A 72,089-nucleotide genomic window follows, 5' to 3' on the forward strand; every position below is an offset into this window, starting at 1 on the left:
ACTCCACTCTTTCCAATAGTCAAGTCATCTAAACAAAAACTAAAGAAACAATTAAGCTAAATGTCATAAACCAAATTGACCTAAGAGATATTTACAGAATATTTCACCTAAACACAAATGAATATACCTTCTTCTCAGTACTCCAAGGATCTTTACCAAAAATTAGCCATATATTTGGACACAAAGAAAGTCTCAACAGATACCAGAAAATTGAAATAACACCCTGTATCCTATTTGACCACCACAGATGCAACAACAGAAAACTGACAAAATTGTGGAAACCAAACAACTTACTATATAATGAAAAATGGGTCAACACAATAAATAGAAAGAAGTTAAAAATGTTTCAGAATTGAATGAAAATGAAAAGGCAATATTTTCACATGTGTGGGATACAATAAAGGCAGTTCTAAGAGGAAAGTTTATAGCATTAAGTGCCTACATAAAATAATTGAAGATAACTAAAACTTTAGATGAATTTCTAAAAGACAGAGATAGAGGATAAAAATTAATTGAATTAGAGATGCAAAGGGGAACATAGCAACAAAAAAAATGAGGAAATCCAGATAATCCTAGGGATGTACTTTTAAAATATATACTCCATCTCATGGGAAAACCATGAGAAAGTGGATATATTTCTTGATATGTGCCATCTTCCAAGGTTGAATAAAGATAAGATAAGCAATTTTAATAGACTTATGACTTGAAATTAATTAGAAACAGTAATTAAAATCTCCCATTAGGGAAAAATAAAAACCCAGAGCTATATGGTTTAAGCATAGAACCCTGCCAGAATTTCAAATAATTAACACAAATGCATATCAATTTATTACTCGAAGTAGAAATAGAAGTAACAATGTTCAATTCATTTTACGAGGCTAAAATTACCTTGATAACCTAAACCACATAAAGACCCAACAAAGAAAAAGAATTACAGACAAATTTCCCTTATGAACTTATATGCAAAAATTCTCAATGAAATACTCATAGAACAAAAACAAGAACATATCAAAAATACTATCCACAATGGCCAATTAGGCCAGAGATGCAGCATTGTTCCACATATGTAAACCAATAACGTAATCCATCACACAAACAGACTAAATAGAAAAGCCACATGATCATCTTATTAGATATAGCAAAGTCCTATGACAAAATCTAACAAAAATCCTGTAGAGACCATATATACATGGGACGTATCTTAATATAATGAATGCAATTTACGGGAAGTCCAGAAAACCATCCAGGTCAGTTTCCTGAGCCAAGGAGAAAGAGAAAAGTGTAATAATACTGAAATGGGATTGAGAGTCAACAGTAATACACATAACACAAAAATACTTCATTGCAATTTCTTATGAACAACACTAGCATTCACACACACACACACACACACACACACACACACACACACACACATTATTCCTTAGAAAATTAACTGTAAGAAAGATGTTCAATGGAAAGTAAGGAGGTTATTAGGAAATGATACTTGAAACAACTCCTATGAAAGAAATTGAACAAAAATAGGATGAGAAAGAGAATAAAGATGGAATTGTTGAATTTACTCTGAAATAAGGTGTTCTCAGTGGAATGAGCCTTCATGACTATCCTGCATTAAGGTAGGAGATTGTCTTTTATGTTCCTTAGCCCACTACCTGTGGTGGGATACCTTGAAAAGCCTTGTGACAGGGGAAGGGGCTTGGACCTGCCTGTACTAAATGTATCAGGCTCAGCTGACTCCCCATGGGAGGACTTACCTTCTTGTAGGAGGGAATGGGGAGTGGGTTGAGGGGGAGGAGGTTGGAGGGACTGGAGGAGGGAAGAAGGGGATCTGTGATTGGTATGTAAAATGAATAAAAAAATGTTCTTAATAAAAAATTAAAAAAAAAACCTAAACATTATATGAAATTCTGACCCCACTTTCAAAGTGAGTATGGCCGGGCGGTGGTGGCGCACGCCTTTAATCCCAGCACTCGGGAGGCAGAGCCAGGCGGATCTCTGTGAGTTCGAGGCCAGCCTGGGCTACCAAGTGAGTCCCATGAAAGGCGCAAAGCTACACAGAGAAACCCTGTCTCGAAAACCCCCCCCCCAAAAAAAAAAAACAAAAATCAAAGTGAGTATGACCTTGGGTAAAGTACTCTTCTTTCCATGAAACTGTTTTCAGTATAAATACAGAGGACTGCCCCACAGGTAGCATACCTAGCATATTCAAAACAATTCCTTCATTTAAACAGTAATGTTTAATTTATATATGCTCAAAACTAACAAACCAATTTTCTGGCAAGAGTAGGTTTTTAAATGGATTAGAGTACTGGAGAGATGGATCTTTTGGTAAAGTTCTTCCCAAGCAAACCTGAATATCTGAGCTTAGATCCCCAGAAAATGACATAAAAGCCATGCATGGTGCTCCAGTGCATCCCTCTTAACACAGCACTGGGCTGTGTGTCGAGCCAGATGTGCCCAAGGCTTTTTCAGAGGTCCTCTTGAAAGGACTCTATGTCTGTCCAGGGGCTGACTTGACAAGCCCAGTATTATGCTGGAGCCAGTGATGTAAAGGAGTCAAGATTGTAGTTCCTGAGTACCGAAGTCTTCCCTCTGGCTTGTGATTATCAGTCCTGTGGGATGACTCATCCCTAACGGGCTTGAGGGCCAGAGGGCCCAAACAAGTAAAAAAAGATACATTCTGAGAGCCAGCCTGGGTCTGCCTGGTTGGTCTTAGCAACAGCAGCTGAAACATGATCTGGAGATGACCTGGACCAATGAGAGGCAGCCATGTTACACCAGCAGATGCATATTCATCAGACCTTCCCCCAGGGTAGGGTGGAGGGTATATAAGGCTTGCCTCTTCCTGAATAAACTGAGCTTGTTGTTTTGACATTCTCCCAGAGTCTGTGTGGTTTGACTCGGTGCCTACTTGGCCTCCATCCCCAAAGGGAACAACAGCAAGAACACAGTCCTAATGCTGCTGTGTCTCAGGTATCCTGTGTTTGCTTTGCCTGCATCGTCTGAATTAGCTCTGTCTTATCCCTTGCAAGTAGTGTATAAAATGTTTTATTTACTAGCAAATTTGCATGACATAAGACATAGCTTGTGCAAGACCTCCCAACCACAGCTTTTATTTTCTCTATCTTCTATCTTCTCTTTCTTTCTCGTCTCCTGGCACCTCCCTCCTCAGGACTCTTTTACCCGAAGAACAATTTGCTGGTCCCTCTCAGTGGAAAGAGGAGGAGTACATGCTAGCCATCTAAGGTAACAAAACCATTGAATTCGAGCTTCCATAAAAGACCCTGTCCCCAAAAATGTAAGGTGGAAGGAATGAAAAAAGTGCTATACATTAATGTCTGGCATTCACACACTGCATGTATATTAGTGCACCATGACTGTGCAGTACCCACAGAAGATAGACAAAGGCGTTATATCCCTGGAGCTTGAGTTAGGGATGGTTGTTAACCACCATGTGGGTGCTGGGACTGAATGAGTCCTCTGCATGAGCAGCCAATACTCTTAACTGCAGGCCAAACGCTCATGCACATAAAACTAAAATAAACCATTTTTTAAAAAGAAGAGAATAAAGGGCCTTATAAGATCTATCAAATGGGAATGCAGGGTATTTTAATAACCCATAGGACTCAATGTCATGCATGCTTTGTTTCAATTTTTGAAGTTATTGAGAAAAAAAATCATCTGATCTTAATTTGTCATCAAAAGCTTTCAAGAAAGACACATGGTGCTCCATAGCAGAGAAAACACAAATGGAAGTCTCAAATGCAATGTAAACAAAGCAGTTCTTAAAATTAAAAGGAAAAAAAGGTTTTAATGCACATGCAAAGAAATCCCCACTTTCACCCTTCTGCTTTAATCTTTAGACTTAAGATTCACTTTGTTAAATGACTTGGAAAATCATGAAGAGAGGCCTCCTCTCCCCTTTCTTCAGCTATTGAACTGAATGAAGAGATTTTATTTCCCTGGTGTGCTTTCATGCTATCTTTTATAGCCAAATGCTGCAAGGAAGTTCCAGTAGAGAAGACATGCAAATATTTCATGCTATTATTTCATCTCTCTCAACTGAATTCTGCATAATTACAACTATCAAAAATTTCCAAATATTCTCTTCATTAAAATGGTTACCTGTATTTTAATTGTTACTAATTTAAAGAAATATTATGTATCTGTGATGTTGATCAAAACAGTAGATAGAAAGTGTTGACAGTTTTAGAGTGAGACCACAAAAGTGATCAGTATTGACTCTCGTTCTTGGCTTGCACTGTCAATCAAAAATGCTCTTCTTCTGTTGACAGATCTGTCCTTGCCAGAAGCCAGAGATGTTAGGAAAGAGTTCTGGTTCCTGTTTTGCATTCTTATCATTCTTCCCCTAAAAGAGTACTCTTGCCTTAGAAATTTTATGTGACAACCTTACTGAAAGTAAGATTCACCTGCAAAACTCATGGATGGGTCAATTGAACTTAACAACTCAGTCTTTCCAGGCCCCCATCCAGACAAGACTTATTAATTCCAAAATAAGGAGTCTAGATAGTAACCTACAGTCTTAGTCAGTTTTCTATTGCTGTGAAGAGGCACCATGGCTACAGCAATTCTTATAGAAGAAAAGCATTTGATTGGAGCTTACATCCAGTATCAAAGCTTTAGTCCAGTTGTCATCATGGCAGGAAGCACGGTGATGTTCAAGCAAATATGATGCTGGAGTTATAGCTGGGAGCTCTACATTTGGATCTGCAAGCAGCAGGAAGAGAGAAAGAGAGTAGGACTGGCTTGAGCTTTTGAAACCTCAAAGGCCACCCCTCAGTAACACACTTCCTCCAACAAAGCCACACCTTCCAATCCCTCTTGAATTATGCCACTGCTTCATGACCAAGCATTCAAACATATGAGCATATGGGGGTTATTCTTACTAAAACCACCACACCTGCCTCCTGAGATAAAGCTCACAAGATATTAGGAACCTTGTTGAGCTCAAGAACCCTGGCTTCTTTTCATTTCAATACATTTGCAATTTTTTGACCTAGTCAATATACATTTTATATGTATATTGAAAAGCCAAAGAGTAACCCATAAATGTCTAGAATTGTGTGCAAATTAACAAAAATGGATGTTAAGAAAAAATACTGAAAAAGAAAGTACCTCTGAGGTATCTAACTTGTATGTCGGGAGGTCTGTTATTTATTTATTTGTTTGTTTGTTTATTTTGCTGTGATATACACCATGGTCAAATGGAACTTGAGTAGGAAAGGGTTTATTTATTTTGCAGCTTACGGATGATGAAGGGAAGTTTCCAAGTCCATACCCACTTTATTTCATTTTGTTCTATGATTCATGTATATGGTACCTTCAGCAATAGAGTCTTATTGTTAAGTTCTGCATGATAACTAAGAACATTGGGAATAGCCTGTAATCATTGGGGATTTGGACAACTGTAGCTGGGGAGTTTCTCTCAAGCTTCCACCAAGCCCCAGCAGTCCTGCAGCCCACTTATAAAATAAACACACAGACTCATATTATTTAAACTGTTTGGCCTAATGGCTCAGGCTTCTAACTATCTAGTTCTTTTATCTTAAATTAACCCATTTCTATAAATCTATACCTTGCCACATGCCTTGTGGCTTACCAGTATCTTACATGTTGCTACTCATGGTGGTGGCTGGCAGTGTCTCCTGACTCAGCCTTTCTGTTCCCAGAATTCTCTTCTCTGCTTGTTCCACCTATACTTCCTGCCTGGATACTAGCCAATCAGCATTTTATTTATTCAGAGCGATATCCACAGCAGATGACCTCATTGGACAATATCCCCAAAAGAGTTAACCCTGTTCCTGGTTTTGGACTTTTTATTTTTAGTCTTGAAGATTATCTTATTAGCCCAGCATAACGTGGAATTCTCACTCTTCCTTTAACTGCTACTGAGTGTTTAAATTAAAGACCTTGACTATGCCAGGCTTTGATTGTATTTGATGTGTGTTTCAATCAGGATTTCTATTGCTGAAATAGAATACTATGACCAAAATCAAATTAGTAAGGAAATGGTTAATTTCATCTTATAGTTTTGTAGTGCGTTATCCAGAAAAGTTAAAGTAAGGACTAAAGACAGGAACTGATGCAGAGGTCATGGAAGAGTGGTGTTTGTTGGCTTGTTCCTCTGGCTTACTCAGCCTGCTTTCTTATAACATCCAAGACTAACTTCACAGGAGTGGCACTGTTTCATCTGAGCTGGCCCCACTCATATTAATCATTAATCAAGAAAATGTACTACAGACTTGCTTTCAGGCAAAAATTGTGGTATTTTTCTCAGTTGAGTGTCCCTCTTCTTAAATGACTCTGGCTTGTGTCAAGTTGCATAAGTGTAGCCAGAACAGTGTGTTAAACGGAAATAAAAGACTTAGAATCATGGATACATTTTTCTTCTTTATAGAGTTTTCTGCCTCATTATATATTAGTGTAACTCCAGAGATCTTTCAAAACGATTTCAATTGTATACACATATATTTTTCATTCATTTTTAAAATTTATTCTCTCCCTTTGTGTCTCTTTCTGTGTGATACACTCCACTTAATTTGGGCTGTCATATGGCTATCTTTCAGTGTCTGTACCACTGAAGAAAATGACACCCACCAATCCCATCAGCCATTAATTGGCAATAGTTCCTCAGGGATGAGCTTATAACGAAATGTTGAAGGGCTTAATCTGGTTCAAGTCTTGTTCAGGTCACCATATCTGCTATGAGTATGTGCAGCAGCCATGTCAAGCTAAAAAGACACCTTTTTGAGGAGTAATATGTTGTAGCCTAGCTCTTACATTCTTTCTACCTCCTCCTCCACAATGTCCCTAAGCCTTGGAAGGGATGTTATGGGGGTGATATGGGTGTTGCTTTGTGGGCTGAGCATTCTACCATCACTTGGTTTTGGTACTAAAATCAGTAAAGAATCTTTGTATTAACTTTACCCAACAGCTATAAAGAGTTTATCTGATGAGGCTGTGTGTGAGTAGCGTTAATCTATGAGAAAAAACATGAGTTTTTAAAACAGTGTTTATCAAAATGCCAATTTAGCTCCGAGTGGTGGTGGTACAATCCTTTAATCCCAGCACTCAGGAGGGAGAGACAGGTGGATTTCTGTGAGTTCGAGGCCAGGCTAGTCTACAGAACAAGATCCAGGAGAGTCACCAAAACTACACAGAGAAACCCTGTTTCAAAAAACAAAAAAAAAAAAAGTAAATTTAGCACAACAATAGTAGAGTCCTCTTTGGGTCCTATGTCCTTACTAGCCAGTGGCTCTTGATCTGGTCACAGTACCAAACATGTGCTCTCTCTTGTGCAATGGGACTCAGATCCAGTTAGAAGGTAGTTTATTATCTCACTCATAATCATGCTACTGTTGTACCAGTGAGCATGTGGCCTAAAATTCAGTATTGAAACTTGAAGGATTCACAGTTGCATAAGGATAGATACATTAATTTAAAATTTGCATATGATATGAAATATATGATAAGATTGAAACCCCTTCATTGAAGATGTGCAAATTTCAAATATAAATCGGTATAAAATATAGTTTATCATGTAGATATGTAAAAGTATATTTTTATAATTATATGAAAATGTAATTTATTTAAAGTCTCTATGTACTACCATGGAATGAACTTTTGATTGTTGTCAAAGTTGGTTAGCATCTTGGACTTTCCTATTAATGTGGAATAAGGATAAAATAATAAATATTTTCATACTAATCTTTAGCACTAAGATATAGTTTATTTTCTAAATTATTAAGGGATTCTTGTAAAATAGCTTTATAAAAATACTTTTACCCGAATACTGACTTTGTTTTTATTGATAAAGTGCAATATAAATATAAAGAGAGATATGAATGTCACTTACCTGCTCAACTAACAATAATTCTCTACCATGTTTAAAATTAATGATCATTTTCTCTCCCTTGCTGCTTCACATCTCAGTGTTTTTAAAAGCATGGCATTTGTGCTGTATCAAATAGTTGAAATAAGACTATTAACCCTTGTCTCATGCTACATACTACTCTAGACTAGAAGTTTTAATTACATTTAAACTAAATGTCACTTTACTTAAAGGTCATTTAAAGTAACAAAAAGGGCAAAATGGAAATAGATACAAAACTCATGTTGCAAATGACTAGTATCTGGGACAAAATAAAAGAACTGGTAAAATTCAATAAGCAAAAAGCTGATGCAGGTAAGCAAACAGAAAATTAGGGGAAAAAGTCTATCTTTCTGAAAATGGAAAGGAAAAACTATTAAAAACAAGAGAGTCAATTTTTCCGAACTCAAAAATTGACAGTTCATAATAAGTGGAGGAATTAAATAAATACCATCTTTTTACATATAAAGACAGACTGTAAGAAGAAAATGCTGCTTTACTAGTAATTACTGAAATTGCCTCATTGAAGTTGGAAGGGAATCAGTAGCAATTATAACTAAGTTAAAAAAAATGAATGGGGACTCAAAATGGCCTGCTAATAAAAGCTGCATTCTTTTTAATAATTTTGTTTCATTAGGAGTGTTAGTAAACAATTCTGATATTGCTGTACGTGTATGATGAAATTTTAAAATAAGCAAATGAGTAGTAGATTGAAGTCTGGTCTCTTACTATTGTAGTGTGAGCTTAAATCAAATGAAAAACTGCATAGAATGATAATAATAATAATCCATCAAGAGGATATTATAGTTCAACATGCCTACACACTGAAAACAAATACAACCAATTTCATGAAACAAATAATGCTATAAAGACACAGATTAACTGCAACATAGCATACATAATCATCCTCCAAAAGAATAAACACTGGAGTTAAACAACGTAATAGACCAAAGAGTGGTAACAGATATCCCACCCAAACCACACAGAATGAATATATATTCTTTTCAGCATCCTGTTTTTCTCTAAATGGAACTTATAAGAACACACAGAAAGCAAGATTCAAAGGAAACACAAAGTATACAATTTCTTAAATTGTATATGACCACAATGGAATAAAGGTGAGAGCCAAAAGAAAAAAAAAATTGATACTCATTTAAATTGAACAACAAAACTATAATAGTACTGAATAATAAAATAATCACTGAAGATAAAAAATATTCCTAGAATAGAAAAGAGGGAAACTCAATTGAGAAAATGCCTCAATAGCATCCAGCTATAGGGTGTTTTCTTAATTAGTGATCAACAAGGGAGGGCCCAGCCTATTTATTGACTATTTGTAGTGGTATTGTCTGTCAGCTGGTGGTCCTGGGTTTTATAAGAAAGCAGGCTGAGCGGGCCATCAAGCCAGTAAACAGATCCTCTCCATGGCCTCTGTGTCAGCTCTATTCTTGCCTGATTGCTTGACAAAATGTTGTATTGACTGGACATGCAGGACCCATAGGAAAGTGACTACTGAACTTTGCAAGACAAAATGGCCCTTCAGGTTCCTGCTTCGCAGAGGAGACTGCCAGACTTTCTACAGGATACAGGAAAAAGTAAATGAGACTAGACCTATGGGCTGAAGATGGATTCCCAACGTTGCAGAGCACCTTGTATTTTGGAATTTTAAACAGCGTTGAGATGAAAAACTATTTACTGGAACTTTTTAAGTTAGACTGAATGCATTTTGCATTATCGTATAGCCCTATTGGTGCTATGGAGTGGAATCTGGTGGTTTGAATTAGAATGACCCCCATAGGCTCATATATTTGAATGCTTGGTCACAAAGGAGTGCAACTTTGTGAGAAGCATTTTGAGGTGAGACCTCTTTGGAGTAGGTGTGGCCTTATTGCAAGAAGTGTGTCACTTTGGGAGTAATTTGATAATTCAAAAGAACAACCCACACTCAATGTCTATCTCTCTGCCTGATGCCTTTGGATCAGGATGTAAAGTTCTCAGTACTTCTCCAGCACCATGCCTACCTGCTAACCACTGTACTCACTGCCACAAAAATAACGGAATGATCCTCTGAAGCTGTAAGGAAGCCTCGATTAATTGTTTTCTTCTATAAGTTGTCTTGGACATGATGTCTATTACACAACAATAGTAAAATAACTAAAACGAATAGTATTCTACAAAAGACACAAGAGGTATTGTCTATCCACAGTGACTTTAAAAATTACTAATTGATAACCAATTTTCTAACAATATTATGTCATCCATCCACAGATGGATGAGAATGAACATTTCTATAGACACAATAATATAATTAAGAGAAAATTTTTCCTTCATCTGTTATTCTTGTCGTGTTATTCCTTTTCCACTCTTCTATTTTTTATGAGTAACAATTTCCTCTTCCATTGATTATGCTAGTCAAAACCCTTTAAGGCTTTTGTGCATTCAGAAATCCAAATCTCACAACAACTAATAGAAGAGAGAATTTATTTCTGAAACAAATATGAGTGACCATAGTCCAAGAACACAGATTCTTATTACTTCAAATAGCGTGTATTAATGTAATAATTGTCTCGTGAAATTTTACAGTAACAGAGCAAAGAAAACCTTAAACCATAATGCTTTTTAAATACATTATTGGAAACATTAAATATGTTAGTTACAACAAATTGTGGAACTATCTGCTAAATATCTCAGATATCATCTGATGGTATTCATAATCCTTTTGTTGCTGAAAGCTAGTGGTCTGTTAATACTTCAAAAAGTCTCACTTATTGATCTCTCCTCTAGTTTAAGAAAGATAAGTAATAGCAGGTGCTTTATTCAGTAGGGGGATGTGCATGTCTGGTACTCCTAGAAGCCAGAAGAAGCATTGGATCTCTTAGAACTGGAATTACAAGTGCTAGTGAATCTGATGTGGCTTCTGGGAACTGGATCAGGGTATTCTAGAAGAGCAACACTGCCCTTAATTAGTATCAGTCATGTCACCCGTATTTCTATTGACCCCCATTCAAGTTTTCATCTAATAATACTTTCTCTTACTTGATAAAAAGTTTGGTTTTATATTCTATTCCAGCCTAAATTTTGAAAGAAAGACACAAAGTTCTAGCTCATCTTAACTTCCTAAAAACAAAGAAATCATCTCATGCTGGGTGATAATTCAGTTTAGGAAAGGAATTTCTAGAGATATTGCAGCCACTTTTCTTTACTAAGAAGAATATTTTGGGAGTTGGAGAGATGTCTAAATGTGTAGGAGCACTGTTTAGTCATTCAGAGGACCCTGGTTTGACTTCCAGCACCCTCATGGCAGTTTACAACCATCTGTAAATCCATTTTAGGAGAGATTCAATGCCTTCTTTTCCCCTCTATGTATACTAGGCATGAATGTAATATAATATATATATATATATTTATATATAATAAGTTTACATAAAATAAATAATAATAATAAATACAAAGGCAAGCAAGGAATTAGGCTCACTGTGTTACATTAGAAAGAAATATGTGAGTTATAAATGAATGATAGAATTTAAAACATGGAATAAGGGTCACTGTGAATGAGAAAGGAAAATGCATGCAGCATATATGATACAGCCAAATTGTCCAAGATAAGAGGAACACAGAGCTGATTGATGTGTAACTCTAATTTAAGATGCCATAATCCTGGATGTTGTGGAATGGGAGTGGGCTGATTCCTGGTGGTGAAAGCAAAAATGAGCGAATGGCTTCCCTGTAAAATTCTCTGTCTAGGGACTAAAAGGCCAAGATGCTCTAACATTCACTATATAAATATTCATAAAACTTCTTTAAAATCACTAGGGAGAACACTATAGATCATTCTTTGCTTTAAAGCAGCCCATCTGAATCTCTTTTTAGACTGTTTACTGTGCTTTGACTTTTTTTGTTTTTCTAAAAAATATAAGCTATCTACATTTCTTAATTTCTTTCTTCAAGAAGACGTAAACTGAGTGACAATTATTATGGAAGGATAGAGATTTTAGTGGCAGGTCAGAGGTTATATCTTCTACCAGTTACACTTATATGCTATGACTTATTAATAATACATATATAAATAATGTTAGAAACAAAAAGAATAAATAATCTTGGTGTCTCACAAAAGAGCACAAAACAATTGCTTCTGCAAAAAGGTGTGCCAGATCCCAAACTGTACTATCAGGCAAACTTTACCAAGATGGTTTCCTCTTTTATCCCTCATGTAAATTGTTGCTGGCTCTGCAGTGGGCTCTCTGATCCTGGGGGCAGGGGGTGGTCAAATGCAGAATCAATGGCACAAATTCTGGGAGGTATGCAAGCAATCTCATTTATTTAAAAAAGGGCTGAGGTATTTTTGTGTGTATTTTTTGGTGGGCTCTGCTTCTAGCTGCTGTGGTGTTTCCTGGTTGGCTCTGGGCTGCATGTGATCATCTTTTGAATCTGGAGCTTATGGGTCAGGTTTCCCCTGGTGTCCTACTTGGGGGTCTCAGTTATGCCTGAGGATCAATGGGGAGCAGAAGATGGAGAGGTATCCTGTAAATCTCCCCAGGGTTAAACAGTACATTGTAGTTCATCATCCTTAAAGATGGATTTCCTGGGTATTTTCTTGAAGGGGAATGTGTCTGACTAAGCTGTGTTCTCTTCCCCATCTGAGATATGGTCCTCCTATGATGGGGAGGTGAGGGAAAATGAGGAGGATTTTTGTTGCTTACAATGGTCATTAAAGGACCGGATGACTTCCTCTGTTTAGCCTGATTTTGTACAAGCTATGATTACCAAAAGTATTGGGACAAAGCTGCATGGGGTGTTTTCCTTTCCTGCACTTCTCATTTTCAAGTTAAACAGAGGACTTGCAGTCATACTGATGGACTCCAGATGTTTTCAGGTGATATCCAGGGTGCAATAACAGAAGCCTCATTCCAAAACTTTTCCACATGGGAAGTTTTAACTCTTATTTCCCTGGTCTAAAGTAAGGCTTTAAGAACTCTGAGCTGGGTGTCTTTGGCAACAGAAGGAATGTTTCCCATAGTGAGAGAGACAGAAATCAAAGACAAACAAGCTAAAAGAGTCAGTAATCTGTTGAGCAAATGTTCCCAATCCCCTTGGGAGGTGCCAGGGGATTTATAGCCTCTGTAAAAACAAAAGCCTGGCTGTGAGTTTCACAGCTGGGCAGGTCAATAGTTAACAGCATGTGCAAAAAAAAAAAAGGAAAGAATAAAAAGAGAGGGAAAGAAAAAGATCCCAATACTTACTGCTTGGGGTAGGAAAACAGAAACCTGAGAAGAGGGGTCTCTTCACTGAAGAACAGCTGAAGTGGGAGTGTCACAACACTGCGTCATAATAGGAATCAGGACAGCAAGCCAGCCAGCAAAAAAAGAAAGAAAAACAACCCACATTGGGGGCCAAAATGCTGGCTCTGCAGCTAGGATCCCGCTGTCTCTGATCCTGGGGGCAGGAGGTGGGCAGATGAAGAACCAATGATGCAGGCTCTGGGAAATATGCAAGCAATCTCATTTATTAAACAAAGGGCTGAGGTATTTATGTGGGTGCTTTTTGGTGGACTCTACTTCCATTAGTCGTGGCGTTCCTTAGCTGGTTGGCTCTGGGCTGCATGTCATCATCTTTTGGTCTGGAGCTTATGGGTCAGGTTTGCCCTGGCCAGAGTGCACTCTGCACATGCCATAGTTCTTTGTTTGCTTAAGGTGTGGCCCAGTGCTTTTGGCCTTACCTGCCTCAATGTAAATGGTTATTGAGTCTCATCCCATTGGCTGGAGATAGAGTTAAAATCTGATGTTATTTCCTAATTGGAGCAAAATTCAGAAAATATGAGTCCTTGCTAGCTTACTCTCTTTGATATGAAACAAGCAAACAAAACAACAACCAAAGAAAAACTTAAGTACATTTGACAGAAAAGGATTTTGTTTCTCACAAGTATCCTATATGCTTGCAAAAGCAGTTATTTGTTATGCAAGAAGCTTGAATTTTTATATTAAATCAACCTATATTTAAAATGAATAAGATAATCAATTTTTCTTCCAATTTTGTAATTCCAAGGGAGGCAATTATTTTCTCAAGAAAGACAAATGATTTAGCTTGTTCAGTTTTGTGGATAATATCTAATTTTATCAATTTCAATTTTGTAAAAACCTTAATTTACAAAAAGAATTCACTCTAGGAACAGATCCCTAAAGACATCAACGTTCTGGCTATATTTTAAAAACACAAATGAAACTACTTCTTTTGGACTTCTAGGATTGCTTTATTACTGTAACAAAATCATAACATGGGCAGAACATCTTTTTCCTGGGGAAGGGTTTGTTTTGGAACAGCCCATGCATGCAAAAAGATTTGTATTTTCCTCTAGTTCTCACCCTAGTTTGGCTGAATGTGTAGTAGGAGATGCTGAATGAAGCAGACTGCACTTTATCTACAAGGGTTACGCTGAACTCACAAGGTTGTCACTACTGCCTCACTGATGAAGCAAGATCAGTAAAACCATTTTTAAAATGTATAATGAGGAAATCTTATCTGGCATCAAACACCTATTGATTCAGAGACAAAATTTCTCATTTGCTGCAAGTAACATGAGCCACATATCACAGCTGCTTTCTGTGGTAAGGAAGAAATTATAAAACCATAAAGATAAATAATGATATGGCTAAAAAGTAGTTATTTTGTGATTTTTGGGTCAACTTCTTCAAAGAAATGCCTGATCCATTAATTATGAAATCATGAAATGCTTTCTATTTTGAGAATTACATTATTACTTTTCTGCATTATTCTATCTCAACACAGGTAATGAAGCTACCTAAGTGAACTTAACCTTAAACAATCAATTTTCTTACTTTCTCTGAAAACTTTGAGTTGTAAGATGATAAAAAGGGAAAAATAATACTTATTGATTGTCCACAAAGTGCCATCAAGTATATGCATTCCTCATCATTTCAGGAAGTGGTCATTTACACACTGAAGTTATAATTTTTCCTTTCTTTGGTTTAAAGAAATAGCATATCTTGCTACAATCTCTTTTGTAAAAGATTAGGTTTTGTTACCCCCAAAAAAATGTTTATGTGCGTGTGTGTGAGTGTGTGTGTGTGTGAGAGTGTGTGTGTGTGTGTGTGTGTGTGTGTGTGTGTGTGTGTGTGTGTGTCTATGACTGCAGGTGTCTGCTAAGGTCAGAGACATCACCCCTGAGCTGAAGTTACAGGCATTTGTAAGCTTCTGAATGTGGAGCCTGGGATCCTTATTTGGATTCTCCACAAGTAGTGTATGCACTTTTAACAGCTAGGCCTTCTCTCCAAACCCCACTTTTCTTTTCTCTTCTTTATTTTTTGTTTTCAGACAGGGTCCTAATGTGTAAACAAGACTAACCACAAAGTTATGGAGATCCACTGAGTGCTAGGATTAAAAATAATCAATAATCACATGTGTTAGGCAATATGTCAAACACTTTCAATCACAGCACTTGGAAAACAAGTGGCAGGTGGATCCCTTAAATTGGAAGCCAGTTTTGTTTACATAGCAAATTACACAATAGCCACAGCTACATTGTGAGACATTGTCTCCAAAAGTAATAAATTAATTAAAAGACTTAGCATATGGAAACAAGAAAGACAGAAGACACAAATATAAATTAATTGGCTATGAGCTTAGTCAGTGATCTACTTTCTCATTCAACTATCTGACTTTACAATCTATTACCCAAGAGTACTACATTTGGCTTCTAGAAGAGTTCAGTGTTTCAGTATAGCATGACTTGTCTATGGGGATTCATATGTGGATGGTATCATTGCAGGGTAGCAGTCACAAATGGTCAGATCTCCATAGCTTCATTACTCAAATCTTTAGGCTACCACAAGGCTAAATAAATGTATCATTTTTTTCTGTCTTCTTTCTCTTTTTTCTTTTCATTTTCATTTTTAAATATATGACACATTTACTCTTATGAGTTCAAATCTCAACTCTAGAGAGAAACAAAATAATGTGAATTATTTTTCAAAGAAGATTTTTAACAATTTTTCTTCATATTTGATGAATAGTTCTGTAGTCAATTTGTATTTAATACTTTAAAATTTATTTATTATGATTATGGTGTGTGTGTATATGGGTGCATGTATGCCATAGCATGCATGTAGAAGTCAGAAGACAACTCTGAAGTCATTTCTTTCCTTCCAACTTTATGTGATTTCCACAGACTGAATTCATCCAAACTTGTACATCAAGCTTACTACCTACTGGGACACCCAGCGCTAGCCACACATTTTGCATTTTCCGTAGTTATTTTCCTCTTTAAAATTTATTTAGTATAATTATTAATTGAATCCACTCTTTAATGTTAACTCCTAAAGGCAAGTCTTATGTTTTATTCATCAATATATCTTCCAGAGTCTGGCTATATCAAGATGGGAAGGCTACAAATCTAGTCATTGTTCAGTCCACAGGCTTGGATATCTCTGTAGTTCTATTTTGGTGCTGGAGTTCTATAGGATTCCTGGAGGACTGTTGGTCTTTAGTCTACATTTGGTCTCTAATGTCCATAAAAGAAGTTGATTCTGTTATTGATGAAGGAATGGCCCAGAAAAAGAATAGATGAACTTACCAGTGAACGTGAGAGCAAGCAGGAAAAAGGCAAAAGTTTCCTTTGTCCATGTCCTCTATGTGGGCTGCTACCAGAAGATGTGGCAAAAAATTAGGGTGGCTTTTCTGACCTCAAATGACCCAGGAAAAATTCTGTCCCAGGCATGCACAGCTACTTGGGTTTTAGTTGATGTCATATATGGCCAAGTTTACAATAAAATTAGGTAGGTAGGTAAGTATGTAGGTCGGTAGGTAGACAGATGTGTAGATAGGTAGTTAGATTACACACACACACACACACACACACACACACACACATATATATATATATATATATATATATATGATAAGATATGGAGAAGAAATCATTAGATGAAAAGGAAAAAGGGGAAGTTTAATATATTTTCAATCTGTTGACTTAAAGTTAGATCCTAATGGAGAACATGGATTCATTGTCCTATTTATTTTACTAACAATGGAAATTAGATTGGTATGGCCTGTGAAAATCACATTTCTAAAAGAGTAAGACAGGGGAAAATGATTTAAGATGAAGTTTAGAAGCAGAGCATGAGAATATCAATGGGACCAAGGTCCATTTTGGCTTTAATTTCATAATAAATGTAAGCAAACAAAGATATTCATGGCCACATTTTTCAAAAAATTCCTTGGACAGGAAATGCATATTATAGCAGTTTGAATGTAACTGGCCCCAATGCTAGGAGATAAGGCTTTTTGGGGTAGGTATGTCCTCATTGGCGGAAGTGTGTCACTGTGTGATGGGCTTTGAGGTTCACATATGCTCAAGACACGTCCAGTGTTCCATATCACTTCCTGTTGGTTGTGGGTAAAGATGTAGGAATCTCAGCTCTTTCTCCAGCACCATGTCTGGCTATAGGCATCTGTGTCCCACCATGATGATAATGGACTGAACCTCTGAACTGTAAGCCATACATTTAAATGCTTTTCTTTATAAGGATTGCCTTGGTCATGGTGTCTCTTCACAGCAATAAATACCCTAAGCACATACTGCAAAGACTTCTGCCCAGAGACTATCATGTGACCGATAAAGAGGTCAGAATATGCTACTGTAGCATAATGATAATCTTGAGCATGAGACTTTTGAATTTCTGAAAATTCTTTTTTAATGTATTTTAATTAAGAAATTTTTTATTCCTTTTGCATACCAACCACAGATCCCCCTCTGTTCCCTCCTCCCTCCCCCCCAGCCTTCTCTTCCAACCCACCCTCACTCCCTTCTCTGAAAAGATACAGCCTCCCATGAAGAGTCAGCAGAGTCTGGTTATAGATGTAACCAACCGTCTTATCAAGCAAGAAACACAGAAACAATGCAAAAGAGAAAGCCGAGAGGTCAGAGCTCAGAGCCAAAATCTCACCCTTCCGCCTGCGGTGTCCCAGCCTCCCGAATGAGGGAGCTCTTTCCTGTCTGTTTGTCTATTTAAAGTATTTTGTTCTGCCTTCTCATTGGTTGCAAACCCAAACACGTGACTGCCTCGTCACTGTCTGAATGCACAGCCCCCTAGGTCTTAAAGGCATATGTCTCCAATGCTGGCTATATCCCTGAACACACAGATATCTATGGGATTAAAGGCGTGTGCCACCACCGCCACACTCTTGCTATGGCTCTAATAGCTCTGACCCCCGGGCAACTTTATTTATTAACATACAATCAAAATAATATTTCAGTACAATTAGATTACCACCACACCTGGTATATTCAGTTGAGGCAGGTCCAAGCCCCTCCCCCTGCATCAAGGCTATGCAAGGTGTCCCACTATAGGTAGTGAGCTCTAAAAAGACAGCTCATGCTCCAGGGATGGATCCTGATCCTACTGCCAGGGAGCCCCTTAAGCAGATCAAGCTACACAACTGTCTCACCTATGCAGAGGGCCTAGTCTAGTCCCATGAAGGCTCCACAGCTCATGTCTAAAGTTCATGAATTCCCACTAGTTTAGATTGGTTGTCTCTGTGGGTTTCCCCATCATGATCTTGAAGCCCCTTGCTCATAGAATCCCTCTTCTCTCCCTTTGACTGGACTCCCGGAGTTCAGCCTGGTTTTTGGCTGCAGATCTTTACATCTGCTTCCATCAGTTACTGGATGAAGGCACTATGATGACAGTTAGGGTATTCACCAATCTGATTACTAGAGTAAGCCAGTTCAGGTTCCCTCTCCAATATTGCTAGTAGTCTAAGCTGAGGTCATCCTGTGGATTCCTGGGAACATCCCTAGTACCCAGTCCTTCCCTATCCCTATGATGTCTCCCTCTATCATGGTACCTCTTTCATTGTTCTCCCACTCCATCCTTGTTCCAGCTGGACCATCCGGTTCCCTTATTACTAACCTAAAAGCAGAGCTTTTTAACAAGAATGCAAATGAGCTCAATTGCATAAATATATTTCCCTTAGCAGCTAAGGAAGATTGAATCATCACCTGAAATGAAAATTCCCCACATCACACCTAAATAGATTTGTCGCAAAACTATCGTATTTCCTATCTATTCTCTTAAAGGTCCATTTGTCTTTCCTAACAGTCATTTGCTTTCCCATAAGTGCCCTTTGCTTATCCCTCTTCCCCTATTAAGATATCATTGGGTTTCCTGTAAGTGCTCTTCTTTCCCATCCACTTCCTCTATGAAGATGGTATAAAAGCCTGGGATTCTAAATGCATCCTTGTGTCACATATTTTTCTATGAACTTTCATACCTTGTAAGTGGCTAAATCTTTCTTTTCTCATGCCTATTCATCTTTTGTAAGTTAATTTGCAGTTCCCAAAGGATAAACCTGAGAGAAGATAATAAAAGCTTTTTACTCACCATCATATGATTAGTAAGAATGGGCATATCATGACCAGATTTATATTTTTTTTCTATAAATGTCTCTCACTTCTATGTGGAGAAAGAGTTATAGGAAGAGGAAAACAGAATAGGGTAATGTTGAGAGAGATAATAAGGTCATAGAAGATAATATTGGACATAATTTATAGTATGTATTTTGGATACAGAATTGATAGTACTTGCTGCTGGATTCTTTATTTGAAATAAGTGGAAGATGGAATCAAAGATGCTCCCTTGCTATTTTAATATATGTTTCCTTGCAACATACTGCTATATCAGCAGTATATTGAAACAACATAATTTGGAATGAGAAAAACAAGAGGATATATTAGTGGAAATCAAAAACTGTTCAGTGTGTCCTACACACAGTGTTAAAGAAGCATCATCCTCAATGTATTCATTCCACAGTTTGATATTGATTATATTGTATCTTATACATAATGGTGCCATGTAAAAGTTTCAGAATACTTGAATATATAATTTTCTGACAACTAAAAGCAATTTTTTCTTTAGAAATATGATATATTTTCCTGATACATATTAGGATGTAAAAATTTTGTTCTAGGCCTATTATCAGGAGATTTGTAATTGAAAAATGACAAATAGGTATATAAATATCAGAATATCCACTCACCAATCATTAGCCTATACAAAGCCCAGGGAATAGATGAGATTACAAAGGGAGAATATATAGAGGTGACATATTTCTCACTTTTCATGTTCTTAACTTTATCTAATTATAGAATAATCAAATAACAGGCAAAGAAGGAAATCTATAGGACATCTCCATCTCACTGGAAAGTGTGAGTCATCACTATGATATCTTTGAGATTTTATTGTATATTGTCCATGGGCATCTTAGGACCAAAGCAGCTTGTAACTGTGCACAGTAGCATATTTCATTACTGAACTACTGGAATTTTTTAAGTTCTCATATAGTCTGTATTACCAGTAGCATATATAGCCCAGAATATCAAATGCAATCATGCAAGATTTGATCATGTTGTTCTTAGAATTAAAATCCCTTATTTTGCTCCAGCAGCCTCAAGTAATGTCTACTTAATCTTACTATCAGTCAATTGTAAGTAAATTTGTTGCAAATCTGTGGGTTTGGTCCCTGGTTTTGGCACCAAAATGTGAGTTTTGCAACTCTAGGGAAAGATATCCTGACTACTCAGGGGAGTCAGGCAACACCTTGAGCTGCTTAGGACAGCTCTAACAGCTGGAGCTGCAAAGAGACAGCTCAGCCCTGGAAGGGAAGTGTTTCTGACTGCTCAGGAGAGTCATGCCTGGAACTGCTTCAGCATGGAAGGGTATCCTGACTGTTTGGGAAAGTCAGGCCTGGAGCTGCCAGGTCAACTCTGCAGGGAAGGGTATGCTGACTGTTCAGTAGAGTCAGGCTATACCTGGTGTGATGGGGCATGGTCTCCCCACAGGATATAGCAATCCTGCTCCTTTCCTGGAGAGCTGCTACAGCTGAGCTTTGCTCAGCCTCCACTTAAGGGGGGCTTCCTAGAATAGCTCTGTTTCTCTGGCCTAAGAAATTGCAGAAATGCAGCAATCTCCTCTGGCTTCAGAGAAAAGTGTCACTTTTTTCAGCTTTTTCAGCTCTCCCTTGCTCTATCCACTGAAGGACATCTCAGCAAGAATCTTTTGTTCAGCCCTTTCTTGCTCTGTCCACTGAGGGATGTCTTAGAAAGGATCTTCTCTATGCCAATGAATGAAAATCTTCACACCCAAAACTCTTTTGAGGAAGAGATTTATTTGGGAAGGAGGAGTCCAGGAGAGTAGCTGCCTCTATCCAGCATGGAAAGAACAGCCCACAACTGAACAGGCAGGGTGGCTTATAGAGGATATCTTGGGAGCAGAGTCAACCAGTGATTGGTTAGTTTTTTCTGCCCAAGGATTGGCCAGTTTTGTGGGTTAGGTACAGTGATGGTCCTGATCCCTCCTGTTCCCAGACCCACTAGCCCCCAGTCCACAAGTGAAATCTTCCTAGGGTGCCCCTACATCCCCTCTTAAGCACTCCTTACAACTTAGTCTCCCTGAGTCTGTGGACTACAGCAGGATTATCATTCATATTACAGCTAATATCCACTTATAAGTGATTATTTACCATGTATTTCTTTCTGGGCCTGGGTTACCTCCCTTAGGATGATTGTTTTCAAGCTTCATCCATTTGCCTTTAAATTTTAGGGTGTCGTTGTTTTTAAAAGCTGAATAATACTCCAATGTATAAATGTACCACATTTTCTTTATCCATTCTTCAGTTGAGGGAAATCTACATTGTTTCCAGTTTTTGACTATTATGAATAAAGCTGCTTGGAACGTAGCTGAGAAAGTATACTTGTGATATGATGGAGCATCCTTAGGGTATATGCCTAGGAGTGTTACAGCTGGGTCTTGGGGTATATAGATTCCCAATTTTCTGAGAAATTGCTGTATTTATTGCAAAAGTGGTATACAAGTTTGTACTCCAACAATGGTGGAGAGGTGTTCCCCTTGTTCCACATTCTGGCAAAAATGTCAGCCTTACTTATCCCCAAATAATGGCTCTTACACTGGCTCATTCAGTAAAAAGTTCTGTTCTACTCCTATTCTTGGCATTTCTCTGCCAGAACCATTGAGTCTATCTAAAATTCTTTGCTGAATGAGTTTCCCTGCTTGGAACTCTTTGTATTCACCCAGAAGTCTTCTTCTGTAATGGTTCTTATAATTTTCCTCTAATACTATGTCTTTAAAAAATAATATATTTAGTGTATTCAAAATTAATCTGTTTTACACGCACACACACACACAGACACACACACACACACACACACACACACACACACACACACACACACACATATATATATATATGCTCACAAACAAGACTGATTATAACTTTCTGAATTTAAGAAAAATAATGCTTTAGTAATCCCATCAACCTGATTGAGTTGATATGTCTGGAGCCACAGACTTACTGGTGCTTTCAAGGGAAGCTCCTTATAATGATGACCAGTCTAACAATTTAAGAACATGCTTGGACACAAAATTCTATTTCTCTTATATCCCTAAATCTTTGTGAGATGAAGAGTTACTAGTGTTATACACCAAAATGCACTTACTATTAAAAAAATAAGCAATAAATTCAGTACATAAAAAAGGGACAAATATTTGTTACTGCGGAATCTCATTTACCAGATAGATAAAAAAATCAAATTGCAATTTCTTGAGAAAGCTAACGATATTTCAACATATTCCCTAGTAAAACAAAGAGACCATTCATCAGGTATGGACACATGTTTTTACTAGGTATGTTTCATAAAATTGGACCCATGATAATAACGGGCTTTTTTTTCTCAGATCGTGTGTGTGTGTGTGTGTGTGTGTGTATGTGTGTGTGTGTGTGTGTGTGTGTAAAATTTTCCTCTTTATGTTCTGGTCTCAGTCTAGTTTGATTCACATGACACTAAAATAATTAAATTCTATTTCCTTATCCTTCTCCTCAATTTATATCAATAATAACAACAACAGGTTCCATATAACATTGCTGTAGTTAGTAGCATGAAGTAGATTAAGGAAGATGTATTTTAAAAAATACCTTGATCTCTTGATACTTCCTGCATGTGATTTATATGAATTATGAGACTAGATATTTGTATTCCATCTGTACACTATGATGGAAATAAATATATTTACTTCCTGTCAGTTAATCTCTGCAGAATGGTACATTGATTTTGAACTAAAAATATGAGAGTTAGATTTCAAGTTATCTCACTTCTGTGGGCCTTGGTTTCATCTAAAAAATGCAACAAGCCAGCATTCCTTCTTCCATAGCATTATTATGAAATTCAATGTCATATATCATATAAAGTGCTGGGAGTTGGAGCACAATTCTTTTTGCCTGTAACTTGAGCATGATGTATATTGTTAGGCTCTTGAAATAGAAAATAAGGCAGAATCATTCTGACTTGACTCTCACAGAGAATTGCTACACACTGCTATAGAAAATGAATTCCTACTTGGTTCACTATCAACATATGAAAAGGTCCAAGAGAAATATGTAGGAGAAAAGGAACAAGTAGTAGCAAAGTGGGAATGAAGGATCATCCAGAGAGACTCTAGACTTCTCTAAGTTGTTTTGTCTTTTCATTGTCAACAGTAAATGTGGTGTGTGTGTGTGTGTGTGTGTGTGTGTGTGTGTGTGTGTGTGTGTGCATTCAAAGATATATATGTATATACATGTATATATATATATATTTCAATATTAAAGGTCCTCCACAAACTTATGAATGGGAACACATGTTCTTATGTCTTATACTGGTGGTACTGTTAGAAAAGGTTATAGGATCTTTAGAAGGTGGAGTATTAGATTATTGCTGGGGGAAGTATGACACTGAGGGCAACTTTTAGACTTTACAGTTTGGTCCCACTTTTATGTCCTTTCTCTTTGCTTTGCACAGGTAGGTAAAATGTGATCATAGCTTCCTAACTGCTATGGTAGTCACACATTCTTGCTACGATGCCTTCCCTGCCATCATGGACTGTACTCTCTTTGGGACTTTAAGCCAAATAAACACTTTCTCCTAGTAGTTGCTTTTGTCAGCCTATTCTATCACAGAAACAGAAAACTAAGGAATATGCTGTGTCACTAGAAGGATCTGTCACAGATGATACTGAAAAATGATAATAAGTATTGGATGAAAATCTCAGTATGCATATGGAGAAAATTAGCATTTTGTACAACTGGAGACAAACTGTGGTGGAAACTCGGCTGCTTAAACCTGGATACTCTTTGTTGTTGTTGTTGTTGTTGTTTTTCAAGACAGGGTTTCTCTGTGTAGCTTTGTGCCTTTCCTGGAACTCACTCTGTAGCCTACGAATTCACAGAGATCCACCTGGCTCTGCCTCCCAAATGCTGGGATTAAAGGCGTGTGCCACCACCGCCCGGCAAAACCTGGATACACTTAGCAGAGGTTAAGAAGAAGGCTGTCCCGAGACTTCATGTGTCTTACAATGGAGGCTATAAATTCATTGAAGATTCTTGAGTACTCATAAGGACAAACTCTTTCCCATTAACTCAGAAATTATACAGCAATAAAACTAAAAAAAAAAATCTATGTGCAGACATATATATCATATTAACCTGATTGAGCTATGTACAAAGGGGAAGGTTTTCTAAAGTGAATAGACTTAATACTATTTGCATTTGCCTTTCAAAGCATGCTAAATATATGAGAATATATTTACTGCTTCCCCCCATGACTAGTGTGACTAGACAAAAAAAATGAATTTGTCCTTCAGAAGTTTAAAAGTAAACAATTTCTCAAAAGAGAGTGATACTGTTTTATAGGACTGATTTTGTAAACACTCTACCAGAATGTAGTAAAAAAAAATAGTTTCTGGCTTTTAGAGATATTTTAATGATAGGTCAGGTGCAAGAGAATTGTTAACCATTATGTATTGAAGTCAATTCTCATATATACTACTGAAATTTAAAGCTTATTTGTGATGATTAGAAACTATGCGTCAATCTACAGACTAATTACTTTAATTTTACAGGAAAAATATATTTAAAAGATGAACATTTTTATGTAGTAACTGGAATAATCTAAGTATATATTTTTAGGACTATATGTAAATATGAGTGAAGAGTTATTAATTTCCAATTATTTTTAATAAAAGTTTTACTACTGCAAATTATATGGTGATTTATTTTTCATATTTATATTGTTTTTAGCTTTTTTATTTTTTATAATTTTAATTTTTATTGAAAATACAATTTTTATAATATCTTCTCATCACAGTTTCCCCAGTGCAACTCCTCCCAGATCTTCTCTGCTTGCCCCTCCCACACATCTATACACTTTCTCTGATCAGAACAAAAAAGCAGCAAAATAACAAACAGAAGAGGATAAAACAAAGAAATATGGTGAAAAGGGGACAAAGAACAAGTCCAAGAAACAATTCAGACACAGAGACACACACACTCACACACAGAGAAATTCCATAAAAACACAAAATTGGAAATCAGAATGTATAAGCAAAAGACCTGTAAGTTAATGAAGAGAGAGAGAGAGAGAGAGAGAGAGAGAGAGAGAGAGAGAGAGAGAGAGAGAGAGAGAGAGAGAGAGAAGCATTTTGAGAGACAAAAAGAGAAAAATAGCATTGAGTTTATTTTCTGTTGGCCATCTATGTATGGACTTGGAACATGACCTTATTTGTGGTTGGTATATCTAGTAAGACTACTGAAGAAAAGTAATTTTTCCTTTACTAGTGATTTTCCAAAGGACATAACTTCTGGGTTAATCATAGGGGCTGGTGTTTACTTTCCCTCTCAGCACTGGGACCTAGCCTAGCTTTAACCTTTGCAAACCCTGTGCATGCTGCCACAGTCTCTGTGAGATCATTTCTACATCACCACTATTGTTCCTAGAAGGCTTTGTTTCCTTTGTGTCATTCATCCATAGTGGCTCTTACAATCTTTCTGTCTCCTTTTCTGCAAAGTCCCCTGATCTGCCAGGGGAAGGATTTGATGGAGTCATCTTTTTTATGATGGAATGTTCCAAGGTATATAACTTATTGCACCTTGTCTATTTGTAGTTCTATACATTTGCTCCTATCTACTACAGGTTGAAACGTCTTTAATAATAAAACAAGACACTGATCTATGAGTACAGCAGAATGTCATTAAGAGCCAGTTTACTGCTATGTTCCTTTTGAAGAACAGTAATATTTCTGCTAGGTCTATGGCCTGTCTACTTTCAGGTTCTTGGCCACGCAAGCAATGTTGTTCATGGGTTCCATCTCCTGTATTGGACCTTAAATCCAATCAAATAATGGTTGGCTGTTCCCACAACTTTCGTACTACTATTACCCAGCATATTATGCAGGCAGGTTACTAATGCAGATCAAAGGGTTTATAGATAAGTTGATGTTTACCTTTTTCCTCTGATAGCTTGCAAAATAAATTCCAGTACCCTGAACAGTATTCAGGAGAGGTGAAGGTTCTAGGTATGCATCAGCTCAACTTTACCATGTTCAATGATTATGTAGATACTGTCTTCAGCAATAAGGCCTTTCCATCAGTTTGTGGAGAGCAATCAATAAAATCAACATTTGTCTCTTTCTTTTCATCCCTCCAAATCACCCTATATGCCATTTATCTATCTTTCAAATTCATAGCCTTTTCTCATTAAGTATGACATATGCATACATGTGTATACATATATTGCAATATATAACCTGCTCAGTCCATATAATGTTACTTATATGTATTTTCTCAGGGCTGACCATTTAGTATTGGAGGACTAATTAGTGTGCTATTTCCTGACAACGAATTTTCCTCCTACTGTCAGCATTCCTTAGTTGCTTGGAATTCTTTGTGTATCGCATATTTTGAAATGAAGCTACAAGTATTAGATTCACTTAATGCAGAAAAACTTTTTGGTCATAATTCAATTATAGTTCTACAGAGGCCAGAAGTAATTTTTCCTAAGAATGAATCAATAAGAATGTCACTCCATGGGGAATAATTGTCTTGAAAAATCTATGCAGATAAAGATTTTATTAATCTACAAAAAATAAACTAAAATTTAGACAGTGGATGAAAAGTAACTTCCTGTGAACACAAACCATTTGTTATTATTAAATTCATAAATAATATGACAAACTACCAGGGAAGTTGTGATAGCCAAATATTGTTTTTTTCCTTATATAGTGTATTCCTTTCTAGAGTTCTATGCCATTAGTATGCATCAACATTCCAGTCCTTAGGCTTTCTGATTTAAGATAGATTTTTAGTTCAACAGATTGCAGTTTATAATTTTGCTTGTTGATGTTGAAACTGCTAGCCTCATCTAGGGACACTAGCTTCCAAATTAAAAAAAAAAAAATGTAAAGGATTCGTATCAGAATCCTTCCAAAAGTTGAGAAACTCTCTAGCCCTCACACCTATGAGATCATCATACAGAAGTTCTATGTCATGGAATTTTGGCTTCCAACTGTATTCTTATTATTCTGGCCATCACATGAAGTCTCAGTGCTTTACTTTGATTGCTTTTTGTAATCTAGTCTTCAGGCTTCCTATAAGTGGCACATAAAATCAATGTTTCTTTCTCTCATCATCTTATTTCCCTATAGAGAGCAATAAAGTACACTGAAAACCATGAAAACTAAAAACTTGATCCATCTATGGTCTCCATGGAGACTTTAATTTAAGAAGGGTTTCTGGAATCATATGAAAACAAAATGTATGTGGATCAATGTCTGCACTGAAGCACTCAGACCTCTTTGTCTTTGGTCACATTAATTAAAACCAATTTATTGTTTATTTATTTTGCAAATAAATACAACTATGGGTGCTGTGATTGTAAAATTAAGATATTTTCTGTGGAGAAGGCCAGAGGTTTTTTGGAGTAATTATTATATTGGGATGATTAGAGAGTACCAGTGTAGTAAAACCCTATAAATGAATTACTTTCCTATATACTATGGATTGTGGATCTTGATATGTGTCATATGTACAGAGGTTTAACTCATCTTTTTCATACCTATATGGAGAGATTTCTACAAAGAATAAAGTAAAGCAGTCATAAGCCTTTTTGATAGATGAAGACTCTTTAAATCATTTTTAAAGACTTTGTTAGGCTTTCCATTTAAGCTCATTTTAAAGCAGAGCTCTGAAAATGAAAGAATTGATGACGTCCAAGGAGGCAGTTTGCAAAGAGAACCTAGTTTCTGGGTAATTCCAACTACTGCAAAAATGTGCCATATATTTCAATTTCAAGAAGCAATTAGAAGAAAAGTTAACAACTTATGAAGTGAATTAGACAAGAAATATTTAGTGGTTTAGAACAGTAAGGATTGATACCTTTAAAATTAGGTGTACACAGCCATAAATAATCTGTGCTCCAACTTAAAGTTACAGTAATTTAATATTTTGTTTCCTATTTTTACACATTCTTTTTTATGTGTCTATTCCTCCACCAAAACACACACACACACACACATACACACACACACACACACAGAGAGAGAGAGAGAGAGAGAGAGAGAGAGAGGAGAGAGAGAGAGAGAGAGAGGAGTGGGTTAGTTACAATGTTCAACATATAAACTAAGTTAATCCACTGAATTTCCTGTGAGAATTTAAGTTGATCTAATAACCAAATAAAGTATAATCAATTCTACATATAAAGCCATCTTTGGAATAAATTGTAGTACATCATACCTAAGAATTCAATTTTACCTATGTTTAATCTTTAAAGTTATAAAATAACATATAAAAGGTAGAGGAATCAAGGCCTTGTTAATATCTAGTAAGTAAAATATCTGAGTTCTCTATTTGTGCCTGGGCGTGAGGCAGGGTGTAGACAAATTTCTAAATGGTCTTATTAAATAAAAAAACACGGAGCCAAATATAGGGGTGAAAGCCTTAGGTTAGGGAAATGGGGAAAGCCACCAGCCAAACTTACCTCACCAACTCTGCAGCTTCCAAATGCAAGTTACTTCCTGTCTACCCATGCCTTTATTGCCTTGCTGTTCTGACCTCTCATTGGCTATCTTATCCCAGCTACCTCACTTCCTCTTCCTACACAGCTGTGTCAATTTCTGTCTATCTGTACAGACCTCCAAGTATCTATGGATGGTCCTGGGATTAAAGGCGTATGTCACCTTGCATGAATCTGTTCCCTAGTGTGGCCTAGAACACACAGAGATCCTGCCTGGAAGGGATTAAGGGCATGCCTTTTGTGTTTATTAAAATGGCTGTCCTTGCCCCCCTGATCTCCAGGCAAGCTTTATTTATTAAAATAAAAATAAAATATCACCACATTTCACTTTTTTTCCCCGACATCTTAGCGAGGCTACAGTGGTCGTCGCCACTCTCCAAGCTTCATCATGACGCCCAGCCCAAGGATGACAAGAATAAGAAAGATGCCAGAAAGTCAGCCAAAAAAGACAAAGACCCAGTAAATAAGTCTGGTGGCAAGGCCAAAAAGAAGTGTTCCAAAGGCAAAGATCGGACAAGCTCAATAATCTGGTCCTGTTTGACAAAGCTACATACAACAAACTCTATAAAGAGGTTCCCAACTACAAGCTTATTACTCCAGCTGTGGTCTCTGAGAGACTGAAGATTCGAGGTTCTTTGGCCAGGGCAGCCCTTCAGGAGCTACTTAGTAAAGGACTTATCAAGCTGGTTTCAAAGCACAGAGCCCAAGTAATTTATACCAGAAACACAAAGGGTGGAGATGCCCCAGCTGCCAGCGAAGATGCTTGAACAGGTTCAATCAGCTGTACATTTGGAAAAATAAAACTTTATTAAATTAAAAAAAATCACCACATTTCATCACAAATAATATATCACCACAGTAGGGAGTGGAGACATGACATTCTTAACACTTCAGAATTGTAACATGAATTTTAAAATGTCTTATTAATAAAACCCCGAGTCAGATATTGGGGTAAATTCTGAAAGATCACAGAGACAGAACAAGCCAACCTCACCTTTACAACTCCTCAGCTGATCCTATCTCCTCAAACTGGAAACCTCTGAGTTCTCATCAGAATGAATCTCAGCTGAACTGCTCAAAAGTCTAAAAGCTTAAAAGCCTAAAAGCCTCTAGTTGCTGGTCCTCATGTCTTATATACATTTTTCTGCTTCCTGCCATCACTTCTTGGGATTAAAGGTGTGTGTCTTTCCCAAGCAAGACATGAGATCTCAAGTGAAGAGATTAAAGGTGTGTGTCACAATGCCTGGCTCTTTCCAGTGTGGACTTGAACTCACAGAGATGGTCATGGATCTCTGCCTCCCAAGTGATAAGATTAAAGGTATGTGTGCCACCATTTTCTGGCCTCTATGTCTATCTAGTGGCTGTTCTCTTCTCTGACCCCAGATAAATTTATTTGGGTACACAATATATTGGAGGACACAATATTACCACACAGAATATTACATGCAATTGTCTCCTCCCTTAAGAGTTGCCATATTCACCCACAGGAAACCTAATTTACTTGAAAACATGCTAAGGAAAAGAGAGGAATAATTATCCCCTTTACCTGTTAGTATATTTATACTCCCTTGATGCAATTGTCTACAGATATTCACTGATAACCAAGCCTATTTTCTATGTTCTATCACAAATTAAGTGTAACTTTTTCTTCTTTTTTTAAGATTTATTTTTACCTTTAGGTGTATGAATATTTGCACGGATGTATGGATGTTCACCATATGCATTGCTTGCAATGGCCAGAAGAAAGCATCAGATTACCCTGGAATTGGAATTACAAATAATTTGAGTGTTTGGTCATGTGAGGGCTAGGAACTAAGATCAAGTGTTCTGAAAGAGAAGCAAGTGCCTTAAGCAGTGAACTATCTTTCCATACCCTGGCTCCCACATCTATGCTTTCTTCTTTCTATCAGTTCTTTGAATATCAACCATAATACTGAGTATACTTACCTCAACTGTGGTGAGCCACAGGGATATGTGTAAGGATTTGGTCCTTAATTATGTCATCAGTGTTAGTTAATTGGCCGCATTGTGCTCTTACCCTGCAAGGAAATGTCAGGAAACATGACAGGATCCGCTAAAAAGAATTTTATTAAAGATAAAGGGACAGAGAGTGTGCAGGCCTGTGGGAGAGACACGTGTGTGGAGAAGAAGGAACCGGGAACATGGCTCTGGATTTTAAAGGCTGGGCGTGCCCAGGTCACGTCACTATTCCACGCATGTGCGTAGATCACATGGCCACGTTGCACGCCTACATAGCTATGCAACGTCAAGGATTCTGGTCACATGAGACACCTTGACCCGGAAATGGCCATCCTGACCTAGAACTGGCTAGGCAGAAGTGTCTGCGGGCATATGCAAACATGCCCGACCATGGGGGCATGTTGTGAACCCTTCAATGAGCCTTCAACAGCGTCCCAGCCTAAAAAGTGCTCTCTGTCCCCTCTCTTTTCCACTCCTTCCTCCTGTTTGCCCCCCTCTCTGTCTCCCTCCCCCTTCTGTGTCTCTGTCTCTGTCTCTCTGTCTCTCTCTCCCCCTCCCAATAAAGCTTTAAAAAGGTAACCATGGCTATGTGATTCTTTTAATCAGCAAGCTCTTCTGCCGGCATGTCCACCGCAGGCAGAGACCAGCCCCTAGAAGCAGTGCCATGGCATAACCAACAATATGAAATAGAAGTACAGCTGTATGTTATAAGCAACACCCTGACAAGACCAAGGGTCAGTCGAAAGGAAAGCCAATCAGCAAGGACTACTGATGTTATGCAGCTTAATATTCAGTTGTGCCTTGCTATGAATTCCGTGTGCTCATAATTCTCTTAAAATGTGTATGTGTGTATGAATCTCCGTTTCAAAGCACCTGGATAGTCACATAGACAGAACCTTCTGCCTCTGAGCTCCAGGCCCCCTCTTTAGCATTTGTTTTGGGTATCTGCCATTTGCAAATACCCTCTTTGAACTACTTTCTAAGATAGAGTCAACCCCAAACAAAGCCTTAAAAGACCATCAAAGGACAGATAGCTACCAGGCCATCTGTTAGATGCCTGAGACCCCGCCCACCGCCCCTCCCCCCCACCGCCCCTCCCCCCCAGCTAAGATAAAATGTCCTTTCTGAGACTACACGTCTCACAGGCCAAATGCCTGACCACTGGAGGAACAAGCTTTGTTTCTTGTGAAAATCAAGGCCTCCCCCTCTCTCTCTCAGTGCCCCAGAGAACATCTTAAATCAAAAGGGCTTTCCTCTTAGCAGGCGTTTCAAGCTGTGATGCAGATTGACTAGCTATCAGTACTCTTCCCCTGCCCTGTCATGAAAATGGCAGCAGAGGAAAAGAAGTGACAGTTTTAACTTTTAGTGACCTACAGACTTTCCCTACCCTATCACCTGTAAGTTTCTAGTTGATAGACTATGCCTTCACCTAACCACAGTAAGGATATATTTCTAGCACACAAATTCCTTTTCTGATTTATTTCAACTGCTAACTGACTCCACTCTTATCTCTCCCCTTTTGGGTTGCAAATAAAATTGACAGGAAGCCTCAAGCAGGGACCCCTACAATCTTGTGCTGTATACAAAACATGAGGTGTTACAGCTGGGGATAGGATAGAGACAAGCCCTGGGAGAAGGGGCTGAGAATGGAGGCAACTAAGGATTGAGGGAACTAAGAATTGAAGGGAATTAAGAGATTTGGAACTAAGGAAACTAAGAGAATTGGAACTAGGGAAACTAAGGGAAATTAGAGAAATCAGGAATTGAGGAATTTAAGAAATGGACAGATCTAAGAGAGTTGAACTAGTGATTGAATAAATAAATTGAATGAAAGAGCTCTGAGCAACTGGATTCATTCCCATGCCAATGGTAGCATCTCTCCTGGGCCCCTGGAATTGTACAAATTTAAGGCTGGACCCTTAAAGATTATACAAAACAACATTCTGTATGTTCTCACTCTTTCCACTAAAGCCCTTCCCTCCATTTTCCCACCATGCAGCTGCTTGCTAGACTCCCATTGTAGGGCCTATCTGTGTTTTGTTTTGTTTTGTTTTGTTGACCCTAACTTAAATGATTAAATGATATGGTTATCTCTATTCTGTTCTCCATCTTCATCTTTCTAAACAGCTTTTCAAATTTCCAGCTTGCATACTGTGTTGCTTTTCTCTAATAGCGTGGTCCAAGATCTTCCGTCTGAGTCTATTTTTAAACTGCTTTTATCAGTGAGAATAAGAATTCACAAAAAAAGAAACTCAATTTCCGAGTAGCATCCTTTTTGTCAAAAGAAGAAAATAAAAGTTTATTAGTCTGGCAATGAATTAGTCTAGCTCTGCATAATATTTGGTCATTCACTTATCAAAGCATAACCAGTTTCATATTATTAACTTCATTTCACTGAATATAGAATCAATAGATGTGAGACCATACATTTGTACACAGTATTTGCTCAATACAGATAAAATAAGCTTAAATTAACTCAAAGGATTAGAAAACAAGACATAGTTAAATAATTAAGAAGTGTTGAGTAATGATTATATGGATTTTTTTACTATTTGTTTCAGTCTAAGTTAAAAGAAATTTGTTTTAATGTAAAATCTGAGCATATTCTGAGAAGAAAAAGTTACTTTATAGGGATGTAGGTATTACCTACTCTTTCTGGAAAATAGTAATTTAAGTAAATCATTTGAAGAAATTATTTCCAATTCTAAAAAATAACTTTAATTATCCATTTGTCCTCTTAGTACTTTTTTAAAAAAAGTTTTACAATGATAAGTGAGATATATCAATAGATGAAGAAGCAAAAAAATTAATTTGTTAAGAGACAAAACTATTGTGCCGGGTGGTGGCTGCACACACCTTTAATCCCAGCACTCAGAAGGCAGAGGCAAGCAGATCGCTGTGAGTTTGAGGCCAACCTGGTCTACAAACAGTGTTCCAGGATACCCAGAGCTGTTACACAGAGAAACTCTGTCTCGAAAGAGAGAGAGGGGGACACAGAGAGAGATAGAGAGACAGAGACAGAGAGAGACAAAGACACAGAGACAGAGACAAACACAGAGAGACAGAAAGACAGAGCTATTTAGCTACAGCTTTAAGCTTCACACATAACTGCACTTATCAGCTTAATGTTTGGCACCATAAAGGTAGGTTAAAGAGGGGTAGAAGATGGAACTGAAGTAGTGGAGTTTATGTCTGGTAACCTATGCAACTGTCAACAAATGATGGTATTTGATTCTAATACTGGCAATATTCAAATTAGACCATAGATATTGTATGTACATTCTTAGAGTATGACATGATAATTATTTTATCTACTTAGAAAAAAGGACTTGAGCAAAAAAAAAGTTAATATAGACTAAATTGATACTCTCTTTTAAGAAGTTAAAGTTTAACATTATCATTTAATTTACTAAGTTACTGAGAAATAAGCTTCAGAGTTCAATATTTGTGGAATATGACATATTTATTTTCAAGTACTATAAATATACCTTAGATCTTACCTGAGTCATAAATGTTGTCATATTTTCATATGCACATGGTTCCTGAGGAATGAGTCAATTTATATATGTATATTCTATAATACAAAGCACTGGCACATTCTCTTAGGCCCACTTAAGAGCAGGTAACATATAAAAATTCAACTTTCAGAAATTATTGAAATAATTCATATTCATGCACAAATATCCATCTGCATATGCAGAGCCTTCTCTCTTACTAAGAATTTTAGTTGTTTGTTTTTTTTACTAACCTTCAGTAATTAAACAAATTGTATGAGATACTAATAAAGGACAGACTCCTGATTACCCAACGTTCAATAGTTTTCATGCAGAGAAACATTCAGGTTCTTTATAATGTCACTTGATGTTCTTCTTTCTGTCTGTTTTTTTTAAACTAGAAAGAGACAACTCCAGCCTTAAGATTACCTCCAAATTGAACAACCACTTGCTATTTCTGTGAGGAATAATTTACTGTGTGTATCATTCCTTTAAATACCATGTAAAGAATATCAAAAATATATGATTTAACATATATAGATGAATTTAATTTTATAATATACATAAGAAACAATAAAGTTTAAGGTCTTTAACATTGAGGACAGACAGTAAAACAGTTACTTCCTTGTCTAAGTGGACATAAAATCAAATCGTTTCTTTTTTGGAAATTAAGAAAGCCAATTTTTTGTATGATAAATAAGCCTAGAAATCAATAGTTAAGAAGTAAAGAAAATTTTAACCCTTAATGTTTATTTTTAAAAAGTAGCAAAATTTGTACAATGAATCTTTTAATCTAAAACCTGTATTCAGATTAGGCATCCATGAAATATGGTTTGGAGATTTTTCTGTGAACCTTATAAATCTGCTTTTTAAAATTTTGCCCAGAAAGCATTTTCAAACAAGTTTGAAGTTGAATGTATGTCAACAGTATAGTCTCTTTTATATTGTAATATTTCATTTAATCAGATGCAATAGTAGTATAGTAGGCTTAGATGTATTTTGGTCTGTAAATAGGATGAATGAAACTGCTCCTTCAGTCTCTGAGAGTTTTGTATTTCTAATACATATCTGTATATGTATACAATTTCATTTCCTTTCCCCTAAACCTTTCAGATAGGTCAGATGACTTAATTCAGCTCAGCCAGATATGTAAGCAAATCTCAATTCATTTCAGCACCCTGTGGTATTCTATGTGAGAAGTGGCTGTTGTAGTCACTGTTCTGTTGTTGTGAGGAGACACTATCACCATAGCAACTCATATAAAGGAAAACATTAAGTTGAGGGCTTGCTTGTAGTTTCCCAGGCTTAGTCCATTACGATCATGGCAGGGAGCATGGTGCATGCATGGCAAGCATGGTGAGTGCTAGAGATGTATTTGTGAGCTACATCCTGATCTGCAGAGAGAGGGAGAGAGAGAGAGAGAGAGAGAGAGAGAGAGAGAGAGAGAGAGAGAGAGAGAGAGAGAGAGAGAGAGAGAGAGTTAGAGAGAGAGAGAATGAGATGAGATTAGTACCTGGCTTAGGCTTTTGAAACCTTAAAGCCCAACTTAGTGACACACTTCCTCCAACAGGGTCACACCTAATCCTTCTAGTCCTGTCAAATAGAGCCAATCCCTGATGGTTATACATTCAAATGAGCCTATGAGAGCAATTCTTATTTAAACCACCATGGTGGCATATGTGGGGGTGGTAATTCTATGCCTAGGTTGGAAGACTGGAAGACAAGAGAATTACACTTTAGCAAAAGAGGAAGAGAAGCCACAGGAGAACGGATAGAGATTCTTGATTACTTTCTTAACAAGTTTGATTGGCTCTTAGTTTTCACAGTCTAAGACATCACCATAATTCAATTTTTGAGAAATACAGTCATTTTACAACAATCTTGCTAAGTTATATAAGGTATTTAGCAATTCTTGCCAGTGTTGTATGACATTATTCCCATGGAAATATGAACAAAGATCTACTCACCCCCGATAGGGAACTGATCACAAACCAAGGTAAGGATACTACCAAAGTCCAACTTGGACTTGGAACCAATGAGTTTTATTGGGGTTACAGGAACATGGATTAAGGGTTACGTACAGGGTCAGAATTGACTTAAAGACAGCTGTATCGCCAAGGCCTACTTTAACATGGGTGATGGCTTGAGAGCTAGAAAATAGTAAACATATAGCACATTGCCAAATCTGAAACAGGTTGGAGAGCATCCTTTCCAAGCAATTTGTTTAGTTTGAGTCTTCTTTTAGGCAGTTTGGAAGATCTCAGAGTATCTCTCAGCAGTCCTGAAAGCTTATTATTCTTGGGAAGATTGGGGCCTAGTAAACCTCTTCAGTTTCAAGTACTTTCTGAGGTTATTGAATTGTTTACTTACCGAGCTTATGGAATTCCCTGCATGATTGAATGCTTCATCTCCTCTTAGATCATCCTATTGTTTCACCTCCCATTTTAACATCCTATGTATTGTCAGAACACTCATGTTCTGCTCTGAGATGGAAGGTTTTAATTTCAGTGAAAATTGTCATACAACAGCAACTAAATTACACAAGCCATGGAAACTTAGCTAATAATAATTATGTACTCAATGTGAAAAAATAGAAACCAGACTTCTAGAGCAATTAAAATAACGTATTTCTTCAATCTACTCAAAGATGAACAGCATGAAGGGGGAATATATATCACAGCTTTGAATGATAAATTTTGTAATTTAAACATAAACTAATTATACAGTGATTTCAATGTAAATAATATAATGTTGAAAACTATATATGCCTCTTTTTAATGGTTATATGTTTGTCTTGGCTGATATTGTAAACCAGAATAACCAAATGTGAGACAAAAATTGCACCACAAACAAAAGCAGAAAAAGACATCAAAATAGTTTAGAGTGTTGATATAAAGTGGCAAGAAATATAAGCCTTTTCCAAAATGAATAAGATGGGTAAACTTTCCTGGTTTGCATCCAAGATCAATAATTAAATGTATGTAATATTCAGAGGAAAATTATTATGTAATTTCATATCTTCTGTTTAGAAATTCAGTAGAGTCAAAGCATCATATTCTGTCTTGATTGTAGGCTTCAAAATTGTCCAAGGTGTTAATATTCTCTGTGTCTTACCTTGGAGGATATCAGCTAGGTTTAAAATGTAATTGGAATAAGCAAACATTCCATTTGCCAGTTTTATTTTGCTTTTTCAGCCTGAAATATGAGATAGAGCTGTCTATATTGATCAGATTTTTCTGACTTAATGTCCAATTATTACTGCATGTTTGCTGAGTCTCACTGAACTACATGGAATATGTTTCATAACAATGATTTATCACAGCACTCTGGATCATTAAAAATAAGTTCTGATGCATTTCTCTTCAACAAATGGTATTTATAAAACTGAACATTTTATTTGACATCTACTAGTAAAATGTTATTCTGTTTCCCATTTGTGTTATGTCCATTTGTGTAGAAAATGTGATATTTTAATCTATTAACCAGAAAAGTAAAAGAACTAACATTTATGAGAAAATAAACTCAGGTAGATATTTCTCTCTCAGGAAAATATTTTGTTATTTTATTTTTTTGAGACAGTGTCTACAGTCCAAAGTGCCCCTGATTGTCCTATGCAATCAAGTACAACACTGAACTTTTGATCCTCCTACCTCCTAAATGCTGGGATTATAGACATGTATACACTGTCATGGTTGGGATTTGTGGTACTGGCTAGGCAAGTACTCTACCAAGAAAAACATATCTAGAAACTTATTTCCCATTATGAAGAAGAATCAGCATTGGCCTTCTGCAGGGATAGTTAAGTCTTTAGGCAGACTGCCATACATTTAATGAGAGTTTGCTATAACCTTTTACTGGATGGCTCAGTGTCTGGAGAATTAATGGCTTTATAGGTCAAAGCCAGGAAACTGCTTCTGGTATATTCATCATCAATGGTCCTACCATCATATATAACTATATGAATATCTTACATTTTGTTATACTACTCAGATTTTTAAATGATTTTAGGTTGTCTATTCATAACACTTAGAAATTGATTATTTTTACTTGTGTTTGTATATGCATGTGACTGAGATGTGGGATAAAGCATGCATGTAAAGGTATGTATGCATGGGGAGAACATAGAAAATTTTTGTGGAATTGAACCTCTTCTTCCATATACCTATTAGTTAGCAGAAATAAAATCAAGTTAACAGGCTTTAGTGGCATGAGCCTTTCTGGCTGAGATATTTTGTTGGTTGTTTCTTTAGTTTTAATTCAGTGAGTCAAATTAATCATAAGCCATATCCAGGCAAAAATAAACTCACTTGTTTGATCATTTTGCTAACAGTAAAACTTCATCTATCTGATGTATTTGTGTTAGAATGAAGGTTACATTGGAGTTAGATACTCGACTTCTATTTTTTAACTTTATCTCAACGAAATAAACTAAATAAAATAAAGTTCTCCATTATAGAGAAGTATTATAGAAACTATAAAATAAAAATAAAAACTTCTTTAAAATACTACAAAAAATTTACAGGTCCAAATACTGTCTCTGAGCATCTGAAGTAATAGACATTAATACTTGGGAAATTCTTAAACATTATTGCTTCAACATGGCACAAGCATTTTTCACATACAAACAACAAAAATGATCTCTCTCTCTCTCTCTACAATAAGATGTTTCTTTCACTGACAAATAATTAAGCACCTGTAGAAACTACCATTTAATATTTCTGAACTTAAAACATGTAACTTGCTGCAGAAGTTTTAGCTTCAAAAACTTTTCACTATGGAAGGAATAATAAAGTGAAGTGCTTCCCAAAAAATTAAAAGTAGGAAATAATCACAAAAAATTTAATTGATGAAATATTTCTAATTACATAAAGCTATTTATAAGCAATGCAATTTGTCTGTGAAAGAAATCATGACAAATATTTAATAAAATCGAGTATAGGTTAGCAATTTCTCTTTAGAATTCCTGTTAATCAAAAGCACCACAAAGGATTGAAAAAAATAAAAATAGAAAATATATTTGAAATTTATAATCTAATAAATGATTAATATTAAATTTCACAATGAATTCCTGAAATCAATACTTGAAATTGAAATAAAATGTGGAACAGCAAAATTGTGACATTTTATATTATAATATCCCAAAATAAGAAGCAAACACATGAAAAGATGATGGACTTCATCAGGTAAATCAGAATGGATTCTCAATGACATATTATTGAATAGTTATGAGAATGGTAAAAGTAAAAAAGATAGTAAGTGTTGATGAAGACGTGAAATTACTGAACCTCTCATCCAAGATTGACTTGAACTGTAAGATTGTAAATCCATTGGAATAATTTGTAGATACTAGTAAAATTGAATAAACATATATCCTTTGATTCAAGAATAATACTCCTCAGCTTAACCCAAAGGATATGTACATATATGTATATGTTATAATATATATGTATATTAATATTTATATACAAGAATTCTTATGTCAGTACTCTTTACAATTGATGAAGGTGAAAATATGTGAAAACTAAAATATTCAACATTATAAATGATAGCATAGCCACACAGTAGGCTATAATGTAATAATAAAAATTAATTAGTTACTTGCAATAACACGTACAAATCCAACCTAGATGAATTTTGTAAAACAAGGGTACTTGGGGCTGGAGAAGTCGCTCAACAGTTAAGAGCACTGGCTGTTCTTCCAGAAGTCCTGAGTTCAATTCCCAGCAACCATATGGTAGCTTATAACCACCTATAACTAGATCTGGAGCCCTCTTCTGATCTGCAGGCATGCATGCAGGCAGTACACTGTATGTGTCATAAATAAATTAAAACAAAACAAAAAAGAGAACTTAATAGATATCTATGTAATTAAATTTTGAATTTTGAAAAAACATTGTTTTGAATAAAATAAAAATTTTCTTACTTTGTGTGGGTATACAATAGTTGAGAGGAAGTCTATGGAAAGTTTTCCTGAAATATGTCTTGACAAAAAAGTTTCTTTTACTTTTTAAAAATTTTTGGAACTACAGGCTTATTTCTGTGGTTTTTTGAATATGTGTTATAGTTCAATAAAAAAAATTGTAAGAACTGAAAAATTTCACAAGAAATATAACAGGGAACAAAGGACAATCTGTAAAGATAGAATGAGGATAAAATTGTCATAGCAAACCTGGACATCCATATACATTTTCTATAAATCTCATTTTTGATTGCGTTATAGATTTTATCAGACTATTAATGAAAAGCCTAAAAGTGAAATTGAAGTTATACAAAAAAGGGATATAATACTCTTTCTGAATATAAAACCTCAGTGTTAAGTTTGGGTTCCCTCCTGAGCAGTTCTTGGTGAAAACTGTCCCAGAGACCTACCTCAAACAATACAAACTATTGCCATTGTTCTTGGTTGTCCACCAGAACTTGAAGGACCCTATTGCTGAAGACACCACACCCTTTGATATGTAGGAATTGAAGAAATACAATTCTTACTGACCAGAAGGCTTCCTCCATTCTGGCTAATTCTCATAGTGAAAGAATTTCTCCACAAGTTACAGGGGGCAAAATGCTCTTATAAACCCAGTGTTCTATATTTTAGGACAGCTGAACCAAAGTCCAGAATACTATTTAGAAATGTGGCTTACATTTCTTCATACTTTTATTTCATGCTCTTAATACATGTGAAATTTTTCTAAGACCCAGGTGTTCTGATATATGGTTATGTTACAGGCTAGTAATCTTATGAATTACATCTGATAACCATATATAAACCATCTGTTGATAAAGTTTTATGGAAATGAAAAGATTACTATGCTCTGTAAAAATGTATTCTTCTAAGAATTATTTTTGTGAAACCGTAGAAAGGTCATGTTTGTACAAACATTTCATATTGAAAATAGTTTGCAGAGACCAATATAGATTGTGTTATCTTTGTTACATAAAAATTATTATCTGGCTTTGAAAAAGAGTTTATCATTAAGCAGTGGGGAGCAGATGGACTTAAGATTTCCTGACAAGACAAAGTAACATCACAGTGTATAATTTTATTTTATTTGATACATAATTGGTGGTTTTATATCTCCTTTTACTTTATTTTGACAACTGAGAAGTTTAATGAGAGAATATTATTGATGAACCCCATTGACCAGCCTTTCTTCACCCTTAAGACTGTGGACTTGAAATTAATTGGTGTATAGTACCTGCTTTTATTTCATACATTTAAACTTATTTTTTCTTTAGCTGACAGGAAAATCACTTAAATGAACAGTATAAACCATAATCATTCCAGAGGCAAGTAAATTAATTGGATTTGAAGGATGAGTGATATTATGATTGTATATCAAAATAAGGATAAATTTGATGAATGCCAAGATGTGATACAAACAAATATAAACTTGGATATTATCTCTCATTAGTTTAGCCAAATTATTTATAATTTTATTAGAAGTGCAAGTCTGTGTGTATTTGTTCCCATATAAATAATATGACAATGGTCTCTTCAATGGAGCAAATTTGTTTGGATTTCAAAAAAGTATATTCAATATTATACTGCTATATATTTCACTCTTAGCTAGTATGCAAAGGGTTATGGCATCCAATTCTAACATTTATGAGATACAATGGGCTAAAAATTCTTAAACTAATAAATCTTATTGTGGTGGTTTGAGTGCAAATTGCTTCCATAGGCTCCTACGTTTGAATACTTGGTCCCCAGTTGGTGGAACTATTTGAAACATTAGGAGTTGTGGCTTTATTGGAAGAGGTATGCCATTTAGGGTGGATGTCTGAGTTTCAAAAGTCTGGTGACATTCTTAGTGTGCTCTCTTTTTCTCTGTCTCCCACTTGTGGATAAAGGTGTGAGCTCTCCGCTACTGTTGCAGTACCTATTTCAAACTATGATAATTACTGACATTAACACTCTGAAACTTTAAACCTCAATTAAACTCCTTTTTTCTATATGTTTTCTTTCTCATGATGGCTTATTACATTAACATGAAAGTAACTAAGATGCTTCTGTTTATTTTCAGGATCACAGCAACTCAAGGATATTAGAAGTCCACAATAATGAATAGCCATCAATACCTACCATGACTCTGTAACAACTATAGGAGCCACAGATCCTTTACTTGCATACTGCTGGAAACAGAGAACTTGTTATTGCCTTCCCAGGAATCTCACTTATTTTTAGATAGCTATAATTTTTAGAGTGATCTCTCTCATGTTGTAACATGATCACCATTTTTTCTTTTCTTAACCCATCATAGCTGCGACAGCTGTGTAAGGAAAATGAGAAATCCTGATGAGAATATTTGAAGTTATTTTTTTTTTTTTTTTGCTTTTCAGTGGGCTCACAATTACAACTCATTTAAGATGAAGAACTTCCAAGGGATTACACAGAACCTCAACTAAGGGTTAAAGTTGGCTAGGCTGTCATTCTCATGTTCATGTAGTCAATGCTTTGCTTCTCTCCAAGAGGTCATGGAGGGTACAGTTAAAACCTTCTCTGTGACTAAATGCATGTATTGATATAGATGACAAAGACAAAGCAAGAACCTTCTTCCACTCTTGTAATTTGATGCATGCTTTCAATACTGTTCTGTAGCTGGTGGCACTATTTGGGGAAAGGACAGTGAAGTCATATGGCAGTGGAGTCTAGTTAATAGAATTAGGTCATTAGCAGCTTGCCTTTGAAGATTACAGCCTGATTACTGGTTCACCTTCCTCTTTGCTTCATGGTTCACAGTGAAAGAAGAGTAGCTAATACATTCAGCAGTGCATCCCAGACACTAGATGATCACACAGTGGCATAACAGTGGAGTAAGAACAAGGACAGAGAAGCCAAGACACTGTGCTCAAAATTCAAAGAGAAAATATTAGGTATAATTACATACGGGTCGATGAACAAAGCCATAAGCGTATATCCCACTGCTCCATTAAATTTCACATATAAATTGCCTTAATTAGGGTTTCTATTGCCATGATAAAACACTATGACCAAAAACAACTTGGAGAAGAAAGGGTATGTTTTGGCTTACACACAAGTCATACTCCATCACCGAGGAACTTCTGACCAATAAGTCAATGTAGGAACATGGAAAAACAACTGATGTAGAAACAATGGAAGAATGTTGCTCTCTAGCTTGTTTCTCATGGCGTGCTCAGTCCGATTTCTTATGCAAACCAGCATCACCAGTCCAGGGGTGGTACCACCCCCAGTAAGAAACACATATCCAAATAAATCATCAATCAAGAAAATGAACTATAGACTTGTCTACAGAAAAATCTTATTTGTGTCAAGTTGATATAATACTAACCAAAACAATCGACTCATTATCAACTTGTCACATACTTTAATATTAATAAACTACTAGATATGCTTAAAAATATTATGTAATTTAATCATCTGATTCCTACAGTCACTAAAATATAGTCTGATATTTCATTCATTGCTAGAAGTAAATTCTAAGAACAAAATAACTAAAATTAAATCTTATTTTATATTTCCAGATTATTCAATCATATCAATAATTTTCTAATTACTTAATGTCTGTTATAATAATATCCATCTGTTCAATATTGAACAAAACAATGTTGCTGAGGTTTTAATAATATATACAAAAGAATAAATATATGTTATTCAGATATTGTCAAATAAACATTAAGGCACTAGTCTGAAAACAATACTACTAATAAGCAAATTTTTTACTAAGATAAAATAACAAATTAAATACTGGTCATTTTAGAATAACAAGATTTCAGAGCAGCTTCCCCCAGTCCACAACCAAAACTAATCATATCAGATAGGAATGGAAACTACATTCTCATCAAGAAAAAAATCCACCATATAACATTTCAATGCTTTACATCTTTTTTAAAATTTTTAATTATTTTTTATATTTTTTCTCAGCTGTCTCTCTCTTCATTTTCTTACTCTATCTCCCCAACCACTGACTGATCATTCCCACTCCCATACCCACTTGACTCAGTACATTTGCAAGATTTATTCTATTTCCCTTTCTCAGAGGGGTCCATGTGCCCTCATTAGAGCTCTCCTCTTAACCTCTTTGGGTCTGTAGTTCATAGCCTGATTATCATTTATATAACAGCTAATATCTACTTTTAAGTCAGTACATAGAATGCTTGTCTTTCCGGGTATGGGTTACTTCACTCGGGATGAATGATCTTTTCTAGTTTTATCCATTTGCCTTAGCATTTCATGATGTCATTTTTTTAAACTGCTGACTAATATAATACTCCATTGTGTAAATGTGTAAATGTACCATAGTTTCATTGTTTTATTATGAGTAAAGTTACAATGAACATAGTTCATAGTTAACCAACTGTTTTTGTGATAGAATGAAGGGCACTTTGGGTATATGCCAAAGAGGTATATCTGGGTGTTGATGTAGGTACATTCCAAATTTTCTGAGGAACCTCCATATTGCTTTCCATAATAGCTGTAGAAATGTGTACTCCCAACAGCAATGGAGGAGTATTCCCTTTGCTTGCATCCTTGCCAGAGTGAGCTGTCACTTGTGGCATTGATCTTAGACATTCTGAGAGTTGTAAGACAGAATCTCAAGGTAATTTTGATTTGCATTTCCCTGATGGTTAAGAATGTTGAACATTTCCTTAAGTGTTTCCAAACCATTTAAGTTTCCTCTATTGATAAATCCCTGATTATTTCTGTACCGTATTTCTTAATTGAATTTTTCATAGCTAATTTATTGAGTTCCTAATATATTTTGAATATTATTTCTCTATCAGCTGTGGAGTTGGTTAAAAACAAACAAGTTTTTTTCCATTCTGTAGGCTGCCACTTTTTCTGATTGACAGTGTCCTTTGACTTACAGAATCCTTTCAATTTCATGAGGTCCCATTTATTAATTGTTGATCTCAGTGCCTGCACTATTAGTATTCTGTTCAGGAAGTAATCTGTGCTGATGTGCTCAAGGCTGCTCCATACTTTCTCTTCTATCAAGTTCAGTTTGCCTGGTTTTATGTTGAGGTCTTTGATACCCTTGGACTTGAATTTTGTGGAGAAACATTAAGTGAGATGTAGACACTTAAAAGTGGATATTAGCTTTAAGTATATGATAATCAAGGTGTGAACAATAGACCCAGAGAGGTTAGGTAAAGAGGAAGACTCTAGTGGAGATGCATGGACCCTCATGGGAAAGGGAAATAGAATACATTTTGCAGTTGGATGGTGGATATCTGGGGATGGGAGTGGGAGGGAGCAGGTGAGAGGGTTCAAGGAGTGTGTTCTAGGAGGGACAGGTAGAATTCAGGGTCATTTGCAGAACAGTGTGGAAACCTAGTGCAGTAGAAACTTCCTGGAATCTATAAAGGTAACCCTAATGAGGATTCCTAGTAATGGAGGATACAGTCTAAACAGGCCATCTTTTGTAGCTAGCCAAGGCTTCTAGTGGTAAGACTGGGTTTCATTCAGATGACTTCCTAGCTGAAGCTAGGGCAGAAGGTTGCTACCTGAAAACTAACAGCAGGGTCCCCATTACAGAAAACATGTCATTGAACATGGAAAGGTGGAGCTGATATCTGCATTCAGCCTGCATCCCTTTCTAATCTCTTTGGTGTGAGAAGACACTCTGCGAGCTATGGAAAGAAAAACCTGGACACCAACCCAGCCATAACACCCTTGACCTACAATCTGTCCCGCCTTCAATATGTGCTGGGGCAATGGTGATAAAGAACTTGTGGTAATGGCTAGCCAATATTTGGTTTACATTGAAGCCCATGCCATGAGAGGGAACCCATGCCATAAATTGCCTGCATGACCAGAAAAAAAAGGCTGGATATCCAAGAGACCTAGGGTAGAGCTATGCATGACAGGTTAAAAATTAATAATGATGATGATGATAATGATGATGATGATGATAATGATGATGATGATGAAAATAAATAAACGAAATGATTCCTAATGATATTCCACTACACTCAGAGATCAGTGCCTTGTCCAATTGTCATTAGAGAAGGTTCTTGGACAACAGATGGGAGTGTGTGCAGAGACCCATAGTGAGACATTATGCTGAGAGAGAGTCTAAGTTGATGATCTGCATTGGTTCAGCTCCCACATTACAGACTGGGGAAACCCAAGGAAGAGTGGTAGGAAAGATGATAGGAATCAGATGGTAGGGAGGACACTAGAAGAACCTGGCCCACTGAATCAACTAATCAGGGCTCATATAGACTCACAGAGACTGAGGCAGCAAGCACTGGGCCTACACAGGTCTGCACCTCCTCTGTATATATGTCATGGCTGTTAACTTGGTGTTTTCGTGGGACTTCTAACAGTCAGAACAGGTATATCTTTGACTCTTTTAACTGCTATTGAGACTCTTTTCCTCCTATTGGTTTGCCTTCCTTGTGTTGCCTTGTTTTCCTCCAGCCTCAATATGAGTGAAGGCTTTTGCCTTTTCTTATAGTATCCTGTTTTGTTCTGTTTTGCTCTCTACTCTTGGAGGCTTGCCCTTCTATGAAGAGGAAATAGAAGGAGATTGATCTGGGGGAGAAGGGAAGTGGAAAGACAAGCTGAGAGGAGTGGAGGGAGGTTAAATGGCTGGGGTGTATTGTATGAGAGCAGAATATACTTTTAATAAACAACAAGAACAACAACACAGAGAAATAAATAAACAAAATAAATAAATAAAATATTTAGACATTCATATTGGAAACATCTTGACTGCAAACTTCAATCTTGATGTCTTTTAGGGTTATCATCCTCTACAGTAGGCTTGCTTGTACACTCAAGAGCTGTCACACTATACCCTGAATTTAAAGACAAGAGTTCTGTGCAACAGGGGTCATTTTCTAGATAACCTATTCTGCAATTTAGTATTATAAAACTAAATTGATGTCTACTATCTCCATACTAATTTCACAAAGTGCACAAGTCCTCATGTTTTAGCTCAGGTAGTTCTTATTGTAAGCAACAAATTTATAACACTTCGGGTAATATTAATTCTACAGCAGCAAGGGACATTTCAACAGTGTATAACAGAAAGTATTATCTGAGAGTCATACACTAGACCCTAATGAATACCTGACCTATTTGATAGTGATGATGTAATTGCTACTATATATCATTTTATAGTTGACAAATAAAATCAAGGTCAAGATCTCTTTCTAGTTTCTTAATTCCTCATATAAATTGTGTATCAGTTTAATATTCATAAACTGTGAAATACGTTCATAATTTTGCTTCCTATTAGTGGTGAATATGATAACATTTGGGTGGTAAAGCACATTTTATATTTGATTTTATAATTTTTTTCCAAATTCTTTATTCCAATTTAAATGTTCTTTTTTTATTCATTTTATACCAACCACAGATCCCCCCCACTCCCTCCACCTTTCCCCCCACCCTTCATCCCCTCTTCCAACAGGGTAAGTTCTCCCATGGGGGAACAGCTGAGCCTGGTACATTCAGTTGAGGCAGGACCAAGCCCCTCCCCACTTTATCAGGGGTGAGTAAGCTGTCCAACCATAGGTAATGGGATCCAGAGAGCTGGCTCATGCACCAGGGATAGATCCTGATCACATTTCCAGGGGCCCCTCAAACAGACCCAGCTCCACAACTGTCTCCTGTATGCATTCTACAATAAGATGATTAATATAAAATTTAGGTATTCCAGCCCTAGGGAACCTGACATCCACCTTTGGCCTCCAGAGTACCTTGCATTGCACATATATGACACACCCTAACACAGACAGACAAAATCATAGATGTAGACACTGAAATAGACATAGACACAGACAAAGTAAAATAAAAATAAATCTTAAAAAATAATTAGATATGGCATAACTAGTTCAAAATACAGGACATTTCAAAACATCTACAATACTAAAGTTTGAAAAAATAAGACAAGAATATTATGAAGAGAGAAAGATGAGGATGGGCTAGAGAAGTCACCTACTCTTATTGTATCTGTGCATATCTGATCTTTTCTTTATGAAATTGGGAATATCATTGTTTGATGCCTATATACTGATATTTCATCTTAAAGTTTTTTTCCTCTACTATTATGTAGTGATTTCATCTCCTCTAATTTTCATTGGAAATATATTTTAAGAATAGAGACAGCATCTTGTTTTTTTTATTCCATTTGCTTGATAAGTTAACTTTTATACAGTAAGGCTCAGCTTGTAAACTCTCTGCCAGTGATGTGTTCTAAGATACGCTGCTGTGGATATCGCTCTATAAAAATAAAACACTGATGGCCAATGACTAGACAGGAAGTATAGGCAGGACAAGGAGAGAGGAGAATTGCGGAAACAGGAAGAAGGAGAGAGAGACACTGCAGCCACCGCCAGGAGAAGCAGCATGTAAAGACGCCGGTAAGCCACCAGCCACGTGGCAAGGTATAGATTTATAGAAATGGGTTAATTTAAGATATAAGAATAGTTAGCAAGAAGCCTGCCATGGCCATACAGTTTGTAAGCAATATAAGCCTCTGTGTTTACTTGGTTGGGTCTGAGCGGCTGTGGGACTGGCGGGAGACAAAGATTTGTCCTGACTGTGGGCAAGGCAGGAAAACTCTAGCAAAAATACACATTTATATAAATGCAAATGTCTATACATTTATGTATGTGTGATACTAACGTAGAAAAAGAGGATTAATAGAAAGAAAGAAGTCTTAAGGAAAGAGATGGAACAAGAAAGGGTATTGGAATCTATGGCAAACAAGCAGACTATAAGAAGGGAAGACAGGAGCCAATAATACAGGGAAAGGAAAAATAAAGACAGCCAGTTGATGGAAGGAAAATAGTAGCAAAGTATAATAAAATAAAACATCTTACATTGTGTGCTAATTTTAAAATTAAGAAAAGAAATAAATAAAGGAAGAAGGTAAGGGAGAAAGAAAGAAGTGGTATATCACTTTTATTGACTATGCCTTTTTTCAGTATAATTTAACATTTTTACCTAATTCTTACATACTTGATAGCTAATTGTGTTCATCTTTCATAACAATAGAAGGAATTTGAAATATATATATTTCATACATATGAAACATATAAAGATAAGTTTCAATCATTATCAGTTAAAAAGACAAAAATGAAATATAATACACTTGTAGAAGAAAGGAATTCTAGATCACACATTAAGTGATAGAAATATGAAAATTGACTGGAACTGAATCACACTGACACAGGTAAAATGAACACATTGAACTTTTTCTGAGTTCTTTGAGTCAACCAGCTTAAAAACCTTGCAACTTCCTGAGAAGTGAAAGATATATTTGTTATTCACAAAGAACATGTTCCACTGTATTTGAATGTATACTACAGCATGGTTTCAGGGTGTAGTATGATTGCCAAAGAAACTCAATGCAAGACCTGAAGCTTGGACCCACTGACAATTGTGATAGTATAAAGCCAGGCGATTGTGCAACCACTTTGTGACTGGTCAATTAAGCAATCATACCTGGATCACATGATATTGTAAACAATAACATTTTGGGAGCTTTCTGTTTGGAGAAATTGTCTCTCTCCTGTGTATCTTGTCCAGTGCACTTCTATTTGATTCTTCAGCAAAAGTTTTATGGTGAAAACATGTTCATGAAGACAGCACTTTTTTTTTCCCGTTCTGTGAACCACTGTAAGGAAAGATCAAGCCTTAGGATTAGGTTGTAGGAACACTCAAATTTTCAGTCAATATGGCATAATACAATGTAGCATGAATCTTAAAGGTCTTATTAATAAAATCAAACCTGGAGCCAGGTATTGGGGTGAACACTGGAAGATCAGAGAAGCAGAACAATCCACAGCTTCCTCACCTCACCAATTCCTCAGCTGATCCTGTTTCCTCAGACTGGAAGCCTCTGAGTCCTCATCCAAATGGATCTTAGCTGAACTGCTGCTAAAAGTCTAAAAGCTTAACCAGGCTTCCTGGTTTTCATGCCTTATATATCTTTCTGCTTTCTGCTATCACTCCCGGGGATTAAAGACTCACTTTGTGGGATTAAAGGCATGAGTCACCATGCCTGGCTGTTTCCAGTGTGGCTTTAAACTCACAGAGATCTGGATGGATCTCTGCCTCCCAAGTGATAGGATTAAAGGTGTGTGTGCTACCATTTTCTGGCCTCTATATCTAGTGGCCGTTCTGTTCTCTGACCCCAGATAAGTTTATTAGGGTGCACAATATTTTGGGGAACACAATACTACCACAATACAAGAAGGTTACTACAACTTAAAACTGCCATCTGAACTGAGAGGAGACCTTGTGGTGGTGAACCATAGAACATTGAGAAACTTAGTCAAATTGAATCCTTGAACACATGCCTTTAGAAAATTGGCAAACTCTTAAATTCTGTTTGCTGCTAGTAGTGTGGATATTGATGTGAACACAAATTCAGGCAATCACTACTATATTAAAATTGTCACCTGGGGAGGATCAATTGTAAATCTCCTTTAGTTTTTTGTTGTGGAATATTAGTTGAAGAAGTGTTACATTTGTTTATGCTGTGGATCATTAGTTTAATGATGCAAAGATGTGCTGCATTTCTTTATGTTGCATTTGTTTAACTCTGGGAAGCTGTGTTACATTGCCTGCCTAAAACACCTGATGGTCTAATAAAGAGCTGAACAGCCAATAGCAAGGCAGGAGAAAGGATAGGCATAACTGGCAGGCAGAGAGAATAAATAGAAGGATAAAAAGAGAAAGGGAAGGAGTGAGAAAAATAGAAGAGAAGCATGCCAGAGGCCAGCCATGGAGTATGAAGTAAAGAAACACATAAAACAGAGAAAGTTAAAACCCTATAGGCAAAAGGTAGATGGGATAATGTTCATTAAGAAAAGCTGGTTATAAACAAGCCAAGTTAAGGCCAGGCATTCATATGAAAGAGTAAGTATCTCTGTGATTATTTGGGAGCTAGGTGACAGGCCACCCAAAGAACAAAGAGTTAAAAAGAAAAAACTACATTTTTATATGGGGAAATTTGAAAAAAATGTATTATAAGAGTAAAAATATAAAATAAAATAAATAAAAATGTCCATGGTGATAATGAGTAGATCAGAGAAAACATTTATTTTCTATGGCAAATTTTCCTAGAGCCCCATATGTTTCTTAAATTTCTTTTAAAACACTTCTACATGTTTGAAGCTATTTTCTTTTACTCTTCTCTAAAACAATGGATATTTATATCTCTATTCTGTAGATACCCAGTGAATTATATATTTTCTACCTCAAGTTACGTCATCCTACATAAGCTAAAAATGTATTTCAGTTTTATTTATTTCTTGATCTGCTGTGTACTAAGGGAATCTACAAGATGTAGCAACTCTGACTTTACTAAAAAATAAGACACTGGTCCTCAACTAAAGAACAGCAAAAAATTCATTGCTGCCTTTTCAGTGCTGCCTTTCAATCCTGCTCAACTTTTATTTTCAACTGGAAATTAAAAGTGCACAATATTTATTTGTTTTCATGGACATATCTTTCTTGATGCAAATTTATATCATTATCAATTTTTTGAAAAATTCATGATTTACACAAAAAAATCTATGGCAATTTATCATAGTCAGGGTTTCTGTGATTGTGATTTCAAAAAAAATGACCAAAAGCAATGTGGGAAGGAAAGGGTTTATTTTATCTTTTAGCTGTAGTCTAGTATAAAGGGAAAGCAGCGCAGGAACTCAAACAATGCAGGAACCCAAGGCAGAAACTTAAGCAAAGATGGTGGAGAAATACTCCTGACTGGATTATTCCTCATGATCTCTTCAGCCAGCTTTCTAACAGTTCCCTGGGCCATCTGCCAAGCAGGGTTACCACACACCATGAGCTCAGCCCTCTCACATCAAATATAAATCTTGAGAAATGTCTGACAGGCTTGCTCACAGACAAATCTTGTGGGGGCATTTTCCCAATTGAGGTTCCCTGTTCCTATATGTGTCTAGCTTGTGTCAAGTTGACATAAAACTAACCAGCAGAATTGATGCCTTATCTTTGGCTAATCTAAAAGGCACAAAGATCTTAAAAACAAATAATTTTATTTTTTAATTATGTGTTCTCTCTCTCTCTCTCTCTCTCTCTCTCTCTCTCTCTCTCTCTCTGTGTGTGTGTGTGTGTGTGTGTGTGTGTGTGTGTGTGTGTGAGAGAGAGAGAGAGAGAGAGAGAGAGAGAGAGAGAGAGAGAGAGAGAGAGGAGAGAATGAGAGAGAGAGAGAGAGAGAATGAGAGAGAGGCAGGAGATGGGGAAGCCAGAGGAGAAAGTTTTCCCTTGGTGGCCAAAAGAGACTACTGAAAACTCTGGAGCTGCAGTTACCAATGAGGTGCCTTGCATGAGTGGCTGAAGCCATTCTTGGCTCCTTTGTAGGGAGTACACAATTGTAACCACAGAGTCATCCCTCCAGCAACCTTATATTAATTTTATTTATATGAAATTACTGTTTTTTGCTAGTCAAATGGATATTTAAGCTATTTTATATGGTTCCACTTACTACTGTATCTTATTTTGCACTATGATTTTTGTTTTTGACATATCTTTCTGGGAAAATAACCTATTGTATGAGGAGTAGAAATGTAAATTCCAAAGTGTCATGAAAGGATGCCCCGCCTGTAGGGCTACAAAGGGTTCTCTACCACCCTAAGGAGGGAATATAGGGACAGGAGATACAAAGGAAAATACACCAAGTCTAGATTCTGATCAAGGTGTAACTTTATTTTTTTTCCAGAAAGGTTTATATAGTTCCTGCAGGGTGGGGGAGAGCAAGAAGCTGTCATCTGCATAAGGTAGGGCAAGCTAACAGGATGGTTGTATAGGATGTTTACAGGGTGAAAGGGTCAAGGGCTCTGACTCAATGTCCTGTTGCTGGCAACCTGACTGTAAGCTGATCTAGTTCCCTGTCTTATCAAGGGTCTGTATTTTTCCACTAACTAGAGATTCTGTCCTTGTCCCTGACATCTACCCCTTCTTAGTAAAAAAATCTAAGGGCCAACATAATCCAGGTTCGAATGGTCTCAAAGGAGGGCTCTGAAAGAGGCTTTGCATGGAGGATTACAGAGGCCCTATCCCTCCAAAGGTTGTGGAAAAAGGTCTGAGAGGGAATGTCTCTCCAGACTCAAGCACCACAGGTGTCCCCATAGTGCGGGAATCAATGGACCGTGCAGTTTTTTGAGGGAGTGGAAATGGGTAAGCACAAGGCCGTTACTGCACAACCGCTATGCAACAGGGCATATAATCCAGGCTCTCGGGATTTTGGGGTACCATGGTCCCCAGCCTGTGCAGTCCCAGCTGCACTCCAGTCATGCCTTAAGTGAGCCTTTTTCCCACACACAGGTGCAGCCTCCCCTGAGTGAAGGAGTCTGTTTGGGGCATCTCTGGTCAGGGGAAATTTCAACCCTGGAGTCCTGCATATCAAAGCAGTGGTAATGAACCTGGATCTGCCTGGCTGGCAGGTCTGTTATTTGGCTTCAGATGAACAGAGTGAGCCATGAAAGTGCCCATGGCCCAAAGGCAAGGACCAGGAGCAGGCCTACAACAGGTCCTAGGAGGGAGGAAAGAAGGATCGTTAGCCAAGGGGCGTTTGGAAAACTAATTCTGGAACCACCCAAGCTCTTGTTTTGTTTTTTGTTTTCTAGTCCTTTTTTAACCTTTACCATACTACCCCTGACTACCCTGGTGTGGTCTGTAAAGAAGCAACATTCCTCTTTGAGCACAGTGCAAAGGCCACCTTGTTGTAAAAAGAGGAGATCCAGGCCTCTCCTGTTCTGTAAAACTATCTCAGCTAGGGAGGAAAGGGATGACTCAAGGGCAGAAATTCCCTGTTCAAATTGGGCAATATCCTCATCTATGGACAGTTGAAGCTCAGAGTAATGTTGGTTGAACAGGACCAGAGAGGCAATTTCTGTGCCTGTTTCCACTGCTCCAACCCCCAGAAGGACTGCTAAGATCATGGCAGTAACAGGCTCCCGTCAAGGCCGTCGTCTCACCATGGCTTCTCTTCCTAAAGATCTGGGAATTGATCTGAGGAATAATAGGTTAGTCTAGGTGGAAGGGACCTAAGTGCCCTGAGTGGCATCTCTGGTGCTACCCTGTTTGCTGTGCTACCTGCCAGCCACAGGCTGTGTCAAGCTGGCCCAACATGGCTATGACCACCTGTGACACCAAGGCCAGCAAGTCCAACAAGCCTTTCTGACACTTTGGATGAAAGTTCAGCACTGCCCTTGGAAACATGACCCCTGCTGTCAGACTGGATTAGACAAGCAGTGTCCCTGCTCAGCCCAGAACGTGATTGACTATGGGACTTGTATACTGTGTGAAAGGTCTCAAACACAGTTAGCTGTAAAGTTCCCGCTGTCTCCCCACAGGAACTCTGAGCAGAGTGATAACAGAGCTAAAGGGCGGGTGGGGGTTGCTGTGGGTGAGGACAATAGCCTGGATTGCTTGCCGGAGGGACAGCATTTAAAATAGAAGAAGTTTCCTCAGGAGAGGGGCTATCTCTCCTGGGCAGATCAGGTATATTTACAGCTCTAACCAGGAGTTCTGGTAACCATCTGGGAGCAGAGTGTATCTGGTCAAGAATGCAGGCTGAACCTCGTCCCCATATAAGGACCCAGTGAGGAGGCTGAGGAGCCCAATCCAGCTGACCCATGAGAGCTGTTTGTAATTGAGGGATTATCACAGACAGAGGAGGGTAGAGGAACTAGCTGTGCCAGGCACGTACCTTGAAGAATCATGACCATGCCGTTTACAGCAGTGGCCAGAATCTTAATTTTACCTGTGAAATCACTATCTATTATGCCAGGGTAGACCTGGACCCCTCAGAGGGCCGCAAACATCAGGAGGTAAGGGCCCTGTCACCCCTGTAGGGATGACCTGAGCCCCTTCAAGGGAGTTTAATACTGTTTCAGCTGTGGCACACAAGTCCAATCCGGCACTCCCTGGAGGGAGGAGAATGGAACTGGAGCTGGAGAATTTGTTGAGGCTGGGGAGGCAGGAGGTGAGCGGACCTCAAGGCCTCAGGGTACTCTGTTGGAGGCATTGAGGCCAGGGGCGGGCCCCTTTGGAAGATTTCTGCACCCTCAGAGGAAGGGGCTGACTGAGATAATTGGTTTTTGACCTGCATTCTGTAGCCCAATGATGGCTCCTCCTCCTTTTCCTCCCTCTCCTCCCCCTCTTTATTTTGATCTTTCAAACCCCCTGAGGGGCCGCTCTGGGTGGCCACCTAGGATGAGTCCCCAGAGGTCTGGCTGGGGTAACAGGAAATGCCAGGACAGGCTGAGGCTTACTTTTTGATTTACTAGATTTTAGAGATGGTTTTAGCGTCCGGGAACCACCACTTCAAGGGCAAGATCTTTAAGTTCTTTGTCAAGAATTTTTAATTCCCTTAAAAGCTCAACATGTTCCCTGCGAGCCTGGAGGGCCTGTCGCAGTGAGCCGAGATCTGGGACAGGGGGAGCCAACTCATCAAGAATGGCCGCACAAAAGTGGGAAGACAAAGAAACATAGGGAAGGGGCACCAACCGAGATTTTTGAGGTGGTATAAAAGGGTCCAAAGACTCCTGTTTTAAGGGGAGATTTTTGCAGGGGGGACAGCCTGTATTATGGTAATGGGCCACCCCTTTCTCTAGGGAAGCCTCCTCGGTGGGGTCTGGAGGGAAGTTATAGGTAAAATTATTAACAGAGGGATAAAGATGGGCAGGAGCAGACTCCTGGGGATTGTTAGGTTTAAAAGTCATGAGCGTCCCCTCTTCCATAGAGCACAGGTCGTGATCTGAGGGACAGACTGAAGGGGGGGGTCTTAGGGCAGGTAGAGGGGGAGTGAAAGGCTTCTTTTACGATTTTTTCTCCTATATTAATAAGCTCTTATATGTCAGGGGAATATTTATAGACCGTAAGAATGTCATTAATAAAGAAAGGCTTTAAGGTTTTTTTTCTTTACCCTAGTTTCTTGTATCTTGAGGGGCTCATTTAGGCCAGAAGTGAATAAATCAGGTGATGAAGTTGTCTGTCCCATGGCTCATCACTTTCTTACCTGCAACGTCTCCGCTCTCCTCTGGGATCTTGTTCTGAACTGGGTGATTTCAGGGGGATCCAACAACTTGACCAAGGCCTTGGTCTTCCGCTGGGAGATGACTTTCCAAATCCTGAAAAGGTGGTTTTTATCCACGTTGAGCACCAGTTGCCCTGCCTGCAGGGCTACAACGGGTTCTTGACCACCCTAAGGAGGGAATGTAAGGACAGGAGATACAAAGGAAAATACACCAAGTCTAGATTCTGATCAAGGTGCAACTTTATTTTTCTCCAGAAGGGTTTATATAGTTCCTGCAGGGTGGGGGGAGCAAGAAGCTGTCATCTGCATAAGGTGGGGCAAGCTAACAGGATGTTTGTATAGGATGTTTACAGGGTGAAAGGGTCAAGGGCTCTTACTCAATGTCCTGTTGCTAGGCAACCTGACTGTAGGCTGATCTAGTTCCCTGTCTTATGGGGGGTCTGTATTTTTCCAATAACTAGAGATTCTGTCCTTGTCCCTGACAAGAGGAGACTGTTCAAGGGTAATTAAGATTTGTAGTATCCCTCAAACTTCACCATGTAAATGTAGATTGCCTAGTACACCTTTGTCAATTTTCTTTTTGACTGTATATTATATGCCATGCATTTAAAAAGATAAGTGTCTTTTTTTTCATGTGATAGAGTTTTATTACAGTGCTAATACTCAAGACACGCACAGCACCTTAGTCTTCTAGTCTGAGTTTTGGTAACTGGTTTAAAAGTGTTACTGGAGCTGCTGTTCCTTCCATATTCAGCTTTTGGGAAAAAGTCCTCAGTGGTAACTAAACAATGTTAATTTGATTGAATGGTTTGTCCTTAATAACCTGAGACATCAATCCATGGATAGGCTTCTATGGTAGTTTTACAGCTGTCTCGAGTAGCTTTGACAAGTTTGTCATCTGACTTGGGGTCTGGAGAGATGGCTCAGTGGTTAAGAGCACTGACTGCTCTTCCAGAGGACCCGGGTTCAATTTCCAGTACCCACATGGCAGCTCACAACTGTCTGTAACTCTAGTTCCAGGAGATCTGACACCTTCACACCAGAGCACATAAAATAAATTTAAATAAATTAATTTTTAAAAAAAGATAAGTGTCATTCTTGAAAACAATGTCTCATTTGTAATTGACCCCAACTTCTGCTGCAACTAAAACACTGATCTTTTATTTATGTAATACTAAACTTTCAGTCACGATTTTATTTGAAGAAGAATATCCTCTTCTAAAAGTATTTCAAATAAAAAAGAAACAGAACTGATACTTGAGGAGAATCTATCTTGATTTTGTGTTCTTGTAAGGCCAGAAGGGTTAAGTTTATTTCTTTATTTTTTCTTTTTTTCTTTCCTTTTCTTTTTTTGAGGGGGTGGGTGGGGTTGAGACAGGGTTCTTCTGTGTAGCCTTGGCTCTCCTAAATCTCACTCTGTAGATCATGTTGGCCTCAAACTCAGAGATTAGCCTGCCTCAGTCTCCTAAGTGATGGGGCTAAAGGTGTGGTAAATTTATTCAATTAATTAGTTGGAGGAAGAATGATAAAACTTATTTTCTAAGATTCTTAGTTAATAGGTCTTGCCAGTATCCATGAGTGAGAAGAATATTACAATAAACAAATATTATTTCCTGATTTAAGACATTGATTGAACATAGAAAAAACAGTATAGTCACTGCCTGAGTTCACTTCTACTGTATGTGATATTTTTCAGTGTCACCATCCAGGCTGATTTTATTGTTCCACAGCAAACCAATCATATATTCAACATTTATTCTCTTAACAAAAACTCTGTGGTGTGGAATATTACTTTAACTATATAAAGGTATGTTACATTTGTTTGTGCTGTATTTGTCTAACTACTTAAGGATGTGTTTCATTTGTTTTACCTTGCCTGCCTAAGGCACCTGGTTGATCTAATAAAAAGCAGAACAGCAAATAGCTAGACAGTATAAAGATAGGTGGGGCTGGTAGGACAGGCCCATAGGGTCGAGGAAATTGGCTCAAACTGGTTGCCAAGGCATGCACATAATGTACTCCCTTATGAGCCAACCTGGACCCTGCCTGAGGGCCTAGCAACAGGTTCTGTCAGAGATCCTGATCATGCCAGCCAATGTGGGACAACCACACGATGCAACTAGATTGGGACACCTTGGGTGCTGGGAGGAGGGTATAAAAGGCTTTCCCTGTTATTGATTAAATGAGTTTGCTGTTTGCCTTCAACTGACTCCCAATGTCTGTGCCATTAATGCTGTGCCTTCTCACCCCCTCCCCTGAGTGAGCCATTAGGATCCAGCAACAGGCAAGGAATAAGTAAGAGAAAGAATCTAGGCTCCAGAGGAGAGAAGAGAATGAGGGAGAAAAAAAAAATGAGAGAAACCTAAAGCCAGTCAGCCAGGCAACCAGGCAGCCACCAGCTAGCCAGACACAAAGGAAAGCAGAAAAGTAAAACATATAGAATAAAGGAAAGGTAAAAAAAAAAAACCCCTGAGGCAAAATGTAGATGAAGATAAAAATGTTTAATTATTTTATAAGAGTTAGTGGGACAAGCATAAGTTAAGGCAGAGCATTCATAACTAATGTTGAGTTGTCATGTCATGATTTGAGAACTTGATGGCTCAAAAGAAAGCATGTTTTAATTCTGCCCTTTCACTGACCCATGATAGATTCATTATAGATTTTTGTGCATGGCTTTTCTACATACTAGATTCCATTGTTGATGGTTATGAGACAGCTTGGTTTCATGCCAAATTATAGAGTAAATACAGGTTCATAAGATATGTCACTTATATTTTTTTGCATCAGTAAGTATGAAGAATAAGTTTTTCTTTCTTCCTTTACTGTGGTAATGAAAACCAGTGCAGGAAGCTGGGGTAAATTGAGCAAGCATATATGAAATTATTGTTTATATCCCACATTCTAATATCTTATCAGCAAATTAAGTTTACTTACATTAGGACATTATCTGTGTACTGGAGAAGTACTTTTTAACAACCAGTGATAAAATTTTGGAAATTGTCTGTCAAATTACATGAATATATAATCTCATTACATAGAAATGAAAGCTTAGGACCTTTTTCCTTTATAACCCTATCATCTTTCTTTGCTTTAGATATATGTTGCCTAAAATCTTACTTATTAAAAATGTGAAACCTAGAGGGTTTGCAAAGTTCCAAAATGGTAAGATGTGATGACCAAGAATGAATTGATCCTCAGCTGATTCTAGAGTATTTCTCATCACAGATCTCAATAATGCTTGAAATTTCTTTTCAGTTCATGTTTACTTGCCTTCTTTTTGCTTTCTTTTATCCCCTTGTTTAGCTGACCCCCCTCTTCTTTTTCACACATACAATACACACACACACACACACACACACACACACACACACACATATTGACAGTGGCTATAAATGAGCCATTTGATGAAAAAAATTGTAGCCTATAGAAGTCCATCCATGGCAGGATACCCAAAATAAAACAAATGGGCTAGAAACTAAATGAGAATAATTTATTTATGATGTCATATGATTTTAAAATATACTCGTTTCAATTATAATCTAAAAATATCAAGAGTTGTTTTCAGAAGTTTTGCATAACAAGAAATATAAAGATCAAGGTATTGCTTTCAATAGATATTAGTTCTAAAGATTGAAAAGACATCTCCTTTCATGTTGCTCTTGTAAAACTAGAAATTGAATCCACAGCACTGAGCACATTAGCCACGTACTATGTCTCATTTCCTAGTTCTTTGTGAAAGTCTCCTTATGTAGGTTAGACTGAAGTTCTCTTGCCTCAACATCATGTGTGCAAGAAATAAAGGCAAATCACAGCAATCCCAGAATATCTTCTTGTGACAGATAAATATTAAAACTTTGTAAAAGATAATTTTTACTTTCTCTCAAGGATTTCTTGAATGCACTGAATTGACTAAGAAAGCCTGCTAGGATTACTTACCAGACCTTTGAACAGGGTGGATACCACGAAAGCTAAAAGTTGCTGTGTGCAATGCTGTGCTCTGGTTATACTAAATACAAAAAGATAATTCTTTTTAACACAGAGGCCTTATCTGTATATTCCAGAATGACCTTGGACACCTATTTGTCAAAGAAATTATGTAGATAGTAAAATTATTGTTTTGGTCAGAATGTAATGAATATGGTCCATTTTGGTAAATAAAATGCTCTAAATTTGAAACAACAAGAAGAAATATGAATCTTTCTATTTCATTTGGCTCTAGATATTGGTATGACAAATAGTTTCAAAAGACTGAAGACAGAACAGGTATGTCTCGTCTGTATTTTGGAGATGACATTCTCTGGTAATTTATGACTATACTCCAGCAGCTATGAAACAGATGCTAATCAGTGAATTCAATAAAACATCAAGCAGATCTCCAGAAAAGGCAGTAAATACCTAAATTACATTTAACAGCCATACAATTTGAGAGATTTAGGTATCGAAAGCTGTCATATTCCTCTGCAAAAGAAGGGAGACAGAGCTGTGGCCGTGCTGTAAGTTCTTGACAGGTTTTATAGATAATTGAAATAGCCTATTCTGTCTTTCTGTGAAATATGTCTTTCTCTCCAACTAAGCTCAGAATTCAAATGATTCAGAGAAGTCTATTAAAAAATGAAATAAATGTCATATCTGTTTGGTGTGTGTGCTTTCAAGTGAGGGTGTGTGTTTGTGTGTATGCCCTTTCTTTGACCTAATGCTAACTATTAGAGTTTCCTGGAAGAAAACAGGATGAAAATATCTGAAATATGTTCTGATAAATGTAAATGAAAAGAACATTTTAGAGCCCATAAGTAGAAATGTCACATGGAGTTAAATATACTGACAGATGTAAAGGATTGTTTCTGAGTTAGATTCTGAACGGTTTGGATATCATCTTGTTATTCAGATTGATAGCTCATGATCAGTGACTCAGTGGTTCTTAATTAAACTGAGGACATTTTAACAAGTCTCTTGTAATGTTGCCAAAGGTAGTCACAAAAATTATTCATACTAACTATGGCATATCAATTTCAAATCATTTTGAATTGATTGCCTAGGAAAAAACAGAACGTTCCTCATTTCTTCGAATTTTATGGACCACATTTTTGTCTTTTAATAATTCATGGATTGCTATCTCTGACTAATTTCATTTATACTTTCTTCCTTTGACGTGATGAATACACTTCTTCTAATCCTGCAGTCACAATCGTAATTATATTAAACACAATTTCCTGGGAATAATTATAATGTCTTTGCAGTGCTTCTCAAACTTTAATGAGCATACACAGCACCTGGGGCTATTGATAAAATACAGATTTTTGAGTCATGAGTTTGGTCTTTGACCTGAGATTTTGTATTTCAAATGAGATCCACATTGTGTTAATACTGCTGGCTAGGGAACCAATGTTTGCATTGACAGCCTGATGCTACTCTCTGCCTTTTGATTTTTTTTTTAATTTATCTTAGGCTCTAGCATACAGATTCTCTTAAATTTTACTGCTGTTTTTTCTTTTATGCAGTTTCTCTATTATATGTACAGATTCACAATCTGTTGTCATAATTAAATTGTTTTCTGTTTCTGCATAGTAACACCTTCCCTGGACCTCAGCAATCTTTATGTGGACAGGGCTGGAATAAGTGCAGTAAACCAGATTCCATTGGATCTTCTCCTCACCTATTCACAAAAGACTGAAGTAAACAAATTGCTGACCAATGATTATGCAGTCTGCCCAATTTTGACTGTGTATATGAGAAGACACATTTTTGCCCTTGTTGGTGATCTGATATGCTGGTCATTATAACGAGCTGAATCAGAAACATTAGTGAAATAGCCATCTTGTACTATCCCACTGACAGTGTAGAAGAATACTTGTTATTTTCCTTTTGTGTGCACAGTGGTTGAGCACCACTTAGGTAGAATGAAAAACAGGGAAAATTAAGGAGAAACAGACAGAGAAGGGAATCCCTCACCTAAGTCACCTGAGACCTGAGACGGAGTTTACATTATTTACAGGATAAATGTCAAACATTTGACAGGAGTTGAAGACATCCAAACTACAGTGCAGGCTGTCTGCATAAAAAGAATGATACTTTTTCTGAGAGAAATCTCTAACAAGAGTGCTAAAATAGAAAATGAACCACGCTAAAAGCCATAACATCTGCAACCTTTGAGCTCTTCAACCTTTGCAGCAACTTTCTTTTTTAAATAATCCTAAATACTACACCACATGAATCACCTTACAATTTTACATGGACAATAGCTCCATTCTGAGTAGTAATCAATTCCAATTTAAAGGTGCCTTTCATCCACTTTCTTTGCTTTCCTTTTTTCTTCCTTCCTTCCTTCCTTCCTTCCTTCCTTCCTTCCTTCCTTTCTTTCTTTTTTTTTTCTTTTTTGGATGGTACATTTCTTTTCTTTGTAAATCTACCAAGGAAGAGAATGGAAATAAATACCTCCCATCACTACCCAAGGCTCCCTCCCATGTAACCCATACTCCTATACCTATGCCTCATCTTTCCTTGTTTTCTAAAAATATTCAGTATGTCTCAATTGAAAATTACTAGCATTTTCTTGATCAAGGAAAAATGTGATATGCATTAATTCTGAGGTAAGGTGTTATTGGGAAAGAGAGTTGCAAACATGATATGAAAAATTTGTTGCCAGAAACCATGTGATGTATTGTTGTATAGAATATAGTAAACTTTACTTTTCTATTTTGGAATAGGCTGCAACAAAGCAAAACCTGAGACTGGATCTTATACAAAGTACAGAAATGTACTTTCTACAATTTCTGGAATTTTAAAAATCCAATGTCAGTGCTAGGCACCTGGCAGTAGATAGCCCATTGCCTCATAAGAAGGCAGAAGTCATCAAAAGGCAGACAGAAATGAGTGCTTAAGCATTAACAATAAGAGGGAGTTACACTTTTCCTACTGTTGTGTACCCATTATCAGTATAATGGTGGTGTTAGTCCATTATTTCAGGTGGAGCCACAATGGCCTAATCACTTCATTATATGTTTACAAAGGTAATTAAATATCAGAGTTGGGTTGGGAGGAAAATCATTATCTCCATGTTATTCTGTTCATGACTTAATAAAACTATCATCCTTTTCCCAAACAACAACAATAATAATGATAATATTAGCAGCAACACACTGGTTCTCTTCAAATAACACCTGAAATCTTAACTAATTTTAGAACCACTTCAAAGTCAAATATTTCTCATCTAAACATAATATGGATAAGACTTATTCAATGCATGTTTTATCCTGAGACAAAATTACTTTTTAGCCATCAGCCTATAAAATTAAGCAAGTAGTAAATGTATCAAATACAATATACTTCTCTCAAATAAAATATTTCATTGTTTCTGATATAATTTATATTGATAACGAAGTTTTCCTCTTTTATTCCTTTCGGTTTCACTATGGCAATAACTTTACTGTTAAAAATCTTCTCTTTTGTTACACTATAATATCTTTACTAGCTAATCATAAATACCAGTGCTTGACATTTTAGTATAATTTCCCTGCAGTAACAAGTCTCTATCATACCAAGAAAGATAATAGGAATGTTGAACAAAATACACACAACCTTATTTAGATGCATATGCTAGAAAAACATTTAGGTTCATTCATTGCTGAGCTGCTCATTTCAATTAAATTGCCTGGAAATTCCCAACATATTGTATGAAAATCATTTAAGGACACAAGCACCACCTGCACCAATTAGAGGAAGAGTTGATTGACTGCTCTCCCATCTGAACAACCCCATTATCTAAGCCCTAGGCCCAAGGGAACATCCCAGGCCCATCCCCTTCCTATCTCAGCCCTAATAGCCAGTTAGCAGGTAAGAATCCTACAGGCAGGCCACTCCATCACTCCTGCTACATATTGGACTCTGCAACCTACAACTACCACTCTGCCCCACAAACTCATGGAACCCATTATCTTCTGACAACCAAAGAACCCCTGTGGCTTCAGTGGCACCCAGGGACACAGTCACTACCTGCACTGATTAGATATAGAGCCCCAGGCAATTGGTTATCAGTGACCACCAGAGGCACAGACACCACATGCACTGATTGGAGGAAGAGATGGGTAGATGGCAATGTAAGAATATATTCAGCAACATAAGGAGCAATATGGCACCATCAGAGCCTAGTGGTTCTACAATAGTAAGACCTGAACATCACAGTGCAGATAAAGCAAAAGAAAATGATATTAAAAATAATTTTATGAAGATGATGGAGGCCCTAAAGGAGGAAATAAAAAATTCCCTTAAAGAAATCAAAGAAAAGACAAAATATTGGAAGAAATCAATAAATCCCTTAAAGAAAGCCAAGAAAAATAATCAAACAGGTAAAGGAAACAGTGAAAGATATGAAAACTGACATAGAGGCAATAAAGAAAACAAAAACTGAGGGAATTCTGGAAATGGAAAATCTGAGTAAAAGAACAGGAACTACAGATGCAAGAATAACAAACAGAATGCAAGGGATGCAAGAGAGAATCTCAGGTGTTGAAGACACAATAGAGAAAATAGATTCATTGGTCAAAGAAAATGTTGAATCCAACAAAGTCTTAACATGAAACATGGGAAATCTGGGACACTATGAAAAGACTAAACCAAAGAATAATAGGGATAGAAGGAGAAGAACATCAGCTCAAAGACACAAAAATATATTGAATAAAAGTCACAGAAGAAAACCTCCCCTACCTAAATAAGGACATGCCTATGAAGATACAAGAAGCTCACAGAACACAAAAGAGACTGGACAAAAAAAGTCCCCTAACAACATGATAATCAAAATACTAAACATAAAGAATGGAGAAAGACTACTAAGAGCTGCAAAGGAAAATGGCCAAATAACCTATAAAGACAGACCCATCAGAATAATATCCAACTTCTCAATGGAGACTCTAAAAGACAGAAGGTAATGGACAAACATTATGCAGACACTGAGACCATGGAAGCCAGCCCAGAATACTATACCCAGCAAAACTTTCAATCAGCATAGATGAATAAAACAAGATATTCCATGACAAAACCAGATTTAAACAATACCTATCCACAAATTCAGCTCTACAAAAAGTACTAGAAGGAAAACTCCAACCCAGGAGAGTTAGCCACAACTACAAAAACATAGGCAATAAATAACTTCACAACAGCAAACACACACACACACTACCATCGCCACCAACAAAACCAAAAAAAAAAAAAAAACAGAAACAATAATTAGTGGTCATTAACATCCCTTAATATCAATGGATTCAATTCACCTATAAAAAAGATACAGGCTAACAGAATTGGTATGAAAACAGTAGCCATCCTTCTGTTGCACACAAGAAACACACCTCAATTTCAAAGATGGACATTACCTCAGGGTTGGAAAAAGATTTTTCAATCAAATGGATCTAAGAAACAGGCTGGTATAGCTATCCTAATATCTAACAAAATAGACTTCAAACTAAAACTAAAAAGAGATGAAGAAGGATATTTTATATTCATCAAATGAAAAATCCATCAAGATGAAGTCCCAATTCTGAACATTTATGCCCCAAATCCAAGGATACACACATTTGTAAAGGAAACATTACTAAAGCTTTGATCACACATCAAACCCCACACAATAACAGTGGGAGACTTTAACACCCCATTCTCACCAATGGACAGATCTGCCAGGTAGAAACTTAACAGAGAAATAAGGGAAGTAACAGATGTCATGACTCAAAAGGGTATAACAGACATCTATAGAACATTACACCTAAACACAAAAGAATATACATTCTTTTCAGAACCTCATGAAACCTTCACTAAAATTGACCTCATACTCAGTCACAAAGCAAACCTCACCAGATTCCAAAAAAAAAAAAATGTGGAATAACCGCCTATATCTTATTGGACCACCGTGACTTAATGTTAGAGTACAACAACAACACAAATCACAAACAAAGCCTACAAACTCACAGAAACCAAACAACTCTTAACTGAATCACCACTTGGTCAAGGAAGAAATTAAGAAGGAAATTTAAGACTTCCTAGAATTCAATGAAAATGAATGCACGACATACCTAAACTTACAGGACACTATGAAAGCACCGATAAGAGGAAATTTCATAGCACTGGGTGCCTACATAAAGAATTTGAAGAAATCTCAAATTAATGACTTAACAGCATGCCTGAAAGCACTGGAACAAAAAGAGGTAATGTCACCCTTCAGGAGTATTTGCCTGGAAATAATCAAATTGAAATCAATAAAATATAAACCAAAAAAAAAGAGGACAATACAAAGAATCAATGAAAAAAGTTGGTTCTTTGAGAAAATCAACAAGGTAGATAAACGCTTATCCAAACTAACCAAAAAGCATAGAAAGAATATACAAATTAAGGGAACATAAGGGATTGTGATGGTCGAGCTGGAACAGAGATGTAGTGGGAGAGCAATGAAAGATACCATGATAGAGGGAGACATCATGGGGATAGGGAGAAACCTAGTGATAGGGAAGTTCCCAGGAATCCACAAGGATGACTCCAGGTTAGACTACTAACAATATTGGAGAGGGTGCCTGAACTGGCTTACCCTAGTAATCAGAATGGTGAACACCTTAACTGTCATTATAGAGCCTTCTCCAGTAACTGTTGGAAGCAGATGCAGAGATTCACAGCAAACACCAGGCCTAGCTTCAGTAGTCGAGTCAAAGAGAGAGAAGAGTGATTCTATGAGCAAGGAGCATCAGATCATGAAGAGGAAACCTACAAAGACAACCAAACCAAACTAGTGGGAACTCATGAAATTTACATGTACTTGCATGAGTTAGTAGAGCTTGCATGAGACTGGACTAGGCCCTCTGCATAGTGAAGACAGTTGTGTAGCATGATCTGCTTTGGGAGCCCCTGGCAGTAGGATCAAAATCCATCTCTGGTGCATGAGCAGGCCTTTTGGAGCCCATTTCTATGATGGGACACCTCACACAGCCTTGAGGCAGGGGGAGAGGGTTGGATCTGCCTCTACTAAATGTTCCTCCCCATGGAAGGCCTTACCTTCTTGTAGGAGGGAAAAGGGGGTGTGTTGGGAGGGGGAGGCTGGATGGGCAGGAGGAGGGAAGAGCGGGATCTTTAGTATGTAAAATGAATTAAAATTTTTCTTAATAAAAAATAAAATAAAAATTTAAAAAAGGAAGAAAAATAAATAAAATCAGAAATGAAAAGGGGAACATAACAACTGAGTTATCTAGAGACACTGAGTAAATATAGAGAATCATCAGGTTGTTGGGGAATATTATTTTAAGGTGTATTATGTTTTTTATGTTGCATTTGCTGAATTCTGTGAAGCTGTGTTACTATACCTGTCCAAAACACCTGATGGTCTAATAAAGATCTGATGGCCAATAGTAAGGCAGGAGAAAGGATAGGCGGGGCTGGCAGGCAGCAGGAACATATGGAAGGAGAAATCTGGGAAAGCGGAGATAAAATGGAGCCAGAGAAGGAGGAGGACTCCAAAGGCCAGCCACCCAGCTACACATCAATTCACAGGTTAATAGTAAAATTTAGAAAAGTACGAGAATAAGAAAGCTGAGAGGCAAAAAGGTAAACAGGATAATTTATGCTACGTAAAACTGGCTAGAAACTAAGTCTAACTAATAAGGCCAGGCATTTATAATTAAGTATAAGCCTCTGTGTGTGATTTAATTGGGAGCTGGGTGGAAGCCTCCCCCCCAAAAAGAACAAAACCAAATAACAACATCAGGTCATATTTCAAAAGCAGTACTTCACAAAACTGGAAAATCTAAAAGAAATGTACAATTTTCTAAACAGGTACTACATACCCAAATTAAGTCAAGACCAGATAAATAATTTAAATAGACCTATAACTCCTATAAAAACAGAATCAGTCATTAAAAGTTTTCCAACCAAAAAAACCAAAGGCCAGATGGTTTCACTGCAGAATTTTACGAGAATTTCAAAGAAGAGCTAATACCAAGACTCCTCAAATTGTCCCGCACATTACAAACAGAAGAAACATTGTCAAACTCTTTTTGTGAGGCTATAGTTACTCTGATACCACCAAAACACAAAGACACAACAAAGAGAGTTATAAACCTATCTCCTTCATCAATATTGATGCAAAAATAATCAATAAAATACTGCCAAACCAAATCCAAAAACATCAAAAAGTCATCCACCATGATCAAGTAGGCTTCATCCTAGAGATACAGGGATAGTTCAACATATGAAAAACTGTCTATGTAATCCACCATATAAACAAACTGAAAGAAAAAAAATTATCATCTCACTAGATGTTGAAAAAACCTTCAACAAAATCCAACATCCCTTCATGATAAATGTCTTCAAGAGATCAGGGATACAAGGAACATACCTAAACATGATAAAGGAAATATACAGCAAGCCAACATCAAACTAAATGGAGAGAAACTCAAAGTAATTCCACTAAAATCAGGAACAAGAGAAGGACATCGGCTCTCTCCATATTTACTTGATATAGTACTTGAAGTTCTATCTAGAGGAATAAGACAACAAAAAGAAATCAACTGCATACAAATGATAAAGGAAGGAGCCAAACTTTCACTATTTGCAGATGATATGATAATAGACACAAATGACCCCAAAAATTGTACCAGTAACCCTTTCAGTAATGTGGCAGGATACAAGATTAACTAAAAAAAAAATCAGTAGCCCTTTTATATACAATCGGCAGAGAAAGAACTCAGAGAAACAGCATTCTTTACAATATCCAGAAATAGTATAAAATGTCTTGGTATAATTCTAGCCAAACAAGTGAAAGACTGTAGCTAGAGTTTTCCTGCCTTGCCCACAGTCAGGACAAATCTTTGTCACCCGCCAGTCCCACAGCCGCTCAGACCCAACCAAGTAAACACAGAGACTTATATTGCTTACAGACTGTATGGCCGTGGCAGGCTTCTTGCTAACTGTTCTTATAGCTTAAATTAATCCATTTCCATAAATCTATACCTTGCCACGTGGCTGGTAGCTTACCGGCGTCTTCACATGCTGCTGGTCATGGCGGCGGCTGGCGGTGTCTCTCCGCCTCAGCCTTCCGCTTCCCAGAATTCTCCTCTCTCCTTGTCCCACCTACTTCCTGCCTGGCCACTGGCCAATCAGTGTTTTATTTATTAACCAATCAGAGCAATTTGACATACAGACCATCCCACAGCACTTCCCCTTTCTTTTTTTTTAAAAGGAAGGTTTTAACTTTTACACATCTCTAAAGTCAGCTTGGTATATTTGGGAATTTGGGCGTAGCTTCTCTTACTACTTCCTGCTGGAGGGGGGCGCTGTATCTTATGGGGACACAAAGAAAATTTTAGGATCATGGAGTAGTCCGTGAGTCTGTATCGTCTGAGCCAGTTGCCTTGAAACGATTCTGGATGTTGGATCATCTGGGCCATGGTATCATCGGAGACCTTTCAGGTGGTCTTGGCTGGTCAAACCTGATGTATCTTAATCTGGAACAAATCCATAGCCTCTGGCTTTCTGTAGAAACAAAAGCAGAACCTCTTTTCCAAAGCAACATATCCTTAAATCCAAATTTTGAAGTCAAAGTACCTTTAAAATATACATTTTGGCATAACTCAACAGCTTTTGTAATCAAATGTTTTTCTTTAGTTACAAATATCAAAGACAACATAATCCAGATTCTCTGTGTGGTAGCCATCGTTACGTGGCTTATTTTTTATATTACCTTGAGCCTATTGCTTTAAACTGCAGCCTTTTAAGCCTGAAACGGTGCTATGATTGCTGTCTCCGCCCACTTCAGCTTCCCAACATGGCGGTGGTACGTTTTCCGCCAGCTCTGGGAGCCATCGTGGGTCTATGCTTTTTAACAAAGCAGCGTGTAGCCCAGAAACCTCTTTTTGTTTTGTACTAGCAAAGGCTAAATCCACCATGCAGCTTAATGTGCCACTTGCAGAGGCCTCATTCCCGCCATACTGCAGACCGAGCTCACATGCTAGGAACCCGCCAGTAGCTCAAACCGGCAGGCTGCCGCTCATTTGAGAGAGACAATTAGGAAACTGTTTTTAGCTCCATTTTAGAATCTTTTCTCAGGTTTTAGGTAGAAACTTTTGCCAACACGTTGGGCGCCATTTGTAGCTAGAGTTTTCCTGCCTTGCCCACAGTCAGGACAAATCTTTGTCACCCGCCAGTCCCACAGCCGCTCAGACCCAACCAAGTAAACACAGAGACTTATATTGCTTACAGACTGTATGGCCGTGGCAGGCTTCTTGCTAACTGTTCTTATAGCTTAAATTAATCCATTTCCATAAATCTATACCTTGCCACGTGGCTGGTAGCTTACCGGCGTCTTCACATGCTGCTGGTCATGGCGGCGGCTGGCGGTGTCTCTCCGCCTCAGCCTTCCGCTTCCCAGAATTCTCCTCTCTCCTTGTCCCACCTACTTCCTGCCTGGCCACTGGCCAATCAGTGTTTTATTTATTGACCAATCAGAGCAATTTGACATACAGACCGTCCCACAGCAAAAGACCTCTATGAGAAGAACTTTAAGTCTTTGAAGAAAGAAATTGAAGAAGGTATCAGAAAATGGAAAGATCTCCCATGCTCTTGAATAGGTAAGATTAACATAGTAAAAATGACAATCTTACCAAAAGCAATCTACCAATTCATTGCAATGCCCATCAATATCCAAACACAATTCTTCTCACACCTGGAAAGAACAATTCTCAAATTCATATGGAAAAACACACCTGTGAATACCTGATTTTTGACAAAGAAGCCAAAATTTTACAATGGAGAAAAGAAAGCATCTTCAACAAATGGTGCTGGCATAACTGGATATCTACCTGTAGAATAATGCAAATAGATCCATACCTATCACCACACACAAAACTCAAGTCCAAATGGATCAAAGACATCAACATAAATCTAGTTACACTGACCCTAATAGAAGAGATAGTGGGAAGTAGCCTTGAAGACATTGGCACAGGAGACCACTTCCTAAATATAACACCAGTAGCACAGGCACTGAGAGCAACAATTAATAAATGGGACCTCCTGAAACTGAGAACCTTCTGTAAGGCAAAGGACCTGTCAATAAGACAAAAAGGCAGCCTACAGAATGGGAAAAGATCTTTAGCAACCCTACATCTGACAGAGGGCAGATCTCCAAAATATCTAAAGAACTCAAGAAAGCAGACATCAAAATATCAAACAATCCAATTAAAAATGGGCTACAGAGAGAGCTAAACAAAGAATTCTCAACAGAAGAATCTCTAATGTCTGTAAGACATTTAGGGAAATGTTCAACATCTTTAGCCATCAGGGAAATGCAAACCCAAACAACTCTAAAATACTATCTTATGTCTGTCAGAATGGCTAAGATGAAAAACACAGATGACAGCTTATGTTGGAGAGGGTGTGGAGAAAGGGGAACACTCCTGCAAGGTGGGTAAGAATGCAATCTTGTACACCCACTCTGGAAATCAGTATAGTGGTATCTCAAAAAATTAGGAATCAACCTACTTCAATACCCAGCAATACCACTCCTGGGCATATACCCAAAAGATGCTCAACTGCAGCACAAGGACATTTTCTCAGCTATGTTCATCACAGCATTATCTCTAATAGCCAGAACCTGGAAACAACCTAGATGACCTTCAACTGAAGAATGGATAAAGAAAATGTAGTACATTTACCCAACTGAGTATTACACAGTGGTTAAAAAAACAAAACAAAAAACAACAAAAAACAATTTCATCATGAGTTTGTAGGCAAATGGATGGAATAAAAAAATCATCCTGAGTGAGGTAATCCAGACCCAGGAAGAC

At 37.3% G+C, this 72,089-nt stretch overlaps 1 pseudogene; it reads left to right on the forward strand.

The window, feature by feature from the left end:
- Nucleotides 1–8,112: 8,112 nt before the first annotated feature.
- LOC102925859 (small ribosomal subunit protein eS25 pseudogene) lies at nucleotides 8,113–29,625 on the forward strand (annotated as a pseudogene).
- The last annotated feature ends 42,464 nt before the right edge of the window (nucleotides 29,626–72,089 follow it).

This window comes from Peromyscus maniculatus, chromosome X (genome assembly GCF_049852395.1).
Source record: "Peromyscus maniculatus bairdii isolate BWxNUB_F1_BW_parent chromosome X, HU_Pman_BW_mat_3.1, whole genome shotgun sequence".
In the NCBI taxonomy this organism is placed as follows: Eukaryota; Metazoa; Chordata; class Mammalia; order Rodentia; family Cricetidae; genus Peromyscus; species Peromyscus maniculatus.